This window comes from Dromaius novaehollandiae, chromosome 6 (genome assembly GCF_036370855.1).
Source record: "Dromaius novaehollandiae isolate bDroNov1 chromosome 6, bDroNov1.hap1, whole genome shotgun sequence".
Taxonomy (NCBI): Eukaryota; Metazoa; Chordata; class Aves; order Casuariiformes; family Dromaiidae; genus Dromaius; species Dromaius novaehollandiae.
The window spans coordinates 28,372,337-28,444,279 of NC_088103.1; the positions used below are offsets into that span (position 1 = coordinate 28,372,337).

General features: G+C 45.1%; 1 protein-coding gene and 1 long non-coding RNA gene across 2 annotated transcripts; one reads left to right on the top strand and one right to left on the bottom strand.

Annotated features, from left to right (window-relative positions):
- Positions 1-7,783: 7,783 nt before the first annotated feature.
- CXCL12 (C-X-C motif chemokine ligand 12) lies at positions 7,784-27,427 on the bottom strand. The gene is made up of 5 exons (XM_026109964.2): positions 27,084-27,427; positions 21,093-21,210; positions 18,022-18,108; positions 14,251-14,348; positions 7,784-12,166 (listed from the first exon to the last, which is right to left on the bottom strand). Exons 1-5 carry the CDS (start codon positions 27,142-27,144, stop codon positions 12,135-12,137), a joined length of 396 nt encoding a protein of 131 aa, XP_025965749.1. The 5' UTR covers positions 27,145-27,427; the 3' UTR covers positions 7,784-12,134.
- On the top strand, positions 26,482-30,992 carry LOC135328720 (uncharacterized). The gene is made up of 2 exons (XR_010389724.1): positions 26,482-26,786; positions 28,032-30,992. It is a non-coding gene; the product is annotated as an uncharacterized LOC135328720 (long non-coding RNA).
- The last annotated feature ends 40,951 nt before the right edge of the window (positions 30,993-71,943 follow it).

Consider the following 71,943-nt stretch of genomic DNA (forward strand, 5'->3'; position numbering starts at 1 on the left):
CTGAAGGCCAGGTGGCACGCTGGGATACGCTGCTGTAAATGAAGAGCAACTCCAGTGCATTATACCAATCCCAAAGTTCACGGTGAGCACGCCCTCCCACCCAAGGCACAGCTGGGGACTTGCATTTGTTTGCAATTAGGTGCTGGCACTAGGAAAGCCCTGAAGTCACCATGGTCTCTGAGCAACAGATAAAGCTTTTGTTTTCGCACAGACAAAAAGCAGAGCAGGCCAAACCAACATACAGCGTGTGAGCACTGGGAAGCCTGATGAAAGGCAATAAAGAACGTCCAAAGTCAGCAACAAACAACATGGCAGTAGGAAAGAGAAATCTTAGAGGAGTTAAAAGTGAGGAAGGAGGGAGGGGAAGGGAGGAGAGGGGAAGAGCCAGGATGGCTGGGTGCCCAAAATCAGTGATACATGGGGTGAGCACTGCTAAGACTCACATGGGAGCAAGCCACTCGGGAACTGTGCAGAGCAAGCTGCAGAACGCAGAGCCACTCACCTCCTGCCTGCAGAGCATCCCTCTCCAGGCTCTGTCTCCTGTAGCTGAACGACTGGAAGGCCTGTCTTCTCCTTGTCACTTCTCCATTATCCTTTTGCACTACTCCACCCCTCCAAGGAACTGAAATACTTTCTGCGAACCAAATTTCGCATATGGTGAAAAAGGTGAATGTGAAAGTAGATGATCTGTACTACTTTAGTCGCTTGATAAGCCATCCCACATCCGGAGTGATGCTTCTCCAACACCCAGTGAAAAGAGAGATATTTGTATTCTTTGCAACATGTATGTTTGATTAAGAGTCCAGCAGAAGAGAAGTTCGACCACAAACTCTATCAGGTAGGGACTGTCTTTACTGTTCCGCTTGTGGAAATCCTGCACAGTGGGGCCTGTTCTGTAACAGCTGTGATCCCATATAAAATAAATAACAATAATGGACAGAAAGAAAATCAGATTGGGAGATGGGATACAAGAATAGGGGAGTGCAGACCAGGATAATAGGTATGCTCTGGAAATGCCTGGAATCCGCCCCCCCCCCCCCCTTTCTCGTCAAGACCGCTGTCTGCTCTGGGAATCCAGAGCAGCTCCAGGGAGGGAGAAGTGCCGCTCACTCAGTAACAGCATAGGGGTAGATCGTGCAGCAGACAATCAGGTAGTTAGTAGAAACCCAGGGACAACTGGGCTGAGAAAAGGACTGAGGGTTATTTTGAGGGCTTTAATTTTCAATGTGGGCACTTAACACTTAACTATCTAGCTGCTTCTGTGGCTACAGACCTGGCATGCAGAGTTTGACTCATATTTGCATTCATACTACTTGTACTTTGACACCAGTATTTCCTTTCTTCTTCCTCCTCCCCAGTTATTTTGGGCAGAGCTATATTACTAACACTCTGCCCTGTGGGAAGGCTCTTATTTAGAAAGCGCAGGCCAGGCTATTCAACGGGGCTTGGCATTTGCTCACATAAGTAGTCTTCCCTTTTTAGTAGGAATTGTGCAGTATAGTCTGAAGTATTTTAAGGGTCTCTGTGGTTCTCAGAGGCAAAGAGATAGTGTGTGTTAGATATCAAGCTTCTATTGGTTTTATGTATAGCTGCAATACTGTATATCAGAAGAACTTGGCGATCCTTTCCCTCCTTGTTGTACGTGTGGCTGGGCTGGGTTTTGTTACAACATCCAGAGTCCTTTCTTCAGAGTCTGTTTTTACAGGCAACGTACAAACATGCATCACCACAGCCAAAATCTTCTTCCAGGCACTGCAATAAAACATGCTGCATGTTAGACAGCTGGAAGTGATTGTGGATATTTGGGGTGGAAAAAAGAAAAGGAAAATCACACTAGTTTTTGAGGTTTCAGTCAGCTGCAGCAACATTTTAAACCCCTGTCCTTCTGTTCTTAGATTGTGTTCTTCCATCTCTTAACAGCCTGTACTAAGCTTCACCCTCAGTTCAAGCGGGAGATGAGCCGAGGTGGTCTTGTTCCAGTTTGCCAAAAGTCTAAAGCACCCTCTTGTTTCTGCCATCTCACAAAGCCAGCGTGTCTGGGTTAAGCTGTTTGCTGGCAGTAGGAAGCAATAAAAGATGACCACTTTTCCTGGGCAGCTACTGTGAGGAACGGCTGGCAGTAGAGGAAGAAGCACAGAGGAATGTGAGCCGAGGAGACGCTGATGTGCCAAAGGGTGGTGCTGTGGCAGGCAATGAAAGAACATATCACACTTAACTGATGGGAACGAGCCCAGAACACAAGCCAAAGAGCTCAGCAGCAGCGTTCAGGCAGCTCATCTCTACAAGGACCCTGGGTCCTGCTCTGACACAATGGCTACAGAGGACAGAAAAGGAAATGCCCTGCCATCTCTTCCACAGACTGGCAATGGACCTCTGGCCCTAGTCACCGACAAGGCAGAGAAAGCCGGCTGATACTGATGACTGGCAGAGAGAGACAGAAGGCTTCAAATCACCAGAGCTGGCGATGGCTCATGGGACTTGCAAAGCTGTGAAAAGTTTGGTCTGGTCAGCTCAGGCAGGGGAGAGAGGCAAGTGGGGAGAAGAGGAAAGAGATCCTGTGAGAGCAGGAAGAAAAAATGAAGGGCAAATATGGGCAGGGGCGAAAGGGAATGAAGAAATTCAGGGAGTTTCTACAAACAGGGAGTACCAGTATGAGTGCTCCAGCCTGCAGACCCTGCCCCCAGCTGAACTGGGATGCATGGATCAGGGACAGCAAGTGACTGCAACCTTCTCTTCCTGGCATGCCCCTGCCCCTGCAGCTGGAGGGCAGCCCTCTGAACCATCGTGGCCAAAACTACAGGGCCCTTTTACCCCAAAGCTGTCTCCTGTGTAACAGCAGGAGCCATCCCCAGCCTTATTCCAAGCAGCATTGGGCTTGCTGCTGTACTGCTGTTATTAACTACAGGCAGGCTGAGGAATGCTCCTCGGAACCAGGGCTTTCTGCATAGGGATTTTTAAGGCCAGAGGGATTGCTAGCTCATCTGGTCTGACCCCATCTGTAACAGAGGCAAGAGGATTTCACCCAGTGTCCCCCAAGAGCCCAGTAAGCTGTACGTGGCTAACACCAGAACAGCATCCAGCCCTGGTCCGGAGGCACAGAAAGGATTGGGGCTTCCCTCCCCTCTCCCCTCCAGGGAACTGTTTCCAAAGGCTAATCAATTCCACACTTACAAATCTGTGTCTTATCTTCTGTTTGACTTTCTCTGGCTTCAGCTTCTAGACTTTGTTTTTTGTTTTCATTTTGCCTTTTCTGCTAGTCTGAAAGCTAGAATCTTTTTTTTTTTTTTTTTTTTTTTTTTTTTTTTTTTTTTTGGTCTAGGACACTCTCTGGATGACTCGAAAGCAAGTAGCTTTATAAAACAAGGAGATCTCCACCAGAAGCTAGGACTGACCCTTGTTGTGTAGTATCACAGGAACTGCTACATAACATCCTCAGCATTTGGGTGGTGCCCTGCTTCTCTGCTTTTAACAGTTCTGCTGTCCAGTTCTTTGCTCGTAGTACCCCCTGATGCAGGGCAAGCAGCTGAGGAAACACAGCAGGACATTTCAGCCTCCTATTCAGGCTGGTGGTCATTGACCTTGGCTGTGCTACATTGCATCTGAAGATGTTTGACCTTAGCCCAGCACTGGTTGGCCTCTATGAGCACCCTAACCTCTGGATACACACCAGTTTCTCTGAACCTTGGTGCCCAGTAACAGCAGTACCAAAGAAGTCGAGGTTAAATGGCAAGTAACCAGGTACTTCTGATACTAGCAAGAAGTCCAGAAGGTTGCTGGGATTGAAGCATCTCCCACAATGTGAAAAGCATCTCTCCATGAAGATCACTCAAGGGTGACAGTGTGGATTGCAATAGAAGGGTTGAACCACCTGGGCTAACAAAGTACTGCCACCCATTCTGAGGGCTGAGCCCCAAATACACTGGTGAAAGCAACTGTTTTTCAGGACCCTTGTGAGTAAGTAAAAGTCTTCTGGCTGCATGATGCTTTCTACAGACCACAGAGCTCTCAGATCAGCAATTTCTCCTTTACCAACAAGGCCAAGAAATCTTGATGTTCCTTGTAGATAAACCTTGCTATGGCATCTTTCACTTCAGCATCATCAAGATGCTTCTTCCATCAAGGAATGCCCCTCCTCCACAGCCATGTCTCCTTTGATCAGGCACAGTGCAAAGTTTAGCAGCTGTCTGTATGTTTATTAAATGGGGAACAGCTTCCAGCAAACACTTACACTGTCACTGGAGACTTTTCACCTGAGAACAGCCTCAAGGAGTGGCCACTAAACTTGTTCTGAGCTTTGGATAAATCTCACAAGTTGCCATGGTGGATACAGGCCACAGAAAAGGTGCAATAAGAAGGCATGACCTAGAACCCATTGAAGGTATTTTCTGTTGACTTCAGCATACAGGAGCGTAAGCTACAAGGAAAAAGATACATTAGAGGACTGGTTTTCCCCTCACTGAACAGGGCATCAACATGGTGGGATTAGAAGAGATAGCTGGAAATCAGGAAAAGGTTGTGTAATTACAAGCTGGAGCAAAAGAGGATGTCACTTCTCTTTGGTTCTATCTCCAGCTGAGAGAGTGCCTCACATACACAGTAATACAAGAAACAATAGCAACTTTCTTAGTCCTTCTGAAAATAAAGTGATATCTGGCAGGAGATGGAGCTAACAGCCTGGGCTCCTGCTTCTGTTCAAGTTGCTATGACTGCACTCATGTGCCTCAGTTTCATCTATCATGTTCTACTGCATGCAATATGGATCTTGTTAGTGTTGGTATTTTTAGATTAATGCTTTTAGCAAGAAATTACATATCTGGAACCAACCAAATTGTTCATATATTTGTGCCAGTTTTTCTAGAATTTTAAGAGAATGAAACTTTTCACTTCAACACACTTTTTCCTCTTTACTTTCTTCTGGAGAGTTGGAGAGGGGAAAAAGCTAAGTAATTTCTCTAATCTAATAAAAAAAAAAATTTTTTTTCCTCTACACTTATCAGGGAGCCTAAAGTTTTAGGGACAGTGTTTTTTTCTGGTCAATGTAAAACAAGAACCATAACTACCAGTGAATATAAAAGCCAGCACAAGTGATTATACCAGAATAAATTCTCAATAAACACACTATTAAACTCCACAGTGAAGACTGCCAGCACAGAAAAATTGACTGTCTATTATATCTTTATGCTTCCCTTTTACCTTTAGATTGCAAAGCCAAGATGATTCTCCCAGCTAAGATTCACCGTATGATTTGCATTCAAATCCACATTCATTCTGTATTGTTGCAGGCAGAAGAGCCAGCTTCTGCATGCTGCTTTCCCCTTTAAAAAAAAAAAAAAAAAAAAAAAAAGAAAGAAAGAAATGAAAAGTATAATTGTAGCAGAGTGGAATCTGCACTCATTTATGCTTTAATCCATTAACAGTCATTACTTTACAACTGCTGCTCCAGAGCAGTCAGTCCTGTGTCTTGGAAAGAGAGGGCCTGATTTAGCCAGGAGCAGGCTGCTCACTACACTGGGGCAGACCCAATACTTGTAATCAGGTTTGGTATCAAAGGATTCCCTGAGCAGAAATGAAAGGCTGCCATGGAGCTGACTAAGACAAGGGAGTTTGGAAACTTTCAAGTTTCCAGGGGCTGTTTTGTGCTTTTGTTCCAATTATATTTCATCACATTTAAACAGTGGGCATAATAAAGACCAGCTCAGGCTGAAAGATGGCCCACATGCACAGAGAAGGAGTTTGAATACCTGAGCTGCCAACAACCACCTTCTCTGCTGTTAGATGTCTCCCTATTTATTACTGGTATTAAATATTTGCCTCTGTCCTGTTAAAATACACAGCTAACACTGACACCTTCCTAGCTAGGCTCCACACTGAAGATGCAACCCTTGTGATGATTAGGAAACCCAGATCAAAAGTATTTTTTTTTTTGTAAAGAGTTATTTGGGAGATGTCAGCCCAGTAATCTTTTTCAACAGGATTAGCTGAAGTCTAAGTCATAAAAATCCTAAGATAGATAACCCTCAAAGGGGCTTTCAGCCATTCAGACTATACACCCATAAGCCACAGTATCATCAATATGAAAAGAAGGGCTCTTAGATCTGCACCAGAGGCAAATCAGTCTCCTCATAGGAGGACAAGCAAGATTATCTACCACTCCAGAGACAAGCTCCTGTCATAAAATTTGGAGATAGTAATTCTGTCATTCCTTCCCAACAGCTATAAATCCCATCCTGCACTTACCTTGTCTGTGTACCTTATCCTTACTGTACTAGACCACAAACTCACTTCTCTCCCTTCAGCAGCACTCTGAAAAAACACTAGCATCCTTCATAATGAATCTACCTGCAGGATCAGTCCTTTATACAGCTACTAATCCCCCAAAAGCAGAAGCACTTTCTACACCATCTTCTGACATGTACTACACCAGGGCCTAGTAAATCCTGTCCGTAATCAATGTCAAGATGGCTGAAGCTGTGAATGCAGCTGATTTCCTTCAGCTTGTTAACACTGGAAGGCTGCCTATGAACAGAGCCAGCTGTGCTAATAAGGTGGGTTCACCACTAATTCCAAGGCAGCCTCTTGAGTATGCAGTTTACAGATACATTGCCATGGTGCTTTGCCAAGGAAGTAAGATCTAAAACTTCCACATTTGAGAAAAAAGAACTGACGAAAGAAACAGTGAAGTGCTCCACAGATATGGGGTGTTTCCTTAAAAATAAGGTGTAATTTTGTAGCTAATTACTCCCCATGCCTTTCCTGGTGGCCTGGGAATCTCTCTCTGACCATCCACATGCACAATTACCTGCTCATTTTTTCATAATCACTTACTAAATCATTGTTGGATTTCCAAAGGGATAATCAGTCATTTGAGTTTCCTTTTTCTGCATGTCTTTTGCCTTGTGTTAATTTGACCAAGTAACGTTTACTGAATAAGAGACTCGGTAAAGTTCAAGCACCATTTCACTCCACTGGGAGATATTTAATTACCCCTAGCCTTTGCTCTGCCCAGAGCTGTACGTGGGGCTGAGGTTCACCTGGGCTGCAGAGGACAAACCAAGGGGCAGCATGTTGGAGCAGACAGCTGCGGAGGGAGCAGGGGAAACCTGAGCAAAGGTTTTGCCCTTGCCACACAGACTCAGGTGGGGAGAGAGGGGGCACTGACAAAACCAGGTTTCAGCTGATGCATTTGAAACTCATGGCAAATTCCCACTGACATCATCACAGTTCGGATTATACCTCTGGGCTCTCCATGGCCAGTCCTACAATCTAAACCTCTAAAACCATTCCCCACCTCCAAACTGGAGGTATTTCCCTCTGTGGAAGGAGGCCTAGCGGGGAGTGTGCTGGTTTTACTGAACGTGCTGCGTAGTGTGAGGCTTGCCTTACACGACCCTGCTGGGCCCAGGGAGAACTGGCCCCAGGAAGGGGTTGTACACAACGTGTGCTCTTTGCGTTGAACGCTGCTCATCCGCCAACACCCTCAGAGCCCCAGCATGGACTCTTCAGAGAAACCCTCGCTCCTTCCCCAGCACAGAGGTTGGCCAACGATGGCATGTTATTCCTGTGAAGGTCCCACAGGAGACAGCAGATTTCAGCCTGCCAGGCTGCTGCTCTCTGCCAAACCCAGTGGGAACGTTGCCACAGGTTCTTTGCGGAGAGTCTAGCTGAAGGGGCTACATGGAAACGTCACTGAAACTGGATGCTTAAACTACATCTGAATGGTCTTCTAACGGGAAGCATTTAGCTGTTTGTATGTGAGGAAAAAAACATTAGAAACAAGTAATCATTTCATTTAGATAGACATTTTTATTAAGAAAATTTTAAGTGCATACACATTTACCAGAGGAATTACAACAATATAAATGTGTTTATTTTCAAAATATTCTATGAAAGGAGTAATTTCAAAAGCATAATATAACTCCTCCATAAAAGCTGCCTTACAGAAAAACAAATACAAAAGCTTTTTTCACATTATTTGGGAAGATATTTCTTTTTACTTAATAAAAATATAAAATACAGTATACACCACATTCTGACAACACTGAGTTCTTAAGGAGTGGAAGATGGGAGGTTCATGCAGCCCTTTCATCATGATAAATATTTTCTTCTCTGTGGCCATCAGAGCTTCATGTTTGCAGGCAAGAACTGGCTTGGTGTGGAGTTGGTAGAGAAAAAAATCCAGACTTTAGGTAATGAGTTCTCAGAAGCCCCTGGTTACTATAAATTGCATCACTCAAAACAAGTTGCCAGAGAAAAGAAGGACCCTCTAGGCTATAGCAAAGGGAAAATAGCAACAAAAACTTCTTCAGGAACTGCATTTTCAGCAAAATGTGTATATTTAACTTGGAATATAGCCTTCATTGCAAAAGACCAATGAATGACTATGCTCAAACACATTACTTAAAAGCACATCAAAAAGTCACCTTCATCCTTCCTCAGGCAGAATTCATATATACAAGTGTAAAGCTAGTATAAATAAAAAAAAAATTGGCACAGCAATAAATACCATCTCTTCTTCTTTAAAAAAAAAAAAAAAAACAACCACCTTAGGATTCAACAGCTGCGGTTTGGAAAATACCACACGTGACTTATTTCACATTTATGGAATCTGCTCTTTCAGCACTGGTTCAGTGTTCTCTCTTTTCCCTCCTCCTGTTCACGTGTGGCCCCTACATCACTCCCATCTCCCTATCCTTCCTTTCCCTGATTTGCTCTTTGGTCAACAGTTAAAATTAGAAAGGAAAATCTAGTGCTCCCCCAAGCAGGTTTCTGTTAGTGCTGCCTCACAACCTGTTAAGACTACAGTGTGCATATGAGGAACAGAGCATAATGCATAGAATAGCGCAAGCAGCTTGAAGCAGCCTAGTGACTGATCTCTCTAGCATGAAGGGCACGGCTGCTCTTCTTGATTCAACCATTCTCAACAAATATTAGGCAGAAAGCAAAGCTTCCCTCTCAAGGTTATAGTTTGGTTTAAAGCAAGAGAGAGCTTTTAGCAGGGTCTCACCTAGGTAAGTCTTCAGTGACTCCTGGCCAGGACTGCTCCACCCCCTGCGTTCACATTGTACTTAAGCTTGCCCCAGGGGAACTATGCGCCGGGCAAGGAAAGGAAGTGGAATCAGCCCCTAGGAGCAGCCCCATGCACTCAGGGGTCTTAGCTGTGTGCATAATGAATCTTCAGCAGCGCGGGAGTCTCAGGGCCCAGGCCACACCATGTGATTTGCAAGAAATGCCAGAGACAGAAGGCCCACAAGGCACCCAGACAATCGTCACCTGTCTGTAAATGCTCCTTAACCTTGCAGGAAGTCCTTTTCCTTCCTTCTGGGACTTACACACTTCTTGCAGCAGCAAATGCCCTTCCATTATCACAATTTGCTCCTGAAATGCCCACTAATCTGCCCCTAGAAAAGGAAGTTAGCCCGTTTCCTGCAGTACCTCCACGACTTAGCTATACTGCCCAGAGCTGAGAGTCAGGGGTCTGGCCAGGGTACTCCAGCACTGCCCATCTCAGTGCCTCTGTCAAGGCAATATGCTCACTCAGGCTGTGACGTGGGGATGTGCCCAGAGACCATTCCCTGCTGATGCCGAACCCCGTGCACTCCCTGTTAGTGGGGACTGGAGCAGAATACTATCAAGGCTGTACAGCCACATCTACCACCCCATCAGGTCACTGTAGTATAGAGGTTTGAAATACAATGAATTTGAGACCTTACTAAGGAATGGAAGGACATGAGACAGCCGGGGACATGCCCAAATGCAGGATCTTGCTTGGGTGCCCAAATATCATACCCAACACTGTGGGCTGTTCAGATAGTAAGCCTGAACTGGTGATTTCTCTTCTTTACTGCTGCTTTTAAGGGAAAGTGTTTCCCCCTAGAAATGAAATCTTCATGGCCCCTATCATCAGCAAGGTTTGCTGTTAAATCAAAAACAGAGGATTATTTAATTCTCCATTGGGAGAATGGGAACAGATCAGACCTCAAGCTGTTGTTGGATGGCAAGCACACATGAAGAATGCCCCTTCCTGGGTGTGACAAAGACAAAGCTCCATGTCTGTATCAGAACCAAAATTCTTCCATCTTTCCCCAAAGTCATTCTTGGCTTTCACACTCACATGTCAGTCTCTTGGCAAACCATTAGCAGTTGCAGACGCTCGTGTGAAGACAGGAGATGGACCCTACGATATAAAGTGCAGTCCAGGGAAGATACAAAAGACTCTGGTTTTCTCATACAAGTTCTTTCTGCCTTTATCCCTGTAGTAGAGGTTCTGATCCTACTCCCATTGACATCAACAGTCAAATTCTCCCCAGGTACAGTGGTACCAGACCTTTCAGAACAGAGATAAATGATACTTAAAGCACCAGCTTGGTAATTATAACAATAGAGGGAAAGACAAACTCACACCCACATATTTTTGGCATGGTACTTGGCTTCTACTTAAAAGCAAATGAGGCGATGAGATCCCAGCTGAAGCACTCTCTGTAATAGCACCATTTTACATACAGGAAAATACTTACAAGATTGTTACCTGAATCCACACGGAAAATAAGGCAGTCCCTGGCTAGCCAAAGCAGCTCTTTGGCATTAAAGATGCCTGCCACAAAAAGAAGTGGTAAGTGAAGCATCCTTTTCAGTGTTCCTGACACAGGCTGCAGGTAAGAGGGAAGATTCCTTTTGAAGCAACCCACCCAACAAAAACATACAATGTTAGACAGTTACAGTTGTTTTACAATACACACACACAGACACATACAAATGTAAATACTGTGCCGCACAAAGTTTGGACAATGTGTGCTTCCCCCAGATCTCAGCGCACAGCATAACATGATTATTGCAGTACTTCAGGTGTCTTTTTCCATAGGTTATACAGCAAATATAATTGCTTATACAGATAAGAATTGGGAAAAAGAAATTTCTGGCTGAGAGAGGGGGTTGGTGCAAGAAGTGGTATTTCTTCCAGGATGTACTTTTTACAGGAAATTCTAGAAGATACATTGTTTTACAAGCAAACAGAACCACTACTACTGGTGAACAGTGACTGTTTGCCTTCATTTCCACACCTAAGAAACACCACTCTTTTGGCAAAATGGGCAGACCCTCACTATTTCCTCTCTTGCCCCAGGTATCTCTTTTCTCCAAAGACATGGCCAGACATCCTCTTTTGGATCTATCCAGAGCAGTCAAAGATGTTATTGCCCTCAGGTACTTGTGACTGTTCAGTAACCGAGGCTACAGCATTGCTGGTGAAGAGTCATGTAAATGCACCTCTACCTACATTGGTGCAAAGCCAGCCAGGCTAGCTGAAACCACCTCCTGCATGGGTGATAACAGATGCCTCATGCATGGCAGCATCTCTGACTGCTCCAGCAGTTTGCAACATGATCATGTGGTTAGATCTTTAAAAAAAATTCCTTTTTGTGCTAAAACTTGTCATCAGAAACACAGGAACATAGGAAATGCCAGGTGACATCAGATCAGTATTGTGGCTCCTAACACACTCAGCTGCTACAAATCAGTGTACCAGCACCTTGCAATAGCAGATGTGCATTGACCCAACTGCCCATGGCTTTAGCCCTGCAGCCCCGAGTTTAATCCCTTAGTCAAAATACCTATAATCATTACCCATGATAATGCTGTCCACTTTTATCAACGTCTGATGCATTTTAGAGCCTTCCTATGTTCTTGGCTTCACTGACTTTCAGGGGCATGGAGCTCCACCACTACTTACACAACATCATTGCACTGTACAGTTCATGTCCTTGTAGGTTTAAATCTCCAGGAGACTTGCATGAACCAAAAGAAAGTTAAATAAAGCAGAACCTCTACATAGCAAATGAAATAAAATGTTATATAATAACATAGGGTTAGTTTAAATTCATATCTGCCCTCAGTGCTAGGTAATAAACCAACCTGCATAAAAAGATCTTTTTCTCAAAACAAATACATCTTACTACATGTAAATAGCACTGTGAAAGCAAGGCAATTTGTGCAAAAAAAAAAAAAGAAAAGAAAAAAAAAAAAGCTTGTAAATGCATGAAGCGTTGCTTTTGTGTTGCATCATAACAGTGAAATGTATTCATTCCCTAATACTGGTTATCTGCTCTCTGGGTCCTACAGTAAGAAATCCTGTAGACGGCTTACAATGCTTGCCTCTTACATCTTGAACCTCCTGTTGATGAAGAACAGAGTGAAATACTATTTAGGTTTATTTCAGTTGAAAAACCTTTGCTATCAGGCCTAGTCAAACAGCGAGTTTGTGTCTGGACTAACCCAAAGGCATTTGTTTTGCAGCCCCTCTAACCAGTACATTCCAAACAGTTTGGGGGAAGTTCTCCACAAGGAGCTACTGGGACCCAGCAGGGCAAACCCAGCAATTGGGGTTATTTTTGGCAGGTTGTGCTGATCATAGTTAGTAAGGTGTTCACAGCTAACATAGGAGAAAGGCTGGCTGGGAAGCTTATTCTGGACTTGAAAGCCAGAGCAGAGAATTATCAGTGGGCAAAAAGACTCAGCAAAAAAACAGCAGGAAAAAGGAGGGATTAAAACATACCTGAGCAGCCTCAGGAGTGGAATGGGTAGCATTAGGAATGCCACCTTTTCCCCCAGGAATGCCCCCTTCCCACCCACCCCCAGCTCTGCTGGAAAACATGGACTGCAGTACCCAGTCCCTGTGCTCCACAGAGGTCTGCAAGGGCCCCCAGGTCTCTCTGCAGGCATAAAGGACAGCCCAAACTCTGCTATTGTTGGTGTTCATCTCCCACGATGGGGTGGCTGGAGAGCACAGTCCCCTCTGAGCATGCTGCCCAGTCAGAAACCATACCCATCACCTCCTGGCTGTTCTCTCCTGCTCTGCACCCTCACATACCGAGAACAGCTGGTCAGCAGATCACAGCTCATGGTGGCCAGCTGCCCAGGGATGGTGGGGGTCACAGGGAGGGTAAGTGGCCACGTGCTGCCCAGTAAATGCGTGAGGCACAAGTGCGGAAGTAGGGAGCACAGGGCAGGAGGCAGACAAGTTGGGTGTCCCATGTTCAATGTGAGCATGGTACCCAGGAAGAGCAGTGGGTTAAGGATCACAAGACAGTAGGAGTGTATCGTGGGTGCAGATGTGTACAGGGTTCACTCAGAACAAGGAGCCAGCCTATGCTCACTTTGTACTGATGGCCCCCAGATTCTGTCTGAAGTGACCCCTATTCCTGCTCCAGGCTGATCAGCCCTTTGTGACTTAGGTGGAGTCACTAAGGCTGAATTATAACTGTAAGGCAGTAAACACCAAGTATTTGAAAACCCTGATGCCTCAGCTTGCCTTGTCTAGCCTACAGGGTCAGAACCCACATCCCTTTCAAGGACTACTGGGCAGGTTAGACTGTGTGACCAGAGCCAGAGACAGCTACACTCCATGAAGATAGCCTCAGACAGCTCATCCAGAAAGAGAGAGGCATGACTAAACCATGAGCAAAATTCTCCTCGAAGAGACAGAGGGCTACCAAATCTTCACCCTGCTTTTAACTTTGGTTTTGCTTCAGGGTTATTTTGGCCTCTTTGGGTCTGTTTCCTCAGCTGTAAAACAGGATGACAGACTTTAGCCAGCATCTCTATAAAGAAGACTGCAAGAATGAAGCAGCCCCTGACCAGACACTGCTGACAATACAAAGCATGGGGGAAGTGCTCAGATACGTCTGGGAAATTAGAAGTGGATAAAACACACTATCCCAAATGTGCCTTTTACCAGCCCCCTCCATGGCCTGGTCTCCATGTGGAGGAAACTGAGGTGTACAGATTGGACAGGAATCAATGGGCTGTGCTCTACTTATCATTGTCAGCCGAGTGAGAAACTCTCAGACTTTTTGCTGCACTCCTTGTGCCTCTTAGAGAATTGAAATATGCAATGTCATTATAGTGTGGCCATTTCAAGAAAACAACAATTCAAGGTTCACAGTCATTCCCATATTACAGCGATGGGGCTAAATTCATCCCTGATAAAACAAAACTGAAATCAACACTTCAAATTTGGACTGGGCTTTAAAGATGTTCTGTCCCCTTCACCCCCACCTCTGTTGTGACTGAACTTTCCCCCAGCTTTGAGAGGTTTATCTTCATAATAACCTTTTGGAGGGAGAGTACAGTTGTTTTCCTCAACAAACACAGGGGAAAATGGAGGCCCAGGTAGGCTAAGAGGTCACACAGGATGTGTCTGTGGAAGAACAGGGAATTCAACCTGGGTTCTCCCAGCTCAGAAACTATGCCTCCTACCATTCTTTCTCCCTGGAGACTTTAGTGGTGTTGCACGGGAAGGGCAGAGTAGGCCCCGTTTCTTCTGTTGCTTTTTTTTATGAGTGCGATGACGTGGTCTAAATTAAAAGAAAAATACAAAGAGACTGCCATAAATTATCCATATACAAAGGTCTTATTCACATTTATCCTATGGTCCCTTCAAACCTCTCTAGCAGGGCACAAATGAAGATAATATCCCCATTCAGACACCCCCTGCCTCAGAGGGACACTGAGCAAATGAAAGTGCCCTGGTGACAGTCCGCTTGCACATTCTGAATCCAGAACAACTTTCTCCCAAAACATTTAGGCCTCCCAAATGCCTGCCAAAACTTGCAAGCCAGGAGCCTCACCATCCACATGGTATCCACTGAGGTAAAATGAAAGCAGAGGGGAGCTGGATTTCTGGCTTCCCACCCACCATTCCCTCTGATGTCAACAAAAGCCTGTAGTTATCCTATCAGATCTGTGGGCATTTGGAGCCTTAAAATGAGGCTGTGAAGATGCTTGCCCACATTGTGCCCCACCATGTGAGGCATTCACCCAACACATGCTTGCCAGAGTACTGGTAGACTGGTTTTTGATGTCTTCTAATTCAGCTATTATTTACAAATGAGGTCAGTAACTACAGAAGTGCTGCCACACCTGGATTTACAAGCACTACGGATGAAGGCGGCAGCAGGCCTTGGCTTCCACTGCAGCCAGCCCCTGGAAGTTGGGAGTTTCCTTTCCTCTGTCCCAGTGGGCTCAGGGAAAAGCTTTTTCCTGTTTGACTGTTATCTTCTCCAGATCCATCAGCTCTCTTGTCTGTGCCAGAAGTAACAGCTGAGCTTAATGGATTCCAACATCTTGGGCTGAGGGGAAGTTTAGAGTGGGGACTATGTTAATGTGACAATGGACAAGCAAGGACCATTCTCCGATCTCTGTTTTCTTTCGGCTCTGTTAACTCCATGAGGGTCCAACTTTGCAAATCCTTGTGTGAAGGGAGAAGGGAAAGGCAGTCAAGGCTGGACTTTAAATGATGACTGGGATTGCTTGAAAGTGGTAAAGGATTTGTTCGCAATTTCAAGAAAAGGTTGTTTTGCCCCTTGTCTTTAAAATGGATGAGTGTTGAATGATGTTGGCCACAGCAGTTGCACAATGATTTTTAAAGCCAATTAAGGAATTTGGGTTCCTGACAGCCTGAATGTATTTTACTGATGTCTCGTAAGTGTGCATATTACATGGAAATGTGATGAATATAAAGCAATAATAAATGCTGAGCAGAATTAGTGAGCAAAATAATTCCTACTAAAACCATCTCTGGTTCCACAGTCAGCTGTATTGAACTACTATATTCTATGAACTTTTCCTGCCCATAGCTGCAGATTATAACACAAAAGATACCCTCTTATTGAAACACTGGTATAAATTAGGATATCTTGACATTGGGTTTTACTTCAGCAATTACAAGAGCCCTTTCTACAAAATGTATTAATTTTATTCCAGAAAAATAAATTCCCATGTACAATTGGGTTTTCATAACATGAAACAATTAGCCATTTTATTGCTAGTGCATATAGGGTAATGTCACATTTCATACAGTTTCAGTACAAGTGAAAAAATATAATATATGGCTGATTGAAATTGATAGCTACATTAACATTTATAGATCTATATAGATTTATTTTACAAGCTGTTAGTAGTTTAGAGGGATATCGGTGTTCTAAACTACCAACATTCATATGGCTCCAATTCAAATATATGAATTGTTTGATGCACTATAAATATATTTCGAAGTACATTTCATTGAAGAAGTCAAAGCTGTGTACTAAAATATATGGAAAACATGCCTTGTGAAAATGCTAGACAGAGCCCTGACTGTCTATGGAGCATGAAAATGCCATTGGTGCTAGCATTTCTGATTGGAAAAAATGAGAATAATGCCATGATTACAGGATTAGGTGATGATGGAGATGTATGCTTTCTGTCTTCTTATTGAATAGAGTTGGGACCAAATTCTCTTGTGTTATCCAATGTAAACCTGGATGAAATCCACTGAATTAACAGAATTGCTTCTGAGTTACAGTTAGGTAAACAAAAGCCAGAATCTGGCTGGAGATCAGGTGCAGGCTCACTGGTTTCAGTAGAGCTGGCCACAGATCTTCACCAGTCAAAGTCAGAGCAGAACATGTCCCGGCTGAATTGATCCCCTAAATTAGGCAGGCAGGATCTGAGCACATAATCAGATAACCCAACCCTGCAGATTTCTTAAGTGCCTCCTAAGTTTCAAGCCTGATTATCACTGCCTATGGCTTCATTGGGGTTGACAGTAAGCAGAAACTTAGGCATGGGCTTTGCAATTCTCCCAAGTTGGGAAACAAAGTAGCCCGAGGCCCTAGGATCATCGGCATGGGCCACATCCTGCTCTTAGGTTCAACGGTGCCTAAATCCAAAGTCATCCTGGCCACATTAAGCTGGATTACCTCTGCAGAAAATTTGCCCAAAGGACAACAGGGCTGAGTGCTGGCAGCAAGGAAGGCACTGAGCATCAGATGTGATGGGAAGAGCTGGCAGGGTTGGAATCACAGTCAGCTTGTTAGGTGGTCCCCTTCCCTCCTCCTCCTCACTCGTAGCCTCAGCATGGAGCAGAGAGAGGGATCTCTTTGCCCTGGTAGCATTTCTCCCCTTGCTTATTGTAAAACCAGAGGGAGAAAAAGACTTATTTTTTTCCTGTACCCCTCTGCCCACAGTGGAGGGCATTCAGCTACCTGCACTGTCTCACATCTGCCCTGTGGCCACACTCTTCCCTGCATTTCTCCAAGAAATTACTCATTCCTCCTGCAAAGGACTTGATTCCAACCCTGCCTTTACCCCACAAACAGAGGCAGCAGGGGTAAGGTTCAGCACGGTTACTGAGGGGTGGGAATGTGGTGGCAAAGGTGGAAGGGATTCTGAGTGCACAGGTGGGCTTTCTGGCCGAAATGCCATTGCTGGATCAACCCAAGATGAGGGTCCTGGGCAAGCGAGGAACTGCTTTGCCCCATCACTTGTGTCATCTTCCATCCCAGGAAGGCTGGAGCCCTCCCCACCAGCTCAGCACAGAAATGTTCTCTGTGCTGCTCTTTGCTAACAATAAAATTCAAGAGAGAGAGGCTGGGTCCACCTCAGGACAGCCACAAACAGCCACTTGCAAGAGAGATAAAAATAGATGAAAGAAAGCCTCTCTGTTTGCCAGGCTGGTTTTCCCCTAGCCTTGTGGGAGAGCCTGATTCATGGCACTGCGTCTTGCTTTGGCAGATATTAATAGCACTCCACACTGGCCAACAGAGAAACAATTTTTACTGTTAAGACCCACTAGGCCTTCGCTACCTGTGCAAACAGACCCCCAGTTTAACATGGAGAAGGGGCTCCAAAGAAACTGGAACAATATAAATTTTGAAGTAATTGTGATTTGGCTTGGGGAAAAGGGAGCATAAAGGAAGCATTTTCCTTGGGAGAACGGCTCTTTTAAAAAGAGGATGAGTTGGGGACCCCATAACAGATTCATTAGGACAGCTTTTGCCTCAAATCCTGGCAAAACTCCTAGTTTAACATTTAGGATATACTAGAAGCTGATGTTTTAATACAGACTAGGTCAACTCCAAGCCCATCTTCAAATCAATATCTGATTCCACGAGTACTTGTCCGCATGGTTAAAGCCAGCCCTTAATGTTCTACACTTTAATAATTCAGGATGTTTTAGCTGTTAAGTCCATTTGTCTCTTGCCTTACTTGTTTAAAGCTTTCTCCAGATATTCCTGGATCCACTTTAACTTGGGATCAATGCACACTTGCTTGCTGTTGTTCTTGAGCCTTGCACTGCCAAAGGAGAAGAGTTAAAGTGAGTCTAGTGTGCAACACTCCTCAGCCCACATCCCCCAGCTTTATTTGGCACACAGGTTTGCCACATGCAATTCTACTATGGACAGTGGTGCTGTGTCTGATTTCCCTGCATGCTGGTGCTGCTCTCAGATAACCCATGAAAAGGCTGGGATATCCCTTCTGCCCTCAAGAGACCTAACATGAATCTTCCCAGATTTGAAAGACTGATGCAGTTTGTCCCCTCTGATGCTGATTCCTGAGGTCTGTGCTGGGATGCTTGGGGTGAAGAGATGAAGAACTTGAATCTGAGTTTTCCAGTTTACACCTACTAGTTCAGTAGATTGCAGCCAGGAAGAGAAATGGAAGTACCATAGTGCCAGAGGCGAGTTTTCTCTCTTATTTCCAATCAGTACTGGAAACAGAAGCAGAAACCTCTTGAGAGGTTTCTCCTTTTTCCTGAATGTCCAAGCTGTACTTTCCAAACCAGAAATTTTAGCTAATTTGAACACGTTGCAAAGAAAATATCCAGACATCTATCTGAAGCAAAATCCCCGACAGCCCGGGGTTTGGGTTATCTACATGCTTCAGACAAAAGCAGTACAAACAGCTCTTCACTCATGTCAGCGGTCTCACCCTTCAGGGATCTCAGGACTTCTTAAGAGTGCTGTGATCTCTCACTTCTCCCTAAGTACTCTGCCTCTTCCCCAGATGCTTAGAAATTTCCCCTTAAGCAGCCTGCCATGTAAAAGTGCCAAGAATAGCAATTTCATGGAAATGTCCATAGGAGTAAGTTCAGCACTTGCTTAAGTACTTTGTTGGATGGGAGCCAAACGTTCCCTACTTTGTAAAAAGAAATCTGCCCAGTACAAAAATATGGAGTAAGAAGTAACAGGTCAAAAAGGCTCCTTGATCTGAAGTTATGCAACAGCATAGCTGTAATATAAACACACTGAAGATCCAGTCCTGCAAGCCCTATGCCAATAAAGTAGTGAATGGGCCTAAGTCATATTTCCCTTACAGCAGTGCCAACCTGGAGTATTTCCAGTGAAGCGATGCCAACAGAAAGTGAGAATGGATTTGCTGACGCTAGCAGTGCCTGAGAACTATTAAGCTGGCCATACAGAGTACAGGACCGAAAGCACACGTAACCACCCTCCAGCCACTTGCAGTGGAATTCCTCTCACCTAACATTCAGACACGGGTTTTGTAGATACTTACTTCCGAGCCAGTCAGCCCATGCCCCTTTTACAGTCACTGGAGAGAACTAGGCATTTGTAAGGAGCGTTCATGTCTACTTTAGAATGCAATTAACTGTGTGCTAAAAATGCCTATTTCCCTGCATTGAAAACAGGAAATTTAGGATGGGCTTGGTAGAAGCAGACATCCACAAAGGAGATTTCTGGATTTGGAGAGATAACTCCCCATAGAGTTGACAACGAAGGTCTGTTCTTAGGCTTTTTGTTCAGGTAAAATCCCCCTCAACTATAAAGGTAAATGTACTCGAGCAAAAACTTAAAGATCTTTCCTTGAACCTATATGGTTTCAGTGAGATTTTCACTCCTGAAAATGGTGGATTCTCCCAGTGTCTTTTAAGTTACTCACACCTTCATTGTACAATGCATACCCACTGAATTCAGAGTGTGGCTAAAACCACCAAGATGAGACTTTCACATGTTAGTTTTGAGTCCATTTCAACTTCTGTTTTTATAGAGACCTATTTCCAACTTGTGATGTTTCACAGGCATTTGGAAGTAAGCTTTTGGTTTAGGTACCTTTCTTTTTTAAATAACAAAATGATGGTGAACTATAGGTCTATGTCTTCTGGGTATCATTAAACCACATGCAGACACATTTGGATCAGGAATGGGTGAGAACATGGGTTGTTTCTGTTTCTGTATTTCATGCTCTTATCCATCGCTAATGATTGTAATTCCACATTAATCAAGAGAAAAATGCATACTGTGTCCCATCTTAAAGACCTGACATTTTCTTGAAAATACTCCAGATAATTCCAAATTCTCTACAAAGCCTTAGCATTGGGACCCTTATGACATCCACCAACAGTCCCAGAAGAGCATAAATCCATATACTCTTTGCCTTTTGGATGCTTGCCTCCAAAACATATAGGTAGAGAGCAGAGCTAGTCACAGCTGGTTTTGCCATTTTTGCTAAAGGAAATTATTTCTCAGCTGGGGCTTACATTTTTTCTCACTGTCCTCCACCAAATCCTAAGGCAGAGGCACACATGAGAATATGTGTGTGATCTATCCACAGTGGTTTAAAAAAAGAAAGAATCCATATGAATAAACACTTGTTCACGAATGGATGCATGTGCATCAATAACTCTGCACATTCCTGAGAAATCTCATGAAACCACACCAGTTTTCCAATTGTAGAAATGTTTTGGATGACAAAGGATAGATTTTTACAGCATTTATATTGGAACTGGAAGAGCTCAACAGATCCAAGACAGAACTAGTGATAGGAGCACCGCACAGACACCCAATGTAGTCACTGAGACCCTCTCACAGAGGTCAATAAGAGCTGATAGTACTGGAGCTCCCTCACAATGAAAAGATGAACGTTATTTTTTTTTTCTCTGAAGATATTGAATTTTGCGAAGGAAGAAAGGGGGTCACCCATAAACAAATGAACCAAAAAGGCTTTCCTAAACCCCAAAATAACTCAACCCAACCACCCCATTCTTCCTGAAAATTAGTGTTTCTTTTTGAGCAAAACAGGACACGGGGTCACATAATCACAGAGGTAGAATACAGCTAGGAAACATCTAGCTGGCTTCCTTTGTGTGGGGTAAAGCAGAGTCTAGGCTGCATCTGGCTCATGGAGTGAAGAGGTGAACTGGAAATCACTGCATGAGACAGAGACCTAGCTGTAGCAATGAGAAGAGGTAACCCATGAAGCAGCAACCAGCTCTATGACTCTAAGATTTGCACCCAGCTGAAAAGATTTAAGAGACTTACACAATCTGAAGTGAGCAGTTGGGTGTGGAGAGGATTTTGAGGTGCTTAATGTTGGCTCTTGCCACATTGCTCTCGTAGAATCGACAGGGACATCGGTAAGTCAGGCTGACGGGTTTCTCTGTGGGACACAGCAAGAGAAAGGACGTGTTACTCTCTCTTACTCTCTGTGAGCAGCACAGATACACAGACCAGAGCTGACAGAAACTCTTCTCTAGCCCTCCAAACATGCAGGTGAAAAAAAGCAATAGAAAAGTTGTAGCTTTGGAACAGCATTTGTCCATAGCTCACAGCACAATCCTTTTGCCCCAGTCCCCAACCTTTTAATCCTGGTGCGTGGGATTTTGGAAGACAAGAGAAAGGGGATAGAAATTGGAGACAAGAAAAGAAGAAGAGATTAGAGTAAGGAGCCACTCCATTGTACAGGGATGCTCCTGGTAATTAGACAAGATAAAGGCCAAAAGAGGGGGCACTTGTCCTCAGTGTTGTTCTTGCCAAATGATTTTGACCTGAGGCCAAATTAGAAGGTAGCCAGAAGAAAGCAATGAATTCCAAAGAGTACAGATCAAAACAGCTCGGCTCAGGTGCACGCTTTTCACCGGGGACTTACTGGCTACAGAAAAGCCCTGAGTCTTTCAAGCTTTCCCAGGGCCCAGCAGCTGACCTCTTCCACTACAGCCAACCTTTTACTCTCAGTGGAGCTATTCGCACAAGAGGTGTAACTCAGCAATGCAAGATCACAGTGGTTTTAAAGAAGAGATTTGGAGTCTTTTGAACTCCCAGCCTATGGCACAGTAACAGCAATTCAAGGAGACAGTTATCAGGCAGTGTACTCTCCACAAACTAATCAGGGACCACCAGACTGGATGAAAATCTTAACGCAAGCATCATTGGGGACTGGATTAAATTTAGCCCCCTAGGTTAAAAAGCAGCAATGTATATATATGCAGCACTGAGAAAAGCAGCCTGGGTCTCATCACAGCATCTGATGCAGTCCCTCCTCTGCCTGATTCCTCCATGTAAGGACTGAATTACCAATAACCAAGTGTACATAAATAAGGCCCTTACTGCATGTAGAAGCTTCAAAGCCCCACGCACACTGGAACACAAACAGGGAAGCCAGCCCTGGAAGTCTAGAAAGAGCTGCCTAAGATTTCAAACCATTTCCCATTGGAGTAGTTTTCAGCCTCTGAGGGCAATTACATTTATAGAAAGGGACCTAACCCACGAGGTCTGATTCATGCTGCAGATGGTCAGATCCATATCTGACAGGGCTTTGGATCCAGCATGGCAATCTGCAGCCATGGTTATTTAGCTGCACAGCAGCGTTTATAGCTTCCAGACCCAACTCCCTTAAAGGCAGAGGAAGAGCTACAGAGCAGGGAAGGGCTCAAACTGCTGTCTAGGAAGGTGAGAAAAGAGACAGCTTTTCAAAGTGCAGCTGATCTGCATATACTACATATTTACCAATGCCTCTCTCTAGCAAACACAACCACAGGCAACACAGTGAAGCTACCCTCTCCTCAAGAGGGAAAATCTTTTTTTTCCCCGAGCTCCTCATATTACAAGCAATGAGCCAGAGTCTGATCCTACTGGCAAATATGCAAATGCAGAGGAATTCATTAATGTAAGCAGAGTTTCTCCAGATTCATACCAAGGCTCAGAATCTGAACAAGAAGTTAAGAGAACTGGAGAACTTTTTCCCTTAGCATTCATTGCAATCGGTCATTTTGAATAGTGGTATCATCTGTAAGTTAAAAAATGGGAGGAGAAGCTCGAATCTGATACGGGGTAGGGGGAGGGAGGACTGCAAGGTTGCCACATCATTCACTGTGAGCCACGTAAACTTGCACCATACTGATTAGTGCCAATGTGGCAGTAGCTAGTAGACTAGTAGCTAGTAATACTAGACACCAGTGCAAATCTGTGCCTGAAAACTACGGATCAGCGGGTTTATATAGGAAAGGGAGGGTGAAATTGAACGCAACTGTTTAACAGCTCTCAGCACAGCTGCAGAGGAAGTGCCTCTGCAAGCTTGTACTAATAAAGTAAGTTTAAGAAAACTTTACCCTAAACAATGTGCAAAGGATGAACTGTTCAGATCTGTGATCTGAGAATGTAATCCTGTCCTGAGACTGAGAGGCAGTTTTGATCCCGTACCACTTGAAATCGGGAGCAATGAGAGTTTACCCATCACTAAAAGTGTCTGTAAGTCCCAAGGTTGTTTCCCACCCAGCAAAGCACAGCCAGCACTGAGAGGAAGAGAGGATGTCCCAGCATTTGGCATCCTTTTGTCACACTAATGTGAGGTGCAGTGACAACTTCTCTCCCGGCACAAGACTCCCTTTGGTGTTTCTGTGTTCCTTGGTTGGCGATCAGGAGCAGAGCGCCAGCGAAGCAGGCAACACGTGCACCAGACCAGATCTCAGCATCATTTGCAGGGAACTAGCACCTCCTGCCACTGCTCCTCTAGTGCTCTGGCTCTGAGAGCCTGGCTGTGGCTGGCTCTGCTCTCAGCGAGCTGTCGCCGGCGAGATCTAGTGCATGTGGGATTCCCCACCACGAGAACTCCTACCATTCTCAAGTAGGGGAGTATTTGGGAAGGGGCATTGCTGGTCTCCTCCCAAGGTGATGAATGTGTCTTCCTAATCTCATTTCAAAATTTGGAACAAGTTGTTCAAGGCACAGTAGAGCTGATTAACCCATTATTCTACAGGCTTGCATTGCAAGAGTGAGTGCTCTGTGCGTTCTCTGATAGCCAATGAACACTGAGCACATGCTGAGGCCATTCCCACCGCAGCACCCCTTAGCATGGTCTGCTACTTGTTCTGCTACATGAAAACTGCTGTTTTCGTGAAGCTGATGGTACATGAAGTCTTTGAGACTTTTGTATGTCTGGCACACTTGGTTGAAATAGGTGACTCATTTACAGAAGAGTCTGATATCTCAATGTCATTCCTTCAGCCTCACTTCCTTAGACAAAAAGGAACAGAAATATTTTTGGTCCTGGCTACAAGAATTTTTTAGAACTTTTCACATTCAAAGTTGAGTTTTGCTGGCTCTAAACACCCACTTCTGCTGGGAAATGCTCACTACAGACAACACACAAAAATCTCCATTGCAGGGTCCATAGGTGATTCTCAGCTTATCGAGGGCATACAGTCGCTGTTTCGCCCTGCAGGGAATTGTCTTGCCTCAACACATGAACTGTCAGCTCTGCGCTGAAGTTACTGCATGTAACTAGTTGTGTGGGCTGGGAAGCTCTGGACATCTGAACAGAGAGGGAAGCTGTGTCCAGGCAAGCAGGCTGGGTGTGAAGAAGAGATGCATTTGTCATAATCTGAAGAGGGTGTTGAGCACTCACAGTTTGGCAACTTAAGACTGAGCAGCTCCATTTCCCTAGTGAGTACGGCTGTGATGGGCAGATACAGCTTTACCACGATGGTTAAGAACCTGCAGCTCTCCTGCCCTACAGGACAGGCAGCCCTGCAACCGTTTACACGGAGCAGGGCTGTGAACACTACATGACATGCAAAGAAGCTGGCAAAAAGGCGTCTCACCAATGTAAGCCTGCGGGCTCTCTCTCTATACACTCTATTATCTCCAACCATTTTAAGCAGTCCACTTACTGAAGGAGGCAGGCCCTGACACCCTCACCCTGCCACAAAAATAGCCCCTGCTGATTGCAGCCAGCTAAGGAGGCCTGCCAGGGCAGCTCTGCCAGCCCCTCAGCCCAGTGCTGAGCGCTCGCAGAGGGGGCAAAGGGAAGTGAGGTCCCTGCTGCCTGCAGGGTGCAGAGGAGCCACTGAGCCCCCACCAGCCTCCCGCACCGCATTACCCCAGAGCCTGGGGGTCTGCACCCCCGCCGGGGCTTCAGCCCTTCTTTTGGACCAGCGGCACTCCCCCTGCTTGCTCCAGCCCCAGACTCACCCCGCGGCTGATGCTGCGCACAGGAATCGCAGGGTGCCCAGGCCGTGCTGGGGAGCCCCAGCAGCGGGCGGGTGTGCGGAGCCCTAGGGAGGGGTGCTTGCACGGCCCAGCTGCTGCGCGGAGGGAAAGGAACTCCTGGGGAGGAGAGGAAGGGCTCCTGAAACGGAGGGCATGAGGCGGGTCTGGCTTTGCAGAACGGTGTGCGGGATCCTGTCCTCCATGCTCGGGGACCGGGGGGCACCGCAGTCCTGCCTTGCCCCGCCAGCCGAATCACCCGCCACGCCGCGGGGCCGCAGCAAGTGCCGGGGCCCGCAGGCGGCTCCTCTGCTCCGCTCTGCGCGGCCTCGGCCGCCGGCCCGTAGAAGGCAAACGCCCGCTCCGGCGTGCTGAACTCCAGCAGGCGAGGCGGGGGCCCACGCTCCCCGCGGGAGAGGTGCTCCCGTGCGCGCAGGCAGCAGCGGGTGCCGACAGCTGCCTCAGGTGCCCGCCGGCGGCTGCATCGCCCCCCTCACACATGGAGCAAGCGCGGGAGCCGGTGGCCGCAGCAGCCTGGGCGCAGGGGCTCTCCGGGCTCTCTCTTCTCTCCGCTAAGGCAAACGCCGCCCTCAGCCCAGCCGCGGGGAGCCGTGCAGGCAGGACCCGCTCTGCCGCCGTTTGCCAGGGGAGCAGGTCTGTGTGCGCCCTCCCCGCTCTCACCTATATCCCCTTACAAGCATATCGGGAGTTTTCTCCCGCAGCCAAAAGCAGCGCCCTAGAGCCTTAATTCTGCAGGTCTCTGGGAGCTGCTCAGCCTCAACCAGCGTAAGCAGTGGGGCCAAACCTCAGCTGGCCAGATTTGGTTGTCTGCTTCTCTTTCGGGATCGGTGCGTATTCAGTGCTGGCTTTTTATTGCTTTTCCCTGGAAAGAGTTTGCTTCTGAGACAGTATTGTGGAAAAGAATCAGTGAAGTTATCAAGAGCAATCAACTCTCAATCTAAACAAAAGGGGCACTGGGAGAGGGATCCTTCCCCTCCCTGCGGGGGAACACCCAAGTTTCGGTCGCCAGAATGGGAGCGGAGGTTTGAAAGGCCGCTCGTTACCCAGCCAGAAAGCTTGCGATGAGGGGACAAAAGGTGGCCCATCTCCGCGGGGAGAAGCCAGCTTGCATGTGAGCGAGCGGGCCGGGCTGAGCTGGGACATGCAGAGAGCCGCCGGCGCAGCGAGCTGCTCGCAGGGCGCACGGCCGGCGCTCCCCGGGGCCGCGCAGAGAAGAGCAGCGCCGGCTGCGAGCGGGACCCGGCTGCACCCGGCCGGGGCCGCCTTCCCCCGCGGCGGCCGGGCTCCGCGGGCGACACGCGGCAGCGCCGGGAACCGGGCCCGGGCCCGGGAGCCGCCTCGGCAGCGCGGTACCGGGCAGCGCGGCGCCGCGCTCGGCCGGGACGCGGGGCGGGCGCCAAGGGGAGCCGCTGTCAGCGGCAAATGCCTCGGCGGCAGCCGGCGCCGGCCGCCAGCCCGCGTTTGCCCGGAGCTCCCGGCAGCGCAGCCCCAAACCCTCCGTAGGGGGAGCGGTGAATTCCTGCCGAGTGACCGCTTGGGCTCCGCTTTGCCCTGATCGGGGCAAGATGGATCACGAAAGAGGACAGGAACGGAACCTAACAACCGCCTGTTTCTCATTTATCCTAACTTTGGTTTTAAAGTGGAAATCAACATACGTATTTTGCAAGCCAGCCACCTCCCCGCGGACGGAGAGCTTGCTGGAAGTCTTCCCCCAGCCGAGTTCAATCCGCAGTAAGTTTGGCAAAGAGGACCGCTCTGACCAGCCTTCTTTGGGAAACCGCGACCGAGCGAGCGAGCGAGCCCGCTCCCAGCCGGGCACAGCTATTGCTCGGGACCTGCGGGCGCCCGGGCCACGAACCGCCCCAAGAGCCCGAGCCGGGAGCGCGGGCGAACGGCGGGGAAGGGGGGAGGCGAAGGCGCGATCCCCGCAGCTCCCGCTACCTCTCCGCCCCGGCCCCGGCGCAGCAGCGGCGCGAGCGCGGAGAAGGCAGCGAGGGCAGCGGCGCCCCGCTGCCGCAGCTCACTTACCCTCCGAGAGGGAGGCAAGCGCCAGGGCCACGGCGAGCAGAGCCAGCGCTCTCACGTCCATGCTGGGCGGCTGGCGGCGCGGGGCAGGCGCGGCGCGGCGAGTCCCGGCGGCTGCGGCGCTCTGCTGGCGTCCCCTCCTCCCCGGCCTCTATAGAGGGGCCGGGATCGCTGCGGTGGGGGAGGGGAGCCAGGGGGAGTAGCCAGCCTATGATTTATTGCCCGTGGCATGTTATTACATCCTTCCTCTGTTAAAAATGTTTGGAAGGGAACCAAAAAGAGCGAGGGCTCCTCTCCCCGCTCCGGCAGCCCGGCAGCCTTCCCCCAGGCGAGGCGCTCGCCGCGGCAGCGCCGGGACCTGCGCCCGGCGGCGGGGCGGGACAGGCCGCGCTCCCCGCTCTGCCCGGGCACCGCCGCACGGCCGCTGCCCTCCGCCCCGGCACGGAGCTGGGCCCACCGCTCGCAGACGGGGTGCCCCGGCCCTCGTCCCACCTGCGCGGCGGGGAGCCGGGGCCACGGGCACTTCACCAGCCCGAGTGGGGACGGGGGGGACCTACGAGAGAGCTTTCTCCCCCAACTATGCCGACCGTCACTTCTGGGCCCCCCGACCCCACCGGTCTTGAACCAGAGCTGCCGGACCTGGGGCAGATGCGGGGGCAAATCCTGTGATGTCTCAGCATTTACACCACGAGGAGGAGGAAAAATCCCCCCTCCCTCTCGTGGGCGCTGATCTAGACCTGCACTGGCGCCACGGGCATCAGATGGGGGCCCCGCAGGAGGCTCCTCCGCGGGAGTTTCTCTGGGGGGATTTGGGGGGAGAGCAAAAGGGGGAGGGAGGGAGGCTCCGCGTTTTTGCCTCCACGCGCTTGGCTCGAAACAGCACCTTTCTCCCCATATTAGCTGAACCCAGTTCTGCATTTTCTGCCCCATTTCGCCTCCTTTGTGTTGCAGATGCCGCTGGGCTCCCTGGCACCTCGGCCGAAACCCCCAGCGCTGCAGAGCCTGGAGGTCCAGGGGTGCCACTTACCCCGAGCCATCACAGCATTGTCAAGTGCAATTGACTTAAGCACGTCCCTGCTGTCTGCAGTCCCAGCCCACGGGCCCTGCTTGCTGCCATTCAATACTTTAAACAAACACCGGGGCTTTGGTCCAATTCAGACCCCTCGGCTGCATTCAAAGCAGGCGCCCTCGCCCAAGACTGCGACGGAGCGGGGCAGACTCGGTAAAGCTAACCTGGGTCGGGAGGTGTTTAAAGGACCGGTCCAGGATGCCACCAGAGACAGCAGCAGAGCCAGCTTAGACCCTGGCTAACTTCGACCTCATGATGTTCGCATGAGAGAGGCTGCGAACAGGGGCCCAAACCCTGCACCCATGCTAGACCATGGCTGTTTCACTTGGACGGCTTGTTTCTGACAGCCCAGGGAAATGCTCACACCAGCATCGGGCCATGAATCGGTTCCGTCCCCACAACTCAAGCCAGCAAAGCCCTGATTCTCACATCCAGCTCCCCTCAATCTAATTATTCATATTTGTCTCTGTCTGCCAAGGGCCCCTGAATGTATTTATGCTGACCTCTTTTAACTAACACAGTGCCCAGTGCGCCTCTGTACATGAACCCGATGTACTGAAATGTCCAGTAATCACAACTACTGCTCTGAGGCTTTCTACTACTCTCGTAACAGTTGTGACATTCTTCAGCACTGCAAGAAGTAGGTCTCAGTCCCACCGCAAACACTGCTAGGAGCACGGCTGTCCCACCAGTGCTCCAGCTGACCCACGGGGATGACCGCACTGTGCTTACCCTAGAAGAGTAATACTGCGTCTTTGCTGTTGCTACCGGCACAGAGGAAAACAACCAGCCCAAGAATCCGATCATAAAGACTGGATGGATTCAGGATGAGCTGAGATAAATCTGAGCAGCGCAGTCCCCCCATCTGCACCCCCACACATGCAAACGTGCTGAAGAACTCAAGGGGAAAAACGGTCAGACCCCAGGAAATGCCTGGCTAGACCCACACAGGGCTGCAGAGCACACATACAAGCACGCTCCTTGTATCTCTGCACAACTCAGTGAAGCCAGCTTCAAACAGGCTCGCGCTGTCCTCAGGACGGGAGGAATCTGTTTCCCTGTGCCCGTCCCCTCCGCCAGAGCGGTCTCTGGTCTGCGCTGTGCGGCAGCAACGTGCAGCCCGGCTGCGACACGCAAAGTCCGCCGGGGAGGAGGGAGTCCGAGTGGCGGGACAGGGGACACCTCGCCATGGGCGCTGCTCCTGCGCCCGGCACGCTGAGCCTGCCGAAGGGAGCCCCGGCCACACTGCCGCCGGCAGCGGGGCCGGCACGGGGCACGGGGGCGGCCGTACACCGCCGCTGCCAAACCCAGGCGCCGGGCAGAACCGCTGGGAAACTTCACTTCGGAGGAAAGGCATCCTGCAGTGCTGCACCACCCCACTCCGACAGCTACGAGATGAAATACTTGCATTTCGTGCCTGCCTGTGTGATCTGCTTGCTTCCTTCGTCCCCCCACACTTGCACACCTACACGCACAATGCTTGTAGGTATGTTTTCTATCATACAGGCTTTTCAGGGATCAAAAATCAAACCAAGCTTCAGGACTATTTTACCAGGACAGTTTTTTCGAATCAGTGCAGCCTGCTCCTCTCCCAGAAGTTCCCCCGCGTGGGTAACCTGAAACACTCGGGTTTTGTTTCAGTTCAGAGTCGTCCCCAAAGGGACGCGAGCGACTTGGGCGCAGCAGCGCTGAGAAGCGCCGCGAGGCGGGCGGGCACTGCGGGGACGGGCTCGGGCTCGGCATCAGCTGTCCTTGGCTTCGCAGGTACCTTCCCTCCACCCGCGTGAAGGGAGCTTTGTGGAACAGCTCAGCTCATATGAACAACCACGTTTTTTATACTGTTTTTTATAAATTGCATTTTTTCCCATCACTTATGGTACAGAGATTCTGAGATTTAAACAGCAACAAAACAAAAAAAACAAGGAAAAAAACCCTCAACGAGAGTCTTGTGCTTTGGCCCCCAAATCTGGAATTATGAACTCCGGGAAATCTGAACGAATTGTACACTTTAAGGACACTCGAGTGACTTGGAAAGTGTTAAACTCCTTGAAAAGCTCGTTTTAACTTTGTTAACTCCCACAGAATTGACCTGTGCTCTTCCAAATGCTCAGAAAATCCATTCTGCACCCCCCGATGAGCTGGGTGGCTGAATCCCACCCTAGACACAACCAATTGCAGCCAGAATTTCCGGATGAACAGCAAATTTAATCTTTTATCTGCACACTAAAAAAGGAGGGATGAATCCAGAAACCTTATATAGACTGTTTACCTCAACACAGCTTCAGACAGCCTTTTAACAAAATAGTACAGTATGCCAAATTTTCACTGTATTTGAATTAAATTACATTTCCTCTCAAATGGGGAGATGGCAACATTTCTATTGCTTAGAATATTGGACTGGCATAACCTAGCAATGAAATCATTACTATTCAAAACTGTTTTAAATCCCCACAGATTTTTGTCAAAAGCAAGCAATTTCTGGCTGGTACAACACAATTCATTATTAATAAAAATTTTGTTGCGAGTTAAGAATTAAAATAAATCTTCTCAGGTTGGGAAAATAGGATCCCTGATTGCATCTTGTTTCCACTGATATTATTTGACTGTGATCTTTCCTAATATTTCCTGTACTAAACGCACCATTTTTTGGACTGTCATAATGTTCAGGCAGAGTCTATGTTTAAGTGGAGTTAAAATTCAGAGTCCATATTAGCAACTTGGAGTGAAACACATTACAAACCAAGTGCTTTAATCCCAGGAAATTCAGTGATCTAGAGTTCATTATATTTGTAACTATGTATTAGGCTGTGGGACTGCACAATTAAGACACCAAATTGACTTTATCTCTGCCTTGTTGTAACATCATTCTGTAGCCCGCATGATCCTGACTACAGCAGTTTAGTACCTCTGTCCTCAGAGGCAGCTCATTTTCGAAGATCTTTTTTTAAGGCATGTTTTTTAAAGCACGCTTAAACTGCTTTGCTCTTTATAGCATGATGCCATCATGAGAAAGAAATGAAAAAAGCTAAAATGCTAATGTCAGTGTTGTGTAACTATTGCATGATATCCTTTATCCTCAGGGTGCTGAGTTAAGAGTGCTTGGAGATTTTGAGTGTTCCAATATCATTACATATTTATGTTCTTTTGTAATTTAACCATAACTCCTTTATTTAAGAAAGAAAGCAGCATCCACATAGTGTCCTTCTCCCTTCAGTTATTGACTGTATGCCCTTAGCTTTACCTTCATTTTACTGTCATTTTTGTTTGGCTTAGCATTTTTTCTTAATGGTAGCTTTATTTTTGTGACACTGCTATATGAGTGATGTTTTCTGGCCAAGACTATTAATCAGGTAAAAGCTTGAAGACTTGAGCATCCAAGAAGCAAACAGAAGGGAGCAACCCTTGAAAGTCTTGAAGATCTTGACTCCTTTCTTTAGCCTTCCTGTTAGAAGTGCCAAGACTATTTTTCCTCCTTGTTGTCATGTCTGGGTTAACCTCCTCCTTTTACAAGCATAGCAAACACAGCTTTTGATATTAAGCATTCGCAACTAAGCAATATAAACTAAGAGAAGTGATTTGTTGGATTTGTCTGCTCTGCAGAAGGAAAAAAAGTCTTCCCAAATAACCAGGTTTCAGACACAGTTCCAAGAAATCTGTTCTCATTGCAGTAAAATAGCCTCAAATGTTCATGTGCACAGAGATATCCATAACGTGTGTCAGCCCCAAAAGATTCCTTAGAGGGCAGAGGGAGAGATCAAATAGAGGTCAAGTGAGTAACTGTTTATAGATGGTTAACTAGAGTGACAGAGAACTGTGGTAGCTGCTTTTCTAACAGCATTTAAAGGCTTGAGCTTGCTTCCCTGGGAGCTCTGCATGTGATTTCAGTGGATACGACATTGGCCCTGAAGGGCAGAATTCGTCTCTCATCTCATCCCAGTAGAACATATCCCAAGCTGATCTAACCTTTCATGAACAAACTCAAAACATGATAAATTTTGCTTGGTTTCAAGTTTTGTTACAAGCATTGCTCTTGGCCTCACTGTGAGGAGTTTCCAGAAAGCTTGGGGTAAAGCAGAGCCAAGTTTGGAGCGTTCCACCTCTCCCCCTGCACATGAAGCTGACGCTGCAGAGGGGATTTTATTCCATCCAAGAGTGTTTAAAGCTGTGTGGCTTTGCTTGGGTTTCGCTTGGAGTTTTCAGGTTCACTAAGCTTGCAGGCCACAGAGAGGAACCTAGTCCTCAGCAATAAAGGTTCACTATTCCCAGCAAAAAGAAGCACCTGGGAGGCTTGGTCAGGGCCAAGCTCAGCTCTGTTTTTATGCTCTCTCCATGGGAAACCAATGCACAGAAGACCAGAGCACCAGACCAGCACAGAGTTGCATGTGACCAGAGAACCAGCTTAAAATGGTGAGAGATCCTATAGCACCCATCTTATTTCTTTCAGGCTTTCCCTTGTCTCCTCTGTGCCTTGTCTGTCTCTTGGAATTTTTTAAAGATTGGCATGAACAAAAGCCATGATCTGAATACACAGTGGGGATTTTCAGGTTCAGAAACAAACTTTCCAGCCATCTTTTCCCTCAGCAAAATCTAGGGGACTCAAGGATTTGTCTGCATTAACAACTCATGCAGGGCAATATCAACAAATGTACAGAACAAAGCAGTCAGTCCACACTATGTGCATTCCAGGAGCTTACTTCAGTCTACTTGAAGCCTGGTCCCAAAGACTGCATGCCTATTTAGAGACTGCAGTACATACGCTTACGGACTTCATCTTCTGTTTCATCCAAAAGTAGTCTACTTCACACATTCAGGGACTGCTCTCTGACACAAAGTAAACATGGACACGGCTTCAAGAAATCCACCCTAAAAGTACATTCCCGATCTCAATTAAAATCCTAACACAGATGCAAACTGCGAGTCCACAAAGACGAGCTCCATAGCCTCTCCGCAGAACTACGTGTACCAGCCTGGGACGGCTTGCACGTGGTTGAAGTGAAGCAGAAACTAGCAGGCTGATTTATATGTATTATGGTGCCCTCTAGTGACCGGAGACTAGACGCTGCTTTTAAATCGAATCTCAGAAAAAGTGTTTCTAGCATTCAGGATAGTCCCAAGCACCTTTGTATTTGGCTTGTTTTTTCAGAAAGGCTTTTTCTAAGTATGTTTAGAGAATTCCTAAAACTTTGATTTTTGAAAATTTTCTTTATAGAATTTAAAACAAGTCCATTATTTTACTGTTTAGTTTTCAAGAGCTCCTGTTGACAACCACGTTCATATAGACTTTTTAAAAAGGAGTAACCACTGAGCTGTATTACATAAAAGCCCAAACTAATGGATGGCAAAAAAGAAGAGTCATTTTTTTCTTTTTAAAATAAAAAGCCATTAACATTTCCTTAAAAGAATTAGGTCATAATGAAATAAGCGCCCCCATATGAAACATGTTTTATACCTCTCATGTAGTCCAAAAAACCTGAAAGGCCACTGTGGCTAGGACTAAAAAGATTTTCTCTCAGCTCTGATGCTAAAGACTTCTACTGTCACAGCTAGAAACACTGCGTTCACACTAGTGATCAGCATGCTAGATATTTGTTATCACAGGTACTCAGGTACCTGAAAAAGAAATGGAAGAAGATACTCTAGCTAGTCTAGAAAGGAAGCAGAAAGGGTTTTCCCTGCTATACAGCATACAATGAGGAGCAGTTTGTGCTTCAGACAGAGAGGAGCTACTATGCCTTTGCCACGGTGACTCAGCTCTGCCTGCTACAAGTTGTAGGTGGCTAGAGATGATCTCCTCTGCCCCTGTGCCTTGTCCAGCCCCGTGCCACGGCCTGCCCCAGCACCATGGCACGCACCTGCTCCCTCCTGGCCTGCCCCTGCACCACAGCCTGCCCCTGTGCCCTCACAGCAGCGCCCCTCAGGCCTCCACAGCCCGCACCAACTGCAAGCACTAGAGGAAAGTGCCTGAGGGCTGCCTTCTATAGCCTTCAGTGCCTGAAGCCGATTCGTTAGCAGGTGCGGAGGTGGCAGCCTTGGATTGGTCAGGAAGAAGGCACCTAACAGGGGATTGGCTGGGAGGGGAGGCCCTCGCGCCAGGGCCCGCTGTGGCCTTGGCAGGTGGCGTGGCGTGGCGTGGCGTGGCATAACACAACACAACACAACAACACCACACAACACCACACCAGGCAGCACAGCTCAGTTCAGTGGGGGGGTTCTGAGTGGCCAGGTGAGACCCGGGCCTGGCCAGGCCTGGAGGCCACCCCAGAGCAACCGCAGTTGAAGGCTTTTGTCCAGGAGGAGGGAAATGATTATATCTGCGGCCCAGAGTGCAAGTGCTGTGTGGTAACAGAAAGGCATTAGTGCCTGGGTAGTGTGTACACTACATACCAGAGGGGCTGAGGAGGCAGATAATGTAAATGAAATCTATTTTGTATTTACAGCTTTGCTCTCCTGGCTACAGGCAGCTGTATTAATCGCAAAATGAAGTGAGATCCAACAACTAGCTTGTTTATGGTGATGGAAACATTTCATTTGCTGGAGGTGTTCTGATATTCGTCATCTAAAGTTGCCAGATGGTAAAAATGTTTAGTTTGCAATAAAAAATCATTAACATCACTTAACATGTGCGTCAGTCACACAGCAAGGACATGTATCTTACAGGACTGAACCTAACTGGGGTGTGGGAGGTTATGACATGCCAAATCCTATCACTTTCTTACTCACAAGAGTTCTGTCTTACTCAGAGCCTTACCTGCTCATATAGCTGATAGCTGATTGCATAAACCAAAGTTTTCAAAGACAGCTCCTAAAACTTTGCCTCACTTGGAGAGGAAGTAATTCAGCCAGAAATGAGTCCCTGAATACACACCAATGACTGACACCTCCACCCAAAATATTAGTAGAAATATCAGCTACCCATTTCTATGCTTTTGAGGAGGTCTGGTCTTGTGGGCTGTAGGTGCTTTTCCTAACTTTTGCTTCAGAATTTGGGCTTGAGTATATGTTTCAGGAGATCATGACCATGCATACTGAACTGCACAGTGAATGAAACCAGTTGATAGTACTATAGTATCATTCATTTTAATGGATCTCCAGCTGCTGATAAAACTTCAAGCAGCCAAAAAGAAAATCAAAAGATCATGCAGTTACAAGACCAGAAGGAGAACAGTAAAGCCATCCAGACAATCTTTCTCACAATGCAGGGTTGTTTCTGACTGATGACTTAAGTACTATTGTGTTCATCAGTTCTTAAAAGTTTTTAGAAATTCAGCTTCTATCTCTTTCTTCAGGAGGCCTTTCTATAGTCCAATAGGTCTTCCCACCAGAAGTCTTTTTCTTCCTAATGTTTCTTTTTTAACTCTTCTGGACTTTATTAATTCTAGTTATACTTATTTAGTGTTTTACAATATTCCTTTCCGTTTGACCCACACAGCTAAATGATAACTGTCCATGTTATTTCATTCTTCTGTATCATGAGTCCCAAAAATGTTTTTGGATTTCATTTCACAAATAGGGTCTGATATTTGCTGATATGGAGATGTTTATATATTTTTAAGCATTCATGGCTTTGTTAGCTCAGTAAAAGCAGTTTGGTGTGCTGTTTTTAATTTTGCAAAGAGCACACAGGTAAAGGACTCATTCAGGGAGAATTTTATATTGAGAAGTTTAGCCATTATTTTCATTAACTAGACTAGAACACAGTCATGCAAATGGTGAACATCTGAAGAGTAAGAAGGGTGTGAGAAGAGCTTGTAATCTCAATTTTAGGGGTTGTAGTCAATTCAAAATTTCTGACCTCAAAAAAATCATTATGTTCATAACCACATGAGTGCCGTAACTGGATCCTCAAACTTGTTTTATTTAGTAGAACATGCTGAGATCTAAACAACATGGCAAGCTAGATGAAAATTTTTGAGTTTTTTTTTGTTTTTTTTTTTTTTTTTTTTTTTGCATTTCTGCACACTTACAGGGATTATTCACATTTTGAGGAAAGAGACATAGCTCAGAATGCTTGTATGTATACCGCTGCACCTTCTCTCTCACAAGAAATGTGAAAGTTATCTTGTTTTATGATATAAACATTAAGTTAAGCTCTAAGAACATCAGCTTCCCCCAAGGAAATAAAGTAGGTGTTTAAATTTGGCATGGTCACTCCCTTCACACATGCATACTATCAGTTCCTCAACATCTGTACCACAACTGACTTACAACTATTTCTGGTGTTTGTTAATTTAGTATGTACATGTAGCTCTGACTGCATATTCCAGACTGAGGGCCCAATCCCTGGCCTAGCTCCAGCTCTGCAGAACAAACGTAGCACAGAGATGTTGACATTGGTTAGAGCTCCGCAGCTGGAAATCCCCCATGTGCTCTGTGAAGTGCCCAACTCAAGCTCAGCTGGTGTGTTAGCTCTCATCCTGCCCTGGTGCAGATCCCAGCATGATGAGCATTTTGGGGTGGGACTGCTGTTTGACCCAGGCTTGCTATGTTACTGCCAGTAAAGGCTTGGGAAGGGGTAGATGTCATTGACAGAGCATAGTTAGCTGACATGCACTACAACAGCTGCAGAAGCGAAGAACCCAGAGGAAGGTGCAGAAGAGCAGTATAAAGGCCATACTATTTCAGATCAAAGGTCTACAGAGTCCAGAGTGCTGTCTCCAGCAATGGTCAGTAACAGATGATGAAGGGTGGAGGGCAAGCACGGTTGATACTTCCTGCAGCATGCCCTCTCGGCACATGGCCAAGAGTCTGGGCTGGGCTCCAGCAGGGATGTGGAGCTCCTAACTTCCCATTGATTTCAGCAGTTCCAAGCGTGTCTCGCATCATTTGATTTCAGTGAGGAATCAGAAACGTCAGTAGAAATAAAGAGCTGTTGGATATGAACCCTCTTTGTTAACTGTTTTGCACCACTGTTGCTGAAAAAAACCCCAAAATACAGCTTTATTTTCCCCCTAGTTTGTAAATAGCTTTCTCTGGCTCCTGCAATAACTGAAAAGCTGCAGAAAGAATTTGTGGAAATGGTAAATGTCTGCCCTGAAGATAAAGTCAGGAACACCCGGAAACAAGAGTAATATTGTCCCCTACTTTTCCTCATGGCGGGAGCTGACTGCAGTATCCCTAAGCAATAAAATACCTATCAATAACCTCATGGGGAAAACTAAAATGGTAGACTTGCCAGAACAGAAAGCCAGGGAATTCAGAGCAAAGGGAGGCTTTAGCATAGGTTTGCATGAGAAGTCCTAGAATGCAAAATCCAGGAATTTATAATGGCATTTCTTCCTATGTCCAGCTGGCAGACTACAGCTAACCAGATTTTCCTGTGAAGAACATACTGAACTTCTGCAGTGTGCCCATGTAAGGACACAAATGCTCTTTCCTTGCAATCCCCTTTCCCAAAGCAACAACAACATTGCAAATGTCCCTTGCTCCTGTAACTGGGGGAAGGAGGGGAAGGAATATGTCTGGACCAATCCTTCCTGCACATGAGCAGCCGGTATCTGATGTGCTGCCTCATAAATGACACAGAAAGGTTTTCCCTGGATTTACAGCCTCGTTGGTTCCATGGGGGCTGTAGCTTTCTCTTTTACATTTCTTGGATGTGTTGCATAGGCTCTCAAACAGGAGATCTGACATAGAAACAGTGAAACAAAAGGCTTTCAGATCTCTCACAGAAGGTATCTTTTTCCTCCTGACCAGGTGGACTGCCTGCAGCTGGGATGCAGGAGCAAGAATAAGTTGTTTAAAGGTCATAAAACCCCTCGGGCCCAACTTTTATTTGTGAAGAAAACAGGTGGCAGATGCTTCTCTGCACCCTTCCTAACAAGTGCCAGTGAGAGCAAGCCTGCTTGAGGCTTGTTTACACTATTGGGGGAAAAAGAAATCAGCTGGGCTGGCTATATAAAATATGTCTTTACGTACACATTGCTACAGAGCTATTTATGGGAATGTCTTAGCACCTCACAGACCTTAAGAGATGAGGTCAATTCCCTAAACGTAGACATCTATTCACTGTAGGTCTGTGGGTTACCTGCCTGGCCTCCAGCTGCCATCTCAGAAAGACACAGGTCTCTTATAAGACATATCAATACCTGGCAGGTATGCTGGATATCTGAGCTGTTCCAAATGGCACTAGATGCCTATATTTAGGGACCTGAATCTCACTCAGAGGAGCCTGTCCTGTCTTTTTATTCTTACTTTAGGGATGGGGGGAACTGAGGCAGCATGTCATTCTGGACAGTGGCTGCAAGAGTGTCCTCTCATTCTGGGTGAAGCAGTGGCTGGGAGGCCAAACCTCACTTGCTAAAGATGCTTAGTGCTGCTAGCTCCAGCTGACCTCAGTTTCTGGTACAAGTGTTCCAGCCGTTTGAAAACAGCTGCTGAAGGAGCACTATGGCACTAATAGTAATTTATGCATTTGGGGATTACACAGAAAGTCTGTATTAAATACAAGACCAAACCTGGGCCTTCAAGCAGTGCAGTTCACTGCCGTAGTTGCAGTGATCCTCAGCTACAAAGGTTCCTTGTGAAAGCTGAGAGACTTGCAGACAGTGCCAGAGATAATTAATATTTTGTCTTCCATTTACATACTCCAAGTCATGGAACTGACTCCAGCCCTCCCACCGCCCCTCCCTTGGGACACAGGTCAAACATCCACACAGCACATGCATGCACTTGCACTCTTGTGCTGGACATGTCTGTGCTTCATTTAACCCCCAGGAACACATGCACCCCTATGCACACAGCACAGCAAACAGCATTTAATTGCTGTGTACCTTCAACTCTGCCCAAGCCCAGTTTCATTTTAGTTCCATGCATGGCGCAAGTAGGGGGTGTTGCAATGATCTACACAGCTTACATCCAATGGCCTGGAGAAGTGTCTTGGATGTCTGTGGGAAAGCTGATCGCTAGAGTTTCTGGCATGTACATATGAAAAGGCAGCAGCAACATAAACAAAAGCAGCTGAAGTGCATGGCACAGTATTTGCCATTCTGATTGACGCAATGACAGTTGCAGCAGAGCATCGATTGAGAAAATAAAGAAAGATACGACTGATATCTGCTGCCCTTGCTCCGCCGCGTGGGGCCTCAGGAGGAAATTGCTGGGAAGAGATCAGCATTCAAAAGCAGCAAGCGCAGTTCCAGGCACGGAGAGTTCAAGGCTATCAGATCCTTGGTGGCCTGGGACTGCTGCCTCTAGAAGGGTCAATATAGAAAGGATTAACTCACTGGCAAAGGGCCCAGTGAGTGTGGGGCTTCCTTCCAAAACCTCCCAGCCTGAAGGGCTTTATTCAGCTCTAACTCCAGATGCTGCAGAGCAAGAGGAACAGGAATTTCCCAAACATTTACTCTATCAGGGTTGTAAGTCTGGAAGAGAGAGGGGGAGGGTCCCGCTCATCAGGAGAAACAGTCCAGAGCAACAAGTAGGAGGCTGTTGTGTAGGAGGAGTATGGACAACTGGACAAGAGCTACCTTGGTACCCACACTGGGACCTGACTTAGAAATGTCGGCCTCCATTTCCACTGCCAGAGAACCCAGAGATTGCTTAGGACATGCTCAGCAGCTGGCCTCTCTGTCCAGTCTCTTTCACTTATCTCTGTCAACTTCTCATCCTCCTTCCCACCCCTTCATCTACTTCACCCATTTATACTCTGCTGTTTTCTGCCTTTTTTTTTTTTTTGCCCCTTCACCTCTATTTCTCCCTGCCTTTCCATCCTTTTCTCTCTGCATTGTCCTGCTCTGTCTCTGACTTTCCTCTCTTTCATCTGTAGCCTGCCCTAGTCCATTTTACCGTTCTGTACCTCTTACTCCTCCTCTGAGCCTTCTCTTTCTCTGAGTCACTTCCCAGGTGCTCCCCTTCATTGGAAGCACCTCCTAAAAGAGTGGGTCCTGCATGGCCCATTAGAGATGTGTATGCATTGGTACTGTCCTTGGGCACATCAAACCTGCACCCTTACAAGATGCTGCCCATGTTATCCCATGAGGTCCTGAGCAATGACCACGCATTCAGAAAGGGGGGCTCAGAAGTCTCTGTCCCGAAAACAGGAGGTGGTTGTATCATCTGGTCTGTGGGAGTATCTCTGTTCTATCAGACAGTTCTTTTGTCAACCCTGTGTGACCTCCAGATTGTATTAGCTCCTTTTTTGCATTCTCTCAGAAACCATTTAATTTATAATCCAGACATTCTCAGATGAGCTGACACTTAAAGAGCAATACAGCTGTGAGTTAAAAAGTACATCAAGGTTTGTGGAATCCAAGGTAACACAGTATAGGGAGGAATCCTTTGGGCTGAGTCCAGGCCCTGCAGTCACTCCGTCCCTCTGATTCTATACCTCTGTCTTCCAGTCCTGCTGGCAGACTCTTCCAGAGCCAGGCTGCTTGAACAGTCACGGACTTTCTCTTAATTTGCTACCTCAATTTATTCTTCAATTTATCCCCATTTGATCTTCATGACACAGTCTATGGCAGAAGAAAATCCTTCTCCCTCATTTAAAGACTATTCTTTTAGCTAGTCTTTTTGGAAGGTGTTGCAGAGTTAGCAATTACAAACTTCTTGGTGTTTATATGTCCAATTTTCTGTACTAACAGTACAGTATAGAAAATTGTTAGTACAGAAATTAGTTAAGGGTTAGTACAGAAATTAGTACAGAAATTACAAGAGGGACTATTAGCTGTGGCCCCATCATGCAATCTTTGTTGTCATCCTTCATCATATTTCCACATGAATGGGCTTATCTAGCTGGTGCCATCGAACTCTGGAAGGTTACACTTCATTTAGATGTACTGAGTAAATTCTCAGCTCCACTGATACTCCATCTTCTAATGGCAGGGCTAAAAGGGCACAGGAATGTTTAGGCTGTTTTCAGAATCAATCATAATGTAGGGTTTTGTCTGAGTGGAAGTGCAGAATTGGAGCAGCTGGCAAAATTCAGGAAAACTGTAGGATTCTTTTCAGATCAAAGGGACACTTTTTTCTTCATTCCCACAACCGATAGTAAGGAACTCTGTGTGTTCCTCAACAAAAAAGTCATGGTTTCCTCCCCCATCTCTTCTTTTTTTATTGGAGCTGATTGAAAGTTTCTCATCAAAGCTTTTTCAGTGGACATTTAGGGGCTTGATGAACAGAAAAAAAGGTCTTAGTGTCCTTGGAAACATTAATTTTTTCACTGAATAAACAAACCAAATTATTTTTAGATAAAAACAGCAGAGTCAGGGGAGAAGAGAGGGAGGATATTGGATCTCAGTGGAAAGGCAGTATGTTTTGTGTCAAAATGGAATATTTTTCTGTCTAATTTCAATGAACTGTAGGAGCTCATCAAATGTTCCTTAATTTCAACTTTTGAAAATCTCTAGTGTCAACCCAAAAAAGTGTTGAAAAATAACAACTGATCTCTGAGAGTTTGTTGATTCCATTGCTGTTATTAATAACACAGGTTTCTGAGTGGGACATGTGTCTGAGTCTGAAGTTGCAATACACGTTTTTACCTGTGTTGCAGAATTGAATTTTTTTTCCAGGAATTCCCAATTTGATCCCAATTCTCGACATCCTGTGGCAGTTTGGGAAATTGTTAGCTGGCTGTGTGCTCGTTTTCCATCAGACTGGGTGTATGTCATATTAGGAGAAAGCTCCCTTCTCTTCAAAAAGCTCCCAATCCAAGGAGAAACCTCTTCTCATGGAAGGCTGGCAGCAGAATACTGCATCTAGAAGCTGAGAGGCAGTGTTGTACATAAACCCTACTTCTTCTTCAAGGAAGATGACATTTCTCTTGTATCTGGATAACCTTTTTTCAGAAATAAGAGGCCTTGAGCCTTCATAAGCAGAAACAGAAGTGTACCCAGAGCAGAGCAAGAGTGTTGCTGTGAATGTTGCAGTGCAGGGGAGGCCGAGCAGTTCCAGCATTGAGAAGATGCTTGAATCTGCCTAAGAAATTCTGACACCAGTAGCTGGCGGTACTCATCTTCAGACTCCCAGATCCTGGAGACATAGATACTTACATGCCATAGGCTGCAGAAACACAGTTAAATCAAAAGCTGGGTATTATTAAAAAGGTCATCCAGAATATGAGGGCCATCAAATTCCTGTGACTTGAATAAGAATTGTAGTTCAGCTTCCACCTTGGAATCAGTTCCGTTTGGGCTGTGAAGATCAGAATAACCCAGAAAGCAAAGCCGGGTAAAGTCTGTAGGGAAACATAATGACTTTCATTAGACCAACTGATAGAGTTGATAGACACAGACAGACTTTCTGGCGGACAAATTCTTCTCAGGTCTTAAAAAGAGGGGCAATAGTACATACACTAATACAATCTTTTCCTTAGGAGGTGAGGAGGTCTTTGAAGAAATGTGTCATTGTCTTTCATGCTGTGGCTTTTTTTTTTTTTTTAATGGAGTACGTAAGGATTGATGACGGCTAGGCAAATACCCTTATCTGTCCTCACTGCAGCTTTTGAGGCAGAACTCCTTGTGAAGGACTCAGCTTTGATGCGGGTCTGAGATTCCCAAGTGAAGAGGTTTCCCTCACATTGTTTATGAGCACTTTTGTTTTAGGCCTGGTGTGTATGATATTAAATTAAACAAGTTACACTGGAAGTATATCCAGATTCCGTATCACTGGTTTCTTTGCCCCTTGGAAGACATATCAAAAGCAAGTCACTGTTGGAAGACAGGTGACAAAAGGAGTCCAGATGAAACTGTTATGAGATTTAAGATAGGTCAGCCCAAGGAATCACATTGTGTAGGGCTTTGAGGCAGAAGACTATGCAGGGAAGGGACTCTTGAAGGAGTCTCATTTCAATGTCAGCATTCTCTCCTTTGCATGAGCTGGTGATGAATTTTGCACCACTGAGTTATGCTGTCCTATGTGACTGTAGCTATGTTTATTTTGAGATCTTTCTGTGGTGGAGGGAATTTACGAGCCAGCAATATTTCTACTTTATGGCACTTCCTTCGTTCACATTCCTTCATCTGGTCATTTACACTGACTGGGCCTGCAAGGAGAGGTCAGGGGGGCACCCAGGCAGTATCTAGAGGCTCAGAATGGAAACATGTTTTCTCACGCAAAAATAAATAAGGAAGAAATATTTCCATTGCAGAAAAGGAACAGAGGCTGGGATCGCAGCAGAAACCAATCAGAGAACAGCAGGGTGCCCAGTCAAGGCAATTAACAGCATTTAACAACAGGCATGCACTGTACATAACATGTCTATTCCAGTGACTCTACCTTTGGCTTTTGTGTATTTTAAGTTTGGTTGCTTTAAATAGGCAGCAGCTGAAATGCAAAATACAAATGCGGTTATATCTGGATCTGAATGAACAACCAGGAAACAATCTGAGTTGCAGGCACATGTGTCCTCTGAACGGCATCTGAACATAAAATGGCATCTCCACTTGGATCACAGCTAAGGACTTTGTATTTGAAGGGGCAACAGGCAGAAAATAAGTTCTCCATACTGATTCCCCATTCCTGCCCTTTTCAGGAGTTGATTGAGAATCCCAGCTGAGAATATTCCTCAGCTAGAGCTTCCTGAAATCCAGATCTCATCCAATTTCCTTATTTAAAAGTCTGCAGCAAAATGAGGAGAGGGATCTATGAATTTTAAGCATATAAACCCCCAGGCAATCCCACCAAAAGATCAAAGAACCATCTGAGCCTAAGGGATCTTCAAGGTCAGCACAGTCTTGCTAATATGTTAGAGCATCCAAAAGAGCAATGTACTAGCATCATATCTGAGTTTTTTTCATTCTGCAGTTCTTCAGACTAAGCTCCTACTTCTGGCTGGATTTGCCAGGTCCCCTACAGTGGTGTAAATCTAGGGGAAGCTCTGTCACCATACCTCTTAACCAGCAGAAAGTACTGAGCACAACTGATATTATTTGGCTGTGTATGTCTGCAGATGCATATATCTGACCTTCAGTACAGAGGACTTTCCTTCTCCATGTGCATGCAGAATGCCACCTGCAGTGGAGTGTCTCAGACACTTTAATACATTCCCCACCTTTGTTGTCCTGTTGGTCTTGCTTCTGCATTTCCACCCCAAGATGGGGTGGAAAGATGGTATTTCTGCTTTAGATTAAACAGCAGTTCCCACACAGGCAGTGTTAGGTATTCCTCAGTAACAAACAATACCTTAGAAAGGCACAAAACATTGATTTATCTGAGGTTACTGGCTACAGCATGTGGTTTAAACCAGATCCTGGTGCATGACAGTGATATAAAGGAGAACGCTGCTTAATGGTAAAGAGGAGAGCACATTTTCCTTCTTTAATCACATACAGATTTCCAGTTGGGTAGAGGCTGGGCTGCCTGTTTGTCCTTCTCTGTATAAACCATAAACACACACTCAGATACGCAGAGCTGGTCCACATTAATCATCTATCAAGAGTTCCAAATTCCTTCGCTGCAATCCAACCTTCTTTATTGCCACATTGTTTCCTAAAAATGTATACAAACTAAGTTCTGTTCTTATCCTATTCTCTTCTTTTCCCAAGTAACTGATCTGAAAAAATCTGGTTCCCAAGGAAGCTGTTTTTTGAGGCTCCATGTAGACATTGTCCTCTGGATAAGGACAGCAGTGTAACTTGCAGAGATTGTAACATTCAGTGGCCATGATTCTTAGCCCCAGTTAAAAGGACAAAGATTATTTTATGCCCCTGCAAGGCCGGATGCTGTATTTCAGTGTAGGAATATGAGTAACACTATGCACTCAGTGGCTTTTTGACAGCAAGTGTCAAATCTGAATCCCTGTTCTAAAAACATAGGTATCATCTGACTGAGCTAAATGATCTATGTCTCAAGCAGGCCTTTTGTGATCTAGGGAGGCTGAACATACTGGGGGGGAGGGACAGGCCCCTGCCCTGAAAGGAGTTACCTCATCATGTAGATCACTCTCATTACACACACAATTACCTAAAAAAACTCCTAACAGAGGCACATTTTTTTGGAGAAAAGTACAGTACAAGTTGGCATCAGTAAATCACAGTAGAAAAAGCTGCAATGATTTAAGAAATTATTACTCCATGGGTCTGTACTGCTGCCTGTGCCAGATGTGACATCCCCTGCTACTCAATTGCCAGAACAGCCCGTGTGAATGCTCATCAACTCCAGCGCAAAACCAGCCAGGTTCACTTACAGCATTTCCAAGCAGCAGCTTGGCATTGTACTGAAAGGCATGAAGAGTGCTCATCTAAATCAGTTTCACAGCTGCTCTGTGGTGAGTAATCTCTTCTCGCTGAAAGAGGTTCAATGGCAAACAATTGGACAACAGTAATATCTTAAACTGCCATGCCATTTTAACAGCTATGTCAAAATTAGATGCCTGTTTCTTAGTGGCTCTCATGAGGAGCTGGACACCTCATAGATACTTGTGGTTTTGAAGCTAGAATCCAAATATTGGTCATTTGGGTCTTGCCTGAAAAATCCTTGCAAAGTTTGTTTAGGCAAAGCCAATCCTACCAGAAAGATTCAGAGAAAGTTTTTAAAATTCCATTTACTGTTGGATGTACCTCAGACACGACATTTATAATGTCATCAGAGCAGGACTGCTGACGTGAACAAGAGCATGGGACCAGGACTGGGTCCAGTTTTCATATTTCCTAGGCATCCTTTGCTAAATGTTATTTTACATAAAGAAGCATTTGTTTTGGGTCCAGATGTTCAAGTAACCTCCTGTCATATTTTGTCTGCATCCCAGCTCTCCCATCTGTGATCTAAAGTGTTGAAAAGAAAAAGTGAAATGATTTATTTTGATCTCACTTCCATCTGTTTTTCCCTCTACTAACTCCCTCTTAATTTACATCAGTATTTGAGAGCAGAGCTAAAGCACAGTGGGTACAATTCTGCATTGCTCATACCAGTGTAAATCCAGAAGGCAGGGGCATTCACTCTGAACTGACCTTAGCCAATTATTTGCAGAGTTATTTGGAATGAACAGTTGTGATCCAGGAAATCAGCAAACCCTAGGCAGGCACTTGTTCAGCGAGAAGAACATCTGCTATGAAATACACATTTAAATTGTCACCAGTCCTTACAGGTGGGCATTGTGCTAAGGCTAATGACTGTGAAATGCAGATGTACACTGTATCTGAGGCCTAAGCAGCCCATGGCAGTTACTACAGCATGTTTAGTGCTGACACCTCTTTATTTACTCACAGGTTGCTGTAAAGGCGGCCTTGACCTGGAAGGCTTAGGGCCTTTGCATCAGTGCTAGCTTCAGTTACATGACAGGAAACTTATGAACACTCCCCTCAAAGACTGTGATCATAAACAACCTTGTAAGTAACCTGATTTGGGCAAGAATGATCCCTGGTGATGGCAGGATGCCCCTTATGAGTGTCAAAATAGCTGTGTGTGCTATGAAGATCATCCCCCTCCAGTTCCTAAGAAATTCTCTTCTGCTCCAGGGCTTGCCTGCACCAGAATTTTTCATGGCTGATGCAGACAGGGGATGTCTGAGGAGAGAGAACCGTTCTCAATAGTTGGAAGTCAGCTAGAAATTAATGTCAATGAGGTCTGTGTGGGCACCTACAATGAATCCAGAGTTTGCACCAGCTTCGAAAGTTCAGGTATTTTTATAATGCTTCTGAGTAGATTAAGATGCTTCTGGAGGCATTTAAGGACTCCCGGTTCCAGCATTCAATTCTGTAAGTACTTTGCATACAGAATTGTACTTGGAGCCAGTGGGATGTCCCAGCATAAGAAACATTGAGATTTGAATTTCAGATGTGTAAAAACTATCCAAGAACTATACAGGGAAAAAACAAAACAAAACAAACAGAACCCCAAAACCAACTGTCCAAGAAATTCAGAATGACAAAAACCTTCTGCTTCCAGCTTCACTCTGGCTCAGCAGAAACGGGCAGCAGATCCAAGGCAGTGGGGCTAGTAAGGTATCCCTTTATGCTGCAAGAGAATATTTATGGAGCACTTTGTCGGAAAGAAATCATTAACACAGGAAACTAGAATTAACAGAGACTGCAGTAACTCTTGCTACAAATGGGATGAACCCAATTTCCCTCCCAGCTGCATCGCTGGAAATCTACCAGGGGAAGCTTTTTGGACACAGAGATTCTCAAGAGCCTGGTGCACAAACCCTGTCACAAAGATTACAGGAAATCGTCTGCACTGTAGCGTTAAATTTTTTTACAGGAGACCTGAAAATTTCTGTGCCTGGTCCAGAACAGAATCCCCTGATGCTCTGCTATCCTATTCCTCTCCAGGCATGGCTCCTGGACCAGTCCTAAGGCAGCCAACAGCCCAAGGTGATATCACTTGTTAAATATGAAGTTTGGGGTTGAAATGCCTTGTTCTTTCTCATTTTGCTTGCCAGCACTATCCCCAAGCTCTAGTCAGGGCCTCTTATTTTCCTGAGAACTAAATTTAACTGAAATAGTAATAAAGATACTTTGCATGCTCATGTGACACTAAGGAAAAAGAATTAGTGGGCAAATTATTGACATATGGAATAATCTGTCTTCAGACTTTCTGTAATAGTGTGACTATTAAACTAAAAGATCATTAATAATATGCTGTTTAACTTGTTTTCTGAATAGTGGAGAAAGGACTGAGAATGTCAGGATGAAGAGACTGAGGAGACGAAGCAGGAACCTTTGACGTGCTCCTGGCAACAGACAGGGAGAGAAATCCCAGCTGTGCCTGTAGCGCACTTTGATGTATTTGTAAGGCGTTGCAATAGCACGTTCATTTCCAATTATATTTACTCATGGTGGTAGTGCAGCCAGCTGGTGTGTTCGTGTGCTAGTCAGCTATCTAAGCTGGGAAAGATCCCTAGTCAGCAAAAGATGATGAAACTGGAACTGAGGCTGTGCACTAGCCTGGCATTTTGTCTCTGTTACAGCCATTTTCTTCGCCTAGTGTCTCCTGGTGAAAATGGAAGTAACTTTTTTTGTGACAGAATAATGTCTGGCAGGGGTAGGAGGGATGTAATGTTCTGCTGCTTCTTTTTCTTGCACTAAGAGGGTGGAGCATGAGCTGGGATCCTCTGGGCTTACTTCAGCACAGAATATCAATCTTTAGGTTGCTATTTCTCTATTTGTACTCTCCGATTATCAGAAGAAAGATAATCCCTCACCTCTGAAATTGAAGCTGGGTTTTAGAGGGAAGAGAAGTACAATACAGCAAACAGAAGATACAGTCCAAGTTTCCTCACTCCCACCAAATGAAGAATTTATTTTGAGAAGGAACCTCACAGTGCCTCACATCTTCCAGCTCCTTCCAGATTTGCAATGTTGGATTTAGAAATCCTATAGAAATGAGCTCTGTGTATAGTTTGAGTTCTCAACGCTGTTACTGCATTGCAATTGATTCACTCACACCACTTCTCCACTACCCTCTAGTTAGTGCATATAGGTTTGAGTAGGCCTGGCACTGAGTAGGGAAGGAGGGCTGTGCAGCACTGAGCCCCAGCTGCCTTTCAGTAATGAAGAGGAGCCCTGGGTCCAACTGGAGACCCATGCAGGTACCCATGAAGTTACCAGTCCATAAAGGTACTCACTTCATGACATAGCTCTTGATTTGTCTGGAAAGTTTTTTGTCTTTGTGGACTTTTTAACCCAACTTTTTAATGGTGTGCCAAGGCAGAGAAGAATCTTGTAAAACCATTTGAAACTGCACTGGGACATCTAAAGATGCTGTTTCTGATCTGACAATTGGGTGCGACAATGTGTAGCCCAATGTGTAGCCATTCATTCTCTCCATATCTTCCCTCCCACCAAGGTCTGAACCGTCCTGATGCATCTAAAAGCTACATGTATTTCATCTGTCCACGGGATTAGCTCTTATTTATGCAGGTCATTCAAGAAGCGAAGTGGAGTTTACAGCTCTTTACACCATTGAGGAGGCTGTACTTGATCAGAATCAGCCATGTCCCAGCCTCTCTCGTACTCAGTCAGCAGCTGGTCTCGTTGTGCCCGTAACAAGGGTGGCCACTCCAGGTTCATTTGGCAAACTCATACCCAACTGGCAGAGAGCACCAAAGGGATTGGTAATTATCTGCTAAGCCTCCAAATCTCAGCTGGTGTCACCTGCTGTGGCACGTGCTGCCATGCTCAAGAAAGGCCACTTTGCTCCCTGTCAGCTTTGATGCTCTTTCTGTACTCCAGAGCTCTTTTCAGATATGGCAGTTAGTGTCATCACAGATTGGATGGGGTGAGCTTTGCAGTGGGAATGGCTGCTTCTTTTTTTTTTTTTTTTTAATCCATTCTATGAAAGATTCCACTGGAAAGAAAGTTTTGCCTTTGGCTCAAGATCCCTTATGCTTGGACAAATCATCTCAGCAGACGCTGAGCTCCCTGAAATAGAAATAATGGATACAATGACAGTGCCTTCGTCTGGCAGGCAGGATTGACGCTGCTTGAGTGACAGGCTCTTCTCTTACAGCATGAGAACACAGTGTGTCTCATGGGAAACTATAGACCTGTAACCCTGACGTGAGAGTGCCCTGCATTATGAATGGGTTGCTATTGGCTGACACATCTTCACAGTTTCTCTCCTGACTGCTGTGCTTTCATACTTCATTATTCATGTTTATTCTGAGGTATATATTTTGACTAGATGGGAAAATACTTTTTTTCCTTACATTTTTCTCTTTCTAGACAGTGATAAGAGTTCCTGTTCTTCCTGTGGGCCAAATTCAAAGACTGAGGTGCAAAACAGTGTAAGATGGACTTCTTATGCCTTTTTATCACTTACTTACAGCGCCAGACAGATGTGCAGAACAGTCTAATCATATACCTGGGGCAGAAAAAAAATATCAGTTAAATTAGGAAAGTTGTCTCAGACTGGCATCTTTTTCATTCTTCTCTTAACTTCTTTGGTTTTCACACTTTACTTCTCTGGCCCACTCAGGTGATGAACTATACCAGGCTATGAATTATCCCACTTTTACAAACTCTTAATTTCACAGCTAGTTCAGTTCAAATTCAGAGGTAATGTAAGGGAGCTAAACTGGAAGTAATAACAGAAAAGTCCTGAGAGACCTTCTACCATGTCATATGTGATATGGAAGCTAGAGGAAGGTGAGACATACAAATCGGGACTCCCTCTCTAACCAGGCTTTCCTTTAGAGTCTAACTTAGTGACACTTCTCACTAGATAGGCAAGGCTGATATTTTCTCACACAAAGGTTTGCAATAGTTATACTTCTACCGTAAACTACTGGTCAAATTATTCAGAACAGAATTGATTTGCTGCCTTCAATCACCAGATCCCCTCATTAGGACAAAATTATACTGACAAGGAGGCATCATCACATAGGAAAGAGTAATAAGATGGCCTTCTCAATATGACAGCTAGCGTGGCTGTAGCACATTTTTTGCACCGTTTGCTTACCACTCACCCCAGAGACTTCCAGAATCGACCTGGATCCTGCCAGGTTAAGGTCTGCACCAATATACAGAGCATAAGGTGGGTCCTAACCCTTTAAGACTTTCAGGATTAAGTCAATTTTAATTTCTGAAGCTCTTCCTCATACCACCCAGAAGAATCTCTGCTGCTGAAGGTCAATCAAATATTGTCATGATTTTGTTCAAGGTTTGCATAGATTTGTGAGCAGTAATACAATTTATGACTGTGCAGGTAAGAGAGGGTTAAACAAGTTTTATGTTCAGAAAACCTAAAAGGGTCAAGAGATCACTTCCTTCGTGTGTAACCAGTTGACCAGGTGCATCTGTGGAATTTTCCCTTCCTCAAGGTATAGGCTATTTTTTCCCGGAGATGGATAATTAGATTTAATGGGAAAGTATTCTTTGGATATGGCAAAACCTAAAAATATTAGATTCGTAGTTGTCAGAGAAGAGTGCAGAGATTTGTTTGACAAATACTGCCTTCAGTCCTAGCCTTACTTTTACATGAATCATCATTTAGGATTAGAGGGAAAACAGAAAGGGAAATGTTCTGTCTGAATTCCACTGAAGTGTGTGAGTTCGGCACTGATTTCATACTGTGTTATTTCTGAATTAGCCTTTTTAAGCAGCTGCTCTTACCTTTGGGACTTCAGTGATCTGAGGCGCAAGAGCACATGATAAAAGCTCATACGCTTTCAGTGTCCTGGAACCCAACACTTATATCAAAAGCAGGTAACATCTTTAAAGCATATTAGTGAATCCCTTTGCTTTGGAATAGCCTGAAAATAATAGTAAAAAAAGAAATATATTCTTTTTTCATTCTTTATTATGGATACGTAGAGCTGAAAGTTTTACTGACTTGGACAGATACTTCTTCATTTTATTTCTTTATAAGGAATGACATGTAGATATTGCTGGAGTCAAAGACAGAATTGCTGTTGACTTCAAGAGAATTAGGATTGTATTCCAGAAATATGAATTCTGGATAAGAATTTCAAAATAATATAAACACCAGAGAGCACAGGCCTGGATTTTGAAATGCTCCACTATGCACTGCAGGACTTAGGTTTTTGCAAGTGTTACAGTCCCAGATCCTGAATGGTACTGAGATTATATGGGCAGTCAGCATTTCCTAAACTCTATTGAAAATCAACAGTCTAAACTCCAATATACATTAGCTGCTGGCCAAAGACCTACACTCCATTTAGTTTGAGAGTCAGCCAGTCCAAATGTTGGTATCTAAAAACGAGGCACCTAGTTGAAGCCCATTTTCCCAAGCTGTCTCTGTCTGGATGGTGCCAGTTGATGAAAACTGACACAGTGCTCTGGAAAGTGGTTCATTCCACCTGACTTAGGTTGCATCTTGGCAGTGTCAATCCCTCTCTGTGTTGATTGAGGATTAAAACAACCAGACTGGATAGGAACTTAACTTTTAGCTGCGTGATGAGACAAAAGGTATCCCTGTTCTCCTGCACAGGCAAAATGTGTCTGTCCCCTTGTCCATGCAAGAGCTTCATGGATATTTTCAGAACTGGTGGCATTATAATGTCATAACACACTAACCTTTAGTCTCATGTTTAGAATAGAGTGGACTTAGGGTTTTGGCATTTTTTTGTGTTTGGTTTTGTTTGTTTTTTATTAGCAGTGGTTTAACTCAACACCTGAGAAACCCTGCATGAAAAGAAGGTCCTCATTAAAATTTCAACACCCTTGCTGCTTTGGTTCAGAGTCGGGAAAGCTCCCACTATGCATGTAATTGTTTTTCCATAGCAAAACACTCTTTGCTGAAGGATAATTGATATGAGGCTTAAAATTCTAGCACTGAAATACAAAAAAATGTTAATAACGTCTCTAAGTATTTGTGCAGGCCCCCCGATTCCATCCTCTGGAGTCCCATCGTGTTCTTCAGGGGTGGGCTAGTAAATTGTCTTCTTGGCTGCCTCTTTGGCCAAGTTCACCCACACACATCTTATGTTCCAAGCAGGCTGATCCCATAGGTCTGTGTAATGCGACTGGTTTCTCCCCTACAAATATGCAATGAGAACATAACACCACTTCTTTCTGATGTTAGATCATAGGCACAGGCAATTGCCTCGCCTCAAAAGTGATAAGGAAGAGCCGTTAGGCACACAATCTGCGCAGAGAGATGATCAGTCGATACATAAATGTGTATCCACGTTCACATACCAGACTGTGACTGTATCCGTTAAAAGGAGAAAAAATGCAAAGGCATAAACTGACGACCCATCAGCATCACCAGCTGAAACTGTCCATAAACACGCTTGTTAATAGGAGTAAGTCTCCTGATTAGTCCATTCTTCAAAATCACCCCAAAAATGTGAGGACCCTTCTACCCACTAAGCAATGTCTCTATCCTGTTCACAAATTAAATGAGCTGGCTGAAGGAATCGTGGATGCCTTTTTCAGCCTTCATCCTGCTGATCCCCTGCCCTTGCTTGCTGATAGAAAAGCCAATGCAGCCAATCCAACATGCTCAAATTGTTGCAGCTTCCCTCATTCTATGCCATTTGAGCCATACTACAGCTACCTCAGCATATTACAGGAATCCAACCATTTTCTAGCCCAGAGACTCCTGCTGGCTATATAACTCCACTGTGTTCTTGCTTATATAGCCAGGCTAACCCCCAAAGTTCCTTGCTCCTGCAACAAAGACCTCCCAGATGAGTTTGGCGGTGTTAGAAATCAGTGCTAGGCAGTGCTATTTCCTAAGGAGCGATAAGGGGTTTCTGAGCTACACATTAGTTCATAAGTTCACATATGTTCAGTGTGGTTGCCTTAACTTTGGCCTCAGCTACAGCAGGGTTCTCTCCAGCTCCTGGAGTAAGCTGAGATGGAGAAGGCACACAGGTGGTTTAAAGCAGCTGTCCCATGACCCTTCCCAGGGACAGGAGTCCTGTGCTGTGTCATCTGGAGGCACAACACAACCTCACCCTGTCAGCCCAACCTTGACACAGATCCCTAAAGGCCTCGCTGTGTCTTTGCAAGCAGTCTGAAACTGTAGGAATAGTCAACATGTGGCCACAAAGAAGCTCAGTGCACCTGACCAACCTTTTTCTGGGAAGAATAGACCTGAACTTGAGTAAAAGCAATCAAGAAGTGGAGGGACCTGTACATATTAACCAGTAAAGTCCTTCATCGTGTAATCACTTAGGGGTGACTTTGGTGGAGCCACAGTGTTGCGATGTTGATGTGCAGTGGTGTTCTGCTGGAGTTGGGGCTGCTTAGCTTGGCAAAGTCATCTAGGGAAGGTGTGGAGACATTGCAATTATTTGCAGATATTGAAATTGCGTGTGCAAGTACCATGGAGGATAGACAAATTCACTGAGGTGCTAAAAGGATGGATAAGAAGGGATAAAGAAAGGAAATTAATAAAACAGCATGACTATCAAGATGAATTTGCTGATATTACTCTGTGGAATAATCTCCTCCATGCATCAGGTACATAAAACTAGGCTGGAGAAATTACTAAAGAAATATACAATGGAAAAAGCAAACTGGACTCAGCTTCAAAGAGATCCCAGGAACACTTTGCTATCTGTCATCTCCAGGTTTCTTTGAAATTCAGGCTCTTCTGGGAGTGCTCATTCAGATTTACATGGAGTTGAATTCAGTAATGTTTTTGTACTACTGTGTATTCCACTATAAATTCTATAATACTATTCAGAAAAAAATGAAAAGATATTTCTGGAGACCTGTAAGGTCTTGATAAATGAACAAAACCAAGGGGTGAGGGAGGTGGGAGGGAGGGGGCAGAGAGCCTTCTGCCAGGATGTCATTGGCATGAGATTATCCACAGGATCATTCTTGACAGAGATTCCCCAGATTATTGTTGTTATTTCCTGTAATAAAAAAATTCCTCGAAGGTTAGTTTGAATTAACACAGAATCTGTGCTTCTCCAGCCGGAGAGCCCATCCCTAAGATCGCTGGAGGCAGTTTACCACTGTTTTATGTTAGCCTGTCAATTGTAGGTTGACTGAATGCCCAACTGTGTCCGCCTGCCAAAGATCAATGGCTTCCTTCTGAAAAAAATAACCCCAGGGGGCTGGGGGGGAGGAATGCCTGGACCCAACAGCTTCCTAGTGTCCTGTGCAGTTTATGGGTCTGATACTCTTCTTGCTTATCTCAGGGCAACACCAGGGTTCATCTCCATCCAGACAGTGTAGAGATATGCAAAATAGTGATGCTATCAGTGCAGAGGTCATTGGTGGCTTAAAGATCACACACATCTAGCTATTTTAGGTTTCCTCAACATTTTATTATCAGAAGAACATAAGGTAAAATAAGACAAGGAAGACCATCTAGCAGACTTCCATATGCAACAAGTGATGGATGAACACCACAAAACCTCGATATGATTTGGTCTGGATCAAAATGTGAAATATATTCAAGCGTACTTTTGGGCCACTGAATATGAAAGAGATACTGACAGCCTGTAGAGAATTCAAAGCAATGCTGCTAAGCCAGTCAAGGTCTAGAGTACATGAAATATAAGGAGAGGCTGAAGGAAACAGGCTTTTCTAGATTTGGGAAGGGAAGGTTAGAGAGGGGGCGAACTATTTGCATCTTCTACTACTTGAAGGAGCTTGTGGAAAAGATGGAACCAGACTGTCCTCAGAGGTGCATGAGATAGAGAAGACAAGTTGCAACACAGGTAATTCCAACTGGATATATGGAAAATATCTTTCTTAGGGAGAGTAAAGTAAGTTGGCCAGAGATGACATGAAATGTCCATCCTCGAAGATTTTCAGAACTTTACTGGATAAGACTCTGAGCAATCTGATCTAACATGGAAGTTGAGCTTTCTTTGAGCAGACCATTGGATTTGATGAGGCCCAGAGGTCACTTCTCATCTAAATTTGTCTGTGATTCTATGAATCGATTTATGCTGCTTGACCCAGCTTCAGGCTGAAAACGCCATTGAAACAGTAGTATTTTGCTAGCAATAGTTCTAACTCCAACTGGAAGAACAGAGTTTGAGTTGGATTCTACAAACTGGCAAGCTTTACGCATGTTTTGATTTGCCTGTGTCTGTGTCCAACATGTGACATGAAGTCAAGCGTTTTTATTGTAGCGTTTTTTCTTATTGATTACAGAATATCTGAAGAAGTAGCAGATCATAATCCAAGTCCTCTGTCTCTAAAAATCTGGTGCTCTCCTATCAGCATGACTTTTTAATGGATGCTAAGTACCCTGCAAAAATCACTGCAGGGACTTAGAAAATATTCAAATTTGTTTTAGATTTAATATTAAGGTTCAGACTAGGTCTGGTTTCTTATTAGGAATTAACCTGGACCTGGAGTAGTGGCCTTTTGTTCTGCTTCTCCTCCCCTGCTGGATTTGGCTCAGTGCTCTTCCACTGAACCCTGTGGGTTTATTGCTGATAAACATGAGGATAAGTGGGAGGAGCATTTGCAAACCTGTCAGAACAGCAGAGAGAGTCATGACCGCTGCTTTGTGCTGCTCTACCCTACTGACTCATCCCTGAACTAATAGGGCCTTGTCACTCCCACTGTGGATGTCTGTAATAATCTTTTCTTCCTCCAGAAGGAAAAGACAGGAGATGCAAAGGAAGAAACAATGGGAGAGGGTTCACTTAAATTTGGTATCAATTGCTATCTCGAAAGCTGTGCTTTCTGTGATTAATTATGAAGTCACAGAAACTAGGAGAAAGAAAATAAGTCTTGGAAATATTAGTCTTCCATGACTGTAGGGTAGACTGCTCCTAACCCTCATTTTCCCCTACCCCTTCCCTTATACCACTGTTCTCCAGTCCTTTATTCAGGGACATAGTACAAGAGTTAAGTTACAGGACCCTCATATTCTCCCTGGAGGGTCTAATAGGTGCAGCAGGAAAGAGAACTAGCAGATAAGAGACTAGATACACTGCAAGGCAAAGGAACAATTGCCTTGAAGATAGCAGGAAACTGGATTTATTGCTTTTAACTAAAACTGAACCCCTAATCACGCAGAGACATTCTGTAAATTGGGTGCCAACTTCAATTTCTTAGCTACATCCCAGTGTGGAAAACTGTTTTTTTTACCTACGTGAACTCCCCTATTTCAGCTGAATGCAGGACTGAATTTTCTTCCTCTTCTGAATTGTACCAGGCGCCAGGAAAAGGTTGCAGCAACCATCTCGCTGCCCTTCACTATTAGGAAAGAACTTCTGCTCGGCATGGCTGGAATCTTCAAGATGAGAAAGAATATAACCAAAAAGTAGGAAGCCATGTGACTTGTTGGGTACAACTGCTGGAATGAGTTTGGGCTATTATCTCTAAATACTGTTTGTGCATGACCTTGTCAAGTCGGTTCTGAGGAACTATGTCTCTGAATGGCATTGCAAGATGAAGGGCCAGACGTTTCAGCAGTACAACTCAGAACAGCTTGGACTGACTTCAATGGGGTGATGCTGGATGACACCAGATGAGGATATGGCCTCACAATATTTGACATCTTCCCCTCTGTGAAGACAACAGATTCTTTGGCATATCTCCTACCTTCAATTAAAAAAAAAAAAGCCTTTATTGCTTTTTAATTGGGATGAAGGAGGGAGTCTGTTTTCTTTGGAGCTTACTTCAAAGCAGACGGTCAATGTTGCTGAAAATAAAGAGCCTTGTTTAGGTCTCTTCTGATCTTACCCGCTAAGCAAAATAAACTCAGATGGAGGCATCCCCCTCCACTTGTGCTCTCAGTGCAGGCCATTTCCCTTGCAGGTTTATTTGAAAAATAAGAAATCCCAGGCTCCAGTTTGCAGTGAGAAGGTGACTGCTCTTGGGAAATGCAGATTTTGCCACTCCTCTGCAACCAGTGGTTTTATCCACCGCACAGTCAAAACAGGACAAAAATCAAGAGTGCTTTTCTTCGAGCCATTTCTCCTGCACCTTCATGTGTTGCAAATCACTCTGAAAGGCCACTGGTTGAATGTAGGATACCATGTATGAAGGCTGTCCTATGAACCTCCTTGCCTCCAACCCAGTGTCTCTCCTGTCTAGAAGGGAAAAGGAATGAACCAATGGAGAGCTAAAATTTCCTTCTCCCAGCCTTCATATCTGCACCACCCTTACTTATGCAAGTAGGTTGAAGATGGAAAATAATCTTGTGCTGTACACACTGATATGGAGCTTTCACATTTGTTTTTCCTTAGTTGTTTTCTTTAAACAGAAATACAGCTTTCAAGCTGAGAGGGCCATTTCCTGCCTTTTTTCCTTTCCCTAAATATGGCGAATGGGATCCTCCAGGGTCTGCTGTGCCTCCTTCCAGTTAAACTCAGGGCTGAGTGAGTGATAGTGTCCCAAAGGTACTACACAATCTAGATACTGAACAAGAATAACAGTAGTACATATGATGACCGAAGTTTTGCTGTACTTCTGAAGACTCACTTTTAACTGCTTGCTGAGTAGAATTTGTTGACTGACTACATCCCTTATAATGTATATTTTCTTCTTTTTAATGACAGAGAAACAGGCTTTGAGTTACCTGGATTAATTAAATAAGGATGTGGGGGAAAAAAGGATAAATTTCAATGTGATCATCCACGACAGCATTGGAATATTGGGGCCAAAATACTGCCAGAAATGATGAGAAAATATATGCACATTAGCAGTTTCATAGCATGGAAAAAGTTGAAGACACTTCTGTCACTGACACCTCCGGTTACAATGCATTTGAGCTCTCAGTGTATTTTTGTGTGTCAATACATACTTCACTTTACCAGACACCAAGGACCGAGCATATCAGAGAGTGCTAATTAACTTCTCAGTCCGATAGAGGACCTGTTGTTATTTAATGCATACGTACAAGGCCTGGGGTGCATTACAGCCACTTAAAAAACATTTCTCACACACTTCTATTTTTTTTTAATGGTAAAACTTGAAAACCTGAAAATATTTGGCTAGAAACCATATTAGTTCTGTCATGGAAGCTCTGCAAGGCCTCCTGGAAAGTGTATTTCATGTACTTTGCACTCCCATTATCTTCCTGGGCAGGAGCCTAGACTGGACTAGATATCCTATGATACACATGGTGCTCTCACCTTTTGGGTGACATGATAACAGGCCTTGAGAATAAAGCAAGAAGCAATAGATGACATATATCTTGACTTCAGTAAGGCTTATGACACTGTGCCATGTGACATTCTCTAAGGGAAACACAGTCTAAGTGAAACTATTCAAGAATCAATGCCAAAATGATCAAAAAAATTCAGAGAATTAATTGCTTAGATCACCCTAGAAAGACATATTGAGAGGAATTACTCAGCAGTCTGTTCTGGCTCTGGTACTACTCTTTATTTTGTTAATGCTTTGGGCAATAGGATTATGCTTATAAAGCCTGAAAATCATAGCAAACTAGTGAGATGAAGCAGAGGTAGTAGAGGCTGGACATCAGATTTAGGTTAAAAAAAAATCTTGGCTAATTGAAACTGTTATCAGAAAGGTAATTTCAGGATTGCCTAGCTGCAATTCCATGTTGACAAATGCCAAATACTGTGCTTAGTTAGAATAACCAACTGCATAAAATTCAAGAGGTAGGGAATGATCAAGAAAGCGCAGGTCTGCAGAAAGGATTCTGCATGTTTCCGTGGATAGAAAGCTGAAAATGAGGCAACAAGCCCACCTTGTTGTGAGAAAAGGCAATATGAAACAAACAGAAGCATGCTATGAAAGACATCCAAGGAAGTCTTCCATTTGGTTCAGTAATGGCAAAGTCTCAAATGGAATATGTAGTGCAGTTTTAGGCACTGAACTTCAAGAAAGATATGGATCAGTTGGAGAGGGTTCTCTAAGATCAGTGAGAAATGATCAGAGGACTAGAAAATACAGCCCTTGATGAGCAAAAGAATTTAAGCTAGTATTCAGTCTGTGGAAGGGACAACTGAAGGCCAATGTTCTTCAAAATAATAAAAGGAAAGCAAGAAAGCAAAACTTTCCAATTACCAGAATTAAAAATACTGGAATATATTGCCTTGAAGCTTTCATTTTTGCAGAGTTTTAAGAACAGATAGATAAATATGTATGATGAAGAGGGTGGGTACAATTAACCTTGCCTTGGGGCAGTGGGATGGACTAGACAATCCACTAGATGAAGGTGTGTTCCACCCTTACCATGCTTCTGATTTTACAAATTCTGAGCCAGTGCCCAGACCAGAGTTGAACAGGAACGAGAAACAAATGAACAACTCCCACGAGCCATTACGATGGCATTTCAAAATTAAGAATGGCTGTCTTTTAGCTGGGATGTTTCAGCTGAAATAGTTCAGGTTTCAGACATTCTAGGTTTTGACAAATACGGCAATTTCTGCAGACAGCAGGCTTTTTTTTTTTTTTTCCTTCCCCAGGAAAGTTTCCTTCCATTTAAATCCCAAATTCTCCACGGGAAAGTAGTTTTGAGGGAAACTTTCAACTACCACTTTTTATTGGGTGCATTATACTAGAAATGAGATGTGTATTTCACAGTCTGGATAGAAAGTGGAGCAAGGGAGAGATGCTAGCTTTCAGTCTGGAGAAACCTGGAAACAAATGCATATCTGTGAAAGGCAATTACTTGTTTAGTGGCAATGCCAGGGGGCCCAAACCATGGAGGCAACCTAGGAAGAAATTGTGAGATATAGGGGGGAGAGACCGTATGTGAGTTTTCAGCTTCAATATCCTCTTTCCTCTCACAAGCACAAGGCAGGGAGCAGGACTCTCACTGCCCTCCCTCCCCCAAGAACTCACTCTGGGTCAGGAGCACTTAAATGGACAACTTCTCTAGGCTTCTTTGGGAACTGCACTCTGATCTGGCACATAAACATCACACCTACTGCCATTTTTGGCACCTCTGTGGGTCCTTTTGCCAGTGCCTTGTTGCTCTCCTGTTAGACAGGCTTAGCCCAGTGGCTCTGTCTGGAGCTTGGCACATGAATCATCACAAAACTTTGCTTTTCTATTCTAGCTCCCTTTTTCATCTAGTCCAATCTGTAAAGATCATCAGCATTTGGAGAGAGAGATTCAAATGGCAGAGTTGTACCCCCTTCCGCTCCATCTCCGTGCTAATGGCAATCCCTCCTATCACTGCCCCTTGGCTCCTTCGGCTCGCCCAAGAGCCCACCCTGAAAATTCACCTCCTGCTCGCTGGCTGCTGCCCAGATGGCACTCAGGATCGAGGGCAGCGCAAGGGGACCTGAAACACCCAGGCAAATTTCCATATGGTCTTAACCTTAAGTTGGCTCAAAAATGAGGGCTTCATCTCATCCTCTCCTTTTCTCCCCCTTCCCTGCATTGGCACTCCAAATCCCACTTTCCCTATAGTCAGGAGTCAGTCAGGAATGGCAGCTAATGACAGTCCTGCCTAATGGATCAGTAACAGACCAGAGGCATGGCAGCACAGAGGTGCACGCACCAGCTCCCCATCCCAAAAAGGAAAGGTTGAAGCACAAGGCTGCAGACTCTTCTCCACACCACCCACAACTTTGTTGGGCAACGCTGACAATAAGCCAGAGCGAAAAGTAGGAAGCTGGAGCAAAAGCCTGAAAGACAGAGGACCAAACCCTCAGAGGTGATTAGATTCCTCAGATGTGCTGATTTTAATGGGAAGCAAGTACTTGATAGCCAAATCAGTAAATATATCTGAGGTGTCTAACTCCCACTGAAACCCCTTGTGCCTCAGGGACTAAATGCCTTTAAGGAGTTAAGCCTGAGGCCTTCTGTCCACAAGAAAGGGCCAGCTAAGGTAGCTGCATTGTAGGTGGCCCATTTGTGGCTTCACCCAGGCCCCCTGAGGTGCCAAAAGAAATCAAGTCCCCACTTTCATTTAACCTTTAGTTTCCATGAAGACTCGTATTTCTTTCTGTGCCATCTCTTCCCCATGCACACATACGCACACACTCCAGAAGAATAATTTCTCTTTAGTACCTGAACTACTTAATGTCAGGGCTCCTTATGGTGATGATAAACCTGAGGTATATCGGGGTGGGCTAAAGCTATGGGAGTTTGTCACTTAGACCATTACACAAGGTGTTACTCTAATTACTAGTCAAGCCCAGAGGGGTGAATAGCAGCTCCTAGCCTAGTACAGAAGGGCAGCCCATTGATTCAGAGATCAAATTAGCAATTGAGTGTAGAGCAGAAGGGAAAACAGGCTGGCATGGGGGAGGGAGGACAGCATGCTGGTGGGAAAGGAGCCGTTGCTTTTCCTGTCTGGCCCTAGCACCTCAGCCTTGGCCGTGCAGCCCTGCAGGCCCCAGAAAGCATCTCTTTACCATCCCCCCCAGCTTGAAGAACCTTTTATTTTTAGAAGAATCAAGACTTTTGAGGTTTGAAAGTGGTACAAATCCAGGGTTATTGCTTCACTAATGGAGTTTGCCTGGGCCCTTGGTTACAGGGAACACAATGGAATTTGAGGCCTAATTAACAAAAGAAATCCCTCCACCTGCCTTTAAATGGCACACATGTTTCCAATTGGGCTCAGAGCCCCAAGTGGCTAAAATTGTGCTAAACAACTCTATTCAAGAGCACGTGGCAGGAAAAGAGCCTCTTGAGTCACCAGCCAGATCCAGATGCTCAGGGGACCACAACAATCAAAATAAGGCCATGTTCAGGGCTATGGGTGAGGGGAAAAGGCAGCAAAATTTTACTAAGAGAAGATCATGATCCTCAGCAGCCTGGTTAGCTGTAAATGAAAAATGTTGGCAGGCTTGTAGTAAGATTTTGGTGCCTGTGCTAGTGACAACACCAGCATGCTTGCAGCCCCTCAGTGACACCACCAGGTAAAGGAGGAGTCAGGGAACAGGCTGCTCCCACCACTGAGTGGCCCCTTTCCCTTATCTCGTTACTGGTGTGCAAGTAGGAATCTCATGCAACCTCTTCTATGAAACCCCTGCCCTCCAAAGTGGTGGGGCTGGCTTATTGCATCTGCACCTAGCCAGGCATTTCAAAGGAAAATGTGCAGCAAATGTCTAGTAAAACTAACAACAGATCCAAGTCAATGACGTTTTGCACCTCACAAGGAAAGGTGTCTCTCCCTTTTGAGGAAGATAAAAATCCGCCAGCCATCTGCTTTTATCCTTTGACTGCGGCATGCTCAACAGCATAGTATTTTGACTGCCTCAAGTCTAGCCCTTTAGACAGAGTTGGTGACAGACTGTAACAAGTCTGCTGATACCTACTGTGACCCTGAATCAAAGGATTCGCAGGAATTACTGCTGGGCTGGAGTTGGTCCACTTCTGTAGTTGACATGCAAATGTAAGCAGCTAATTACAAGCTGTTTTCATCCTAAAACAGGATTTGTTAAGCTTCTCTCTCCTAGTTACTAGCAAGCTGTTGCTTGCATTTGTTCTTATCTGGGAAGATAATGATAGCATCGCCTGAGACTCGCACAAAAGAAGTAGCAAGAATTCAGGTAGAATTCCTGGGATGACAGCATCACTGGTCCTGCTGCATACCCAGTGCTACCCAGCTGGATCATCTGCACCCAGCTCTGTCTCTCACCCAGGCAGCCACAGAAGTGCCTGTATCCTTCCCACATTATGCAGGAAGTAATCAAGACACACAGAGCCAGAGAGCTCACCCTTCCTGGATTCAGATGGGGGGCTGAAGTAGCTTTAGAAGTATCCTCTCCAAGAGAATAGTCCAAAGGTCCATTTTAGGCCCTGTGTATCTCTATAGCATTGGGCACTTGATAGGACACTGATTTCACCTTGGCCCTACAGCCCTTGCTTTAGCTACATAACTGTTTCTCATCTATCACAGATATGAAATATTTGTCTTTGGGAACTGAGAGGGAGTTGAGTGGGACCCCAAGAATTATCATTAGCACTCACCTCCCTCTCCTAGTGTCCCTTGATTCTTCCAGCTTTACCACAGTGCAGACAGACTGCTGGTCTCCTCAGCAAGGCAGTAGGCCTGACCCACAGGGCCTCTCCACTGAAGGGCACACAGCAGCCCACTGCCTCCTGGTGACACGAGAATTATGCTGCCTGGGTAATGATGATGTGTGGTGACACTCTCACAGCTCCAGCTCAGGGCAAACCAATGAAGTCAGATCTGCTTCCAATGAAATGCCATAGCTTGGGCCTTCTGGAGTTTTCTAACAAGCTATTGATGAACTAGAAATTTTTCAGCGAGTTCTGGCTCTCAGCTTTCTAGCTGTGAGAGAAATGTACATGAGCCAGAGCCCAATGTGCCCACCTTCCAGAAAACTTTGTATGCACACTGGCCTCTCTCCCTGAAGCACATATTGCTATGGCCAAGGCCCAGCCTTGACTTCAAAAACCCACTTCATTTGAGTGGGGTTTCTTGTGTTCCCAGCCCAATACCCTTGTCACTGCCAGGGTTCAACTGGAATTGTTCAAATACCAGACCAGGCACCTCCTAAAATGAGTAGGGCCAGCTCTGGAGCATGTTCATAGCCTGCGTAGATGGGGGGACGGCTGTGCCACGCTGTGCAGGTGTGGACTGCACTTTCAAAGGCCGTAGGCTCTGCAGGACATATATTCATTCCAAGACATGAATGGGTAGCTCTTCACTGTGGCATACATATGCTGTGTGTCAGAGCGTGACACCAGTCTGACAGAGCTCCTTTGTTATTCACTATCAATCAGTCATTGGTACAGGGGCTAAGTGAGCTCAAGTGTCACCTTACGGAGAGGAGAGCAACAGCCTGATGGGCCATTCCCGCACACCCTTTGCTTGGGACAGCTGTTTGATGTTAGTGTCCTTCAGGTGGCTCCTGAGAATCTCTGCATTTGCAGAGAGGCTCTGGTTTGCAAGCCTCAGCATTACATTTCTTGTCACAGAAGAACAGTAATAGGTTTAAATGGAAAATGTAATGGGATTAAAAAGGGTGTTCAGTGCATAGGTTTCCCTAGTTGAACGCTGCTTGTCTGATTAAAACTAGCTCTGTTAAGGAACTTCTCTTCCTGACAGCACAGCCTGTGAGGGTAATGCCAGTCCTGTGCCGAAGTTGCATATTGGGCTGGGTGGAGCTGGAAGGTGGCATCAGGAACAATCCTGTACCAGTCATTCTACGATCAGTTGAATCATTTCCTGGGACTTTTCTAGCTCTAATTTATATTAGCAAATTAAAATAAGCTTTGTTATCTTTAAGGCCACTGCAAGTCTATTGGATTTAAGCCTTTGATACATATTTCTTACACAATCTATAGCCAAAAAAAAATCAACTTGAAAGAAGCTGCAGCTTCTGATACCCAGTCATCTCTCTCTGGTAAAACAGAATTAGATTACTGCAGAGGTACAGACTGCACCTGCCTCAAATGCTGTGGATACATGGTTGTGTGGCTGTCAACCCACTAAAGAAGTCCAGTCCAATGCCAAGTACAGGGGAACTGAGCAGTTGAGAAGGGGTTTTTGTTTGGTTTGTTTTGGGGTGGAGGGGATTGTTTTGTTTTGGATTTTTTGCCTAGCCAGGTATTTGAAAGTGACACTAGCTACATGATCTGCCAGTTCTCCTGGGGGCAAGTTTGGGATGTGGCCCAGCTTTTGAATAACTTTGCAGTGTACCAAGGAATCTCATGCATGCTGTGTTGATTAGCAGCTGGCATGGGTCCTGTCGGCTGTTCAGTCACTGCCCTGACCTCAGAAGCCAGAGACATGAGCAGGGGATCCTGGGATGCTAGGGACGTACCTACTAAACCTATTTCTCAAATGAGTTAGCAACCCTAGGTTTCTCCCTGCAAAGGCTTTCTGCACCAGCAGGCCACTGAGGACAGAAAAAGACAGCCGAGTCTTCTTTCCCGTAGTAAAGAAGAAACACGCCACATGGCAGCAAGAAAACAAAGCCCATTAGTGATGCATTCCACCTTTAAAGTGCTGAACGCGCTGTCTGGAGCTGGCCATTGCACTGATTATTAGCATCTCCTTGGAAATCTAGGAGGAGAGTGCAGTTGTCCCCTTCCACAGAGAGAAAAGGAGCCATCAGACAGGGAAAACAAGGCTCGGCTCTTGGAGTTGCCACAGGAGAGAGAAGGTTTCTCCCTTAGAAACACTGGCAGATGCACTTAAAAAGATTGAAGTGAAGTCACAAGACTACCTACTTCCTCAAACCCCTTCCTCTTGCCAGTGCTGCTGAACTAAAGCTAAGCCTACAGACAAGCAATATCTTCCTTTCAGAGTGGAGCATGGCTGAACAGAACTGGCCAGGAGCACAGGCAGATGTGACTATGGTAGGTCACAGGCAAAGAGCTGACAATACAGGATTTTCTAGGAATAAAAATTTGTGCCTGCAGGCTTGGAGTGGTTCTAGATCCCTGTAGCATCTTGGAGATTTTGCGACTCATGCATAGGTGCAGATGGGAATATACCTCCCTGCTACCAACTGGGCTAAATTATCCACCAGTAGAAACATGCACGTAGATAAGCCATAAAGCAAGGAGGATGCTTTGCTGAATAATTTCTAATACCATAGTGGCTGTTCTTAAGTGAGCTGAGCTATTGCAAAAGCCCAGGATCTCCTGGTCAAACATAACACCAGCACCAGCTGTCTGGACAGAATGGATTTTGAGAATTTCATTTTTTGTATTACTAGTTTCTGAATTGGAATTGACTTAATTTTCTTTTGATGATATACTATTTGGATCGTTTTCCTTTTTGTTTCAAATGAAGTCAAGAAAAGAATAACATAGGCACTTCAAACCTCCATGCTATTAGCATTAGTTGAAAATTTCTCTGTAGCCTGCATTATTGGGGAGTCAGATCATAAGGAAAAAAAGTTACTGACTATTGATATTTTGAAAACTGCAGAGATGGAGCTGTTAGACAAGAGTCAAAGCACTCAGTCTAAGTAGGCCTGACTTTTGCTTCACATACAAATCATGTCAGAACACAAGTCTCTGGCTGGCTGGAAGGAAAAACAAACGACACTTGGAAATGGATAAGGGGAAGGTTTTGAAAATTTTCAGCTAGGATTTTCTAAGTTACGGTAGGGATTTAGACACACCATGCCCATTTATTTTAACAACAGTCTAAATCCCCTAGTAGGCTTTGAATAACCTCAGAGTTAAATTCTTGTTATTTTTGGATATTTCCTTTACTTGACCCATGTTTGTCCTTTCACAGTGAGAAGAAAGAGGTGAAAAGAGCATTCTGTGATTTCTGCACAAAAAAACTGTGCAAAGATTTCACTGCCTAAGTTTGTGGTGGTCATTGTCACTGCTGCCTTCTCTCCCAAACACTCAGCTCAAGTCCCCTGCACACTATTTGTTTGCCATGTTGCTGAAAGAGATTGTACAGATTGCCTTGGAGAGCACGGTAAATCATAACTATATGACAAGCTGCTTCTGACAGCAGGTCCCTCTTGTCCCATTCCTGGAGCTTTGTGGACTTGTTTTAAGCATTTTCATGATCTGAAATATTCGATAAATGTCTTTGAACCTTTCAGAGCCTCCCTTTGTATCTCACTCACACAGTTCTGCAATTACCTATTGGTCTAGGAAGATCCAGAACTGACAACTCCCTTTTAGCCTGGCTACAGTTACAGTGTTATTTCACCAGGCAGCCAGCTCCTCATTAATTTTCTGTTAAATTTTTATGAACAAAAAATATTTGAGCAGCTAAAGAAAATGCATAGAGCATAAACACATAAAATAAAACCTCTAGCTCAACACCTTTCCATCTGCAAAAACATCCCTATACTTCTAGTTATAAAAAAAATGTTCTTCCTCAAAGAAAAGTAAACACATTAAAATGTGAGAGTTGTGTGAGGCAAAGTGGTTTACCTCATGGAGGTCAGGGATTTGCCTTCAATATTTTCAGTGTAATTCAGCCTCTTTGTGCCTCCGTTTTCTCCTCTATGATACAGAAATAATAGCAGGGCTCATTTTCTTCAGTGAAAACATCTCTTTTTAAGAGATTTGCTTTTCCATGAAGGACAGAAAATATATTGTGTTTGAAAAGTGAAACTTGGGGATTGCAAACAGAAGGTGACCAATTTGAACATTTTTTTTTCCAGATAAAATTAGAAAACCAGAAAACCTTTTTCTGTCCTGCAGCTAACACTCAGGGATGTTCCACACACCAGTTTTTAATACTAACTTGTTTGTATCACCTACCACAAGCTCCTGACTCTGGGTTTTGAGGAAGCGTAAGTTCATCCCATAGGCTTACTGACATGGGAATAAAATGTACACTAGAGTCTAAGGCAGCTGAAATGGCTGAATTACTACAAACTTGAAAACCTAGCAGGCAGTAGGCAGCTCAGCAATGCGTTGCCAGTAACAGGGGTTGAACCCAGAGACAGCAAGAAAACAACATGAGGAAAGGGAGAACAGTGGCCATAACAGTGGGGGACCATGAGAAGGATCAGACCATTGGCAAGGCTGGGAATAAAAAGGGTCAGATCCAGGGTCCATGAACAATTAGACTAGTCCTGGAAAAGGGAAGCAGCAAAAAGATTAGAAAGGGTACAGGAGACATTTTATGGATATTTCCATATGAGATGACTAGAAAAGAAGGGCTATTGCTCCATGTATGATCCTTTTGGTCTGCTTCATGCCGCCCTGGGGACTCTGGGAAGGTTCACAAGGAAGAGAGGCTGCTGAGACCTCTGCATGTAAGTCATATTGCCAAAATCTTCCTCAGATTGGCATGGTATATTCTCTTCCCTGACGCTCTTGGAGCAGGTCTGACTATTTAGTTGATTCCTAACACTGTACTAAGACTGCCTTGCGATCTGTCATCTGCTGCCTGCTGCTTCTCGTCCCAGTCAATAGCGCGCTCTCCCGAAAAGCGCTCACCTCTGCGGGGACGCTGCCCCTCCTACCTTCTAGTGCACAGTGAATATCTTCTGATTGGATTCATATATTCAGCAACTGAATACACAGAACTACTAGCAAAGGGGGATAGTAAATAATCCAACACAGAACTACTAGCAAAGGGGGATAGTAAATAATCCAACGCACTCACCCACTTTCTTTCACACCCCCACTGTGTGCACTCACTCCCTCCCATCTGGCAGCTAGGCTGCAGGCAGGCCGCGCGGCAGCGAGGAACGCTCTCCAGCCTCCCACACTGCACCCTACATCGCATTTGCAATAGCTTGCGGAGGTCAGTAGTTTGGCGCACCAGAGCAAGGAGGTGCTCTTGCTTTGGTACAAGAAGGAACGACCATGGCTATTCAGATCGGTCTAGTAATGCTGCCAGATCCACCAGTAAGGAGGGAGGTGTAAGACAGGAGACGCTGCTACAAGAAAGAGGGGCTTGGGGCTAATAGCATGCAAGATTTAAAAGAACTGGCCTCAGTCCTCAGCTCTGCTCTTTGGGAGGCCCTTACTCTCCCTTCATATTGGTTCCCATCTGTAAAAAGGGAGCTAGCAATGCTTCCACTCACTGCATCTGTGTCAACGTCAGGGCAGGGACTGTGACTACACACGACATCACAGTCCCAGCTGACAACTCTGGACACATTGGTATGTCTGCAAATCGCAGGATTGCCCTGGGCAGAGAAACCCGCTCTGCTTTTGGAAGCGGGATAACCCTGGCAGTGCAGTGCTGCGCTTGGGCTAACGACCCCTGGCACTCAGCAGAGCTAATGAGCGGGACACAGCAACATGCTGAGACACTGCAGCCACCTCCAGTCCTGGCACAGGCTGGACACTGCGCTGCGTTCCAGGGCCCTGCCGACCAGCCTCCCCTGTCTGTCCCGTGCCCAAGGCAATAGGCTTTGTGTTCGGCTGAGACTTTTGGGACTGTCTAGGACACTCCAAGCCAAAACAGGTGCAAATAAGAAAATATTAAACAAACTAGTTAAGACTGCTTTTTTAGTAGCTATAAGAATGAGGAAATAGAAAGCTAAGAATGAATCATTGTATTAACGATGCTGCTCAAATAGGAAAAAACATACTCAATACCCTAAAAATAAAATTGTAAGCTACCCTCAGTTTCACCTAAAAAACATTTGAGAAATACTGTTATTAATACTTGCATATACATTTCATAACTATTATTGAAAGCTAATTTCATTAAACTATTTACTTCTTAGCAATTGTTTTAATCATCTTTGAAATGGCTGAAACATATGGTTAACATATGGTTTATTCTCATCCTTAAAAGATGTATGTAATGTCAGAGTAACTTAAAAAAAATCTTATCTGATTCCATAATATTGAGCAGTACATTAGAAACACATTTCATAATTTTTTCTTTATATTAATAACACAAAGAAATGCATAAATATAAAAATCATGAGAAATGAAATAAAAGCCATGAGTTTAAAAACCCAAGGTAATCATAGAGCAATGACTTTGGATAGTGGCAAAGAGCTCCCAGGTCCAAAGAGACAGAACTTACTGGTTCCAAAGTGCTCCCTGTTGAATATAGGAAAAAACGTGGAGATATGGAAAAGGATTTTGTTCCTGAGTAAATACAGTTAGATACCAATTCACAGTGGCTTTTGTGTTCTTCCTAATAAAGGGTCTAATTTTGAAATCATTCTAAAATAAAATAATACCCTAATTTAAGTCCTTAAAGATCCATGAAAATGGTATTTTTCATTTCAAATAAGACTATCACACCCCTGGGTTTCCCTAGAAATGAACTGTTTATCCAGCCAGATATTCTATCAGGGTGAACACTGCCCAGTCTGTGCAGACCTCTGATATACTAGTAGGTCAAATGCTTCCATGGAGGTACAGTAACTCTAACAGGGCTACCCATACAGAAGTCCTCATGTGTGTGGATCAACTCAGTAGCACCTCCACTGCACAGTACATGCAGTTCTTTAGCTCAGGAAAAGAAATCAAATCCCTGAATTCTATTTAGATCAACAACATACAGAGTATATGTATGTATACACAGAATATATCAGAAATAATACTCATATTTCTGTGATACACTTCAAAAAAATCACCTCTGAAAGCAGACATTAAGTGAGAACTGTACAGTTTAACCAGTTTTTAAATGCAACTGTTTTCGAAAACAAAGCTTCTGCTATCTCCATGCAACAAATAATCCAAAATTGTCACCCTTCAGTCTGAGGTCTGGTTATCTCAGAAGGTCTAAACATATGCAAAGTCCCTACACCAAGAGCCTGAAAGCCATGATGCCACTTTATCTATAACCTTGCCACCTTTGGCTAAAATAGCACTGACTTCTATGGATTCATTTTTTTAAGGACTTGCAGATTCATAAGAACCTTGCATTAAGTCCAGGGGCGGCTTTGGAGGAGCTTGTTCAGCTCTCAGAGAAGTAACCTTTCAAACAGCTTTTTGTGAGCAGAGTTCAGCCCCTAGCTGGTGATAAGCCTCTCACTTGTGGCAGATGACATCAGCATTTTAGCTGTTACGGTAACTCAAGTAACAGTGCATGCTTCCAGCATGTGGCCCTAAAGGAGGTGAGAGACATCACCAAGATGCAACTAATCACCTTCAGGATCTTAACCTGAAACTTGCTTTGCAATTTCCAAAACTCAAGGACCTGCATTCACTTTCCACTGGCATGCTTACAGAGACCTTCCTACCATGCCGAGATGACATCCTTCTCTTCAAAGCAATGCTGGGCCTCAGCTCTGCCTGTGGATGTTTTTGTTGTTTGTGGGATGTGAGTTTGAGGTTTGTGGAAGTGTCTGGTCTGCTGCTCCGCTGTAGCAATCCCTCTTCACAGTGTGTGTTCTGGATGCTACCCCGACAGGAAAACAGCTGAGAAAGCTCCTGTTTCACAAGACGGTGGCAGAAAACTGTTGTCATTGAAGAGGGATGATAATTACTGTTTCTTAAACAGAATGATGCTGGCTGAAAACCCCCTGAACTTGAGAGTCAGGAAGCCACAACTTTCCTTGCCAAAGGAGTAATTTAAAGGAAGAAACATGCTCAAACAGCTCATACACTGAGGGATGGTCTAGGGTTACATCACCTGAAGGAGGGAAACATGACTAGTATGAATCCATGTGACCATAAGCACCCGCTCTTACTTTTAAAGGAGTGTCTTATAAGAGATAGACCTGCAGATTTTCAAATCCTAGACAGGATGGGAGTCCAGAGTGAGGGTGGCAAGGGCAGTAAAGGGATCACATTCTTAAATCCCACCATTCCCCCTGTTCTGGCTGGCAAAAGGAGAAAGAAAAAAAAAAACTTTCTATGGCCAAGATGCTGTTCACTGACATAAGTTCGCAGTCATGCAAGGGTCATTTGGCCTGGTGTCCAATTCCCAATCCCAGCCTCTCCCATCGGTTTTACCCTGGTACCAGTTCTTTGTTCTGCAACATTTACATGGCTGTAAGCCAGGGGAATTCACATCCAGCATTTCTCAGGCTCCAGGACCCACTGACCCAGGGATACTTTGGCATTTAATGAACTGCCTTCTCCTTTGATAGGCACGTCTCCAGACAGGACAGTTTTGACTACAGCAAATATATCCTACATGTGTTTCTGATTAAGATCCACCCTGTTGTCCTGCTACATTGCTTGCATTGCTTTATGTCATGTTACACAGGGT

Excerpts from the sequence above, each read along its gene's own strand:
- CXCL12 (XM_026109964.2), bottom strand. The coding sequence starts at position 27,144 with ATGGACGTGAGAGCGCTGGCTCTGCTCGCCGTGGCCCTGGCGCTTGCC. Across the intron at positions 21,211-27,083 it reads GCTTGCCTCCCTCTCGGAGG|AGAAACCCGTCAGCCTGACT; the intron begins GTAAGTGAGCTG and ends TGTGTCCCACAG. Across the intron at positions 12,167-14,250 it reads GTCTCCAGGGAGAAAGAATG|GAGGTTCAAGATGTAAGAGG; the intron begins GTAGGAGGCATA and ends CTTCATCAACAG.